A 62733-nucleotide genomic window follows, 5' to 3' on the forward strand; every position below is an offset into this window, starting at 1 on the left:
TATTAAGAAAGCCTACGAGCTCTACTTTGGGTGTAAAGTCGGAGACCCGGACAAAGCGTGGGTTCCTCACGTTTGTTGCGCAATGTGTGCTGTCGATCTCAGAGCTTGGCTCAGCGATACTCAGAAGTCAATGCCGTTCAATGTCCCGATGATATGGTGAAAGCAGAGGGATCATGTGACAGACTGCTACTTCTGTCTGACCAGTGTCTGGTTTCTCTGCTAAAAACAAGAAATCCATTGATTACCCCAATCTGCCTTCAGCCATGAGACCTGTGCTGCATGACAATAGTTTCCAGTACCAAAGCCACCAGAGGAGGCAGAGGAAGATGCCATGATGCATGAGCCAGGAATGGAAAGTGATACTGATACTGATACAGATTTTGAACCCTTTATATCAGGTGAGCCTCATCTGGTAACTCATTCTGTGTTGAATGAACTGGTCAGAGGCTTGGGTTTGTCAAAGGCAAAAGCAGAATTACTGGATCCAGTCCTGATGACGGGTCTCGGCGCGAAACATCGACAGTACTTCTCCTTATAGATGCTGCCTGGCCTGGTGTGTTCCACCAGCATTTTGTGTGTATTACTGGATTCAAGGCTGTGAAGATGTGATCAGGCAAATTCTGTGAAGGATTTCCAAACCGAGTCAGATGTCTGCCAAGATTAAGGACGGTTTTTTGGTTGGTCCACAAATTGAACACGTCATCAATGACAGACAATTAAAATAACTTTTAGTGGGACCAGAGAAAATCACATGGAAGGCTTTCAAGGATACTGTTGAAAATTTTCTTGGCAACTACAGAGCACCAGACTATGTGCAGGTGGCTAATAACATGCCTCAAGCACACAAAACTATGGAACATATCTCTAAACATTCATGTTTTTGCATTCTCATTTTGATTTCTTCCCTGGAAGTCTTGGCACTGTCAGCGATGAGCATGGTGAAAAGTTTCACTGGGACATTGTGGTCATAGAGAAACAGTATCAGGGCAACTGGAATCCATCAATGCTGGCTGATTATTGTTGGACACTTGGGCGAGAAGTCTCAGACACTGAGTCCGAATGAAAATAATCAACAAAACATTTTTAGCTTCATTGAAATATTGCAAGGTATCAGGACTGTTATGCAGTTAAACATATTACAAATTAATTTCTAGTTTCTCCAAATTCCTACATGTGATACAAGTACTCTGAATTTTTTTTTTTGCGTTCACTTCAAGCAGTCTATCATGACCACAAAGAACTTCTGAGGAAGCAACACTTTTGAAAAAACTTGCTGTCCAGAGTTAATTTATAGATGTCATTGGAACTGTGCCTAGCGAGGTGTAGAGAGAGTAGAGCAGTGGGCTAAGCATGCATTAGTAAGGTGTACCTGTGTTGATTGTCTGTGAGGAGGAGATGTTATTTCCGATCCGCAGACTGTGCTCTCCCAGTGAGTAAGTCAAGGATCCAGTTGCAGAAGGAGATACAGAGGCCCAGGGTTTGGAGCTTGTTGGTTAGAACTGAGGGTATGATTGTATTGAATGCTGAACTGAGTCAATAAATAGCAGCTTGACATAGTTATTACTATTGTCCAAATGATCCACGAGTGAGCGGACAGCCAGTGAGATTGCATCCACTGTAGATTATCTGGCGATAGGCAAACTGCAGTGGGTCCAGGTCCTTGCGTAGGTAGGAGTTCATTCTAGCCATGACCAACTTCTCAAAGCAGTTTATCACAGTAGATGAGAGTGCCACTGGGTGATAGTCATTGAGGCAGCTCACCCTGCTCTTCCTGGGCACTGATATGATTATCGCTCTTTTGAAGCAGGTGGAAACCTCTGACTGCAGAAGGGAGAGGTTGGAGATGCCCTTGCACACTCACACCAGTTGGTTGACACAGGTTATCAGCGCTCTACCAGGTAAACCATCAGGGTGGACGCCTTGTGAGGTTTCATCCTCTTCAAAGATGTTCTGACATTGACCTGCGAGAGATCACAGGTCCCCAGTCCCTTTTCCTTCAGTTTACCAATTTAATTGGCAAATTTGTGCACTGGTCCTGTGCAGGGATTTGACTGAGTGTACCAATTAAATTGGTAAGCTGAAGGGAAAGGGAATTGCAATTATGAGGATGGGACAAATGGTAAACTTCCAAGAACCTATAAAAGGATTTTTTTTCTATTTTGTGCCTTGAGAATTTTGTTTTAAGTGACACAGCACTTCACAGATGCCAGATGAAGGATCTTCATCGAAAACGTCGCTGCCTGACTCGTTGAGTTCCTTAAGCATTTTGAGTGTGTGTTGCTCAGTATTTCAGGCATTGTAGAATCTCTGGTGTCTCCTTCACAGTTTCTACACGTTAAATTAGTAGTGAATAAAACTTTGCTGGTGTTCAGCTGATGACTTGTCCTTTGCTGCCCTTTAAAGAAAGCTTGATCTTGAGCCATTCATGTCAAATATAACAATAATTGGGCGGCACTGCAGAGTATCTCATTCACAGCAGGGCCCCTTTCTTCGTTCTTAGGAGGTTCAAGCTTGCCTGTAAACACTACATTGATTTTTTACCGAGAATGCGGGAAGTTGCAGTGTACCAGCAAGATTTATTCATCCTGAAGAGGACAACATACTTCATATCATGAATCTATTTGTGCTTTCCATGATTGTGAAAACGTTTGAAAAAAAAAGGCATTGTCCAAATATCACACCAAGGTAACCAAGGATACAAAAATCTACGTTAAAAAATGTTTGTCCTTATAGAGCTGGGATGGGCGCGTCCAGGATGCAATTATTGTAAACCCTTCTCTTTCCGCAAGATTAGTTGTATTAGCTTGTAAATCATGAATATTTTTACTAACAATTTACACCGAGGAGAAACATTTTAAGCTGCAGCGTCTAAAGTCTAAATTGGACCTTTTTTGTTGGCCTTTGTGCGGAAAATTTGTACACAGGGTGGAAAATTAAAAATCAGTGGCGAAATGTATGCATAAACATGAGCAATTTTAAAAATGTTTAAATGTTGGTGAGAATAAAATGGTTGTTGGAATAATGAATGAAAGCTGCATTTCATACATTTGCAGGAAGGGCTGGTCTTCAGAGAGAGAAGTGCAGCCAATGAATACGGTACATTAAAAATTAATTGTTTATTTGCTCGACTGGTCCTTTATTCCCGGGCGGAAGTGCGCTTGCGCCGCACGTATTTCCGTGTTGTGACTTTCGTTGCTTTGATAAAGGTTGCAAAGGGATCGCTGCGTTCCTGATCGGCAGAGAGGAGCAGAAACAAACGTTAACCGGGACCTGCCTTTCTTTCTGCACCGCTGCGCTGCCTCGCGTGAAGAGTTTTTTTAAAAGGGTGTTTTGTGTGTGTGTTTTTTTAATGTGCGTGTCCTGTCTCGATCTGAATTATCCGAGCCCTGGAGACCCGAGAAAATTGGCTAAAAGAAAAAGCCCAGAGCGGGAATGGCAAGATGAGATGTGCCGTGTTCTTCTCACTCGGCTTTAGCTTTTAACCCTTGTAGTGCTTTCCAGTGGAAAACCTCTCCAGGCCAGCGAGCACCAGGAACTGGATGTAACAGCCGGGTCGCCGCTGCGGTCTATTGTCGGGTAAGATCATTATTTTGTATACACAGACTGGAATAAAAGAACGCGATCGCACGCGTCCGTATTGTGCAGATTCCGTGAAGTTCTTGAATAAAGATTTTAGCATTTATAATGAGATTAAAAAGCGGTTATAAAAACATGATCATATTCTTTTGTGACTGATGTTCAAGAACGTCTTTTTTTTAACATAACGGACATGAAAAAAGATTGGTGTTGGTAATTCCCTCAGGTGGTTGTTGCAGATAGGGTTTGAAATGTAGTTCTTTTGCATTTCTCATTTTTTTTTGTGTTTCCCATCTCAACATTGCAGGAAATAATTGACTTGGAATAATCAAGGGGCGAGAGAATATAAACTTCATTTCCATAAAAGTGAATTATTTTGCTATTAATTTGTACAATGTTTCGGTTAAATTGAGGTAACTTGCCCCTGTTAAACACTTGCAGAATACTGTAAATAATAAAGACGCATTTTTTGTATATTGGAAGATTGTTTTCAATTCTAGTTTAGTTTCATCATCTGCAAAACTGATTAATGTTATAAATAATACTTCAAGTGCCACGATGCTATTTATTGTTGCATTTTTAAAACAGAGTTTGCATTCCCCCCTTTCCTTCTGGAAAAAAAAAGGACATTCTTCCCACAATACAATGTTTATCAATATATCTTTTCATACAAGCTCACCCAGTTGTGGAAATTCATAATGTGCAAGGGGCAAGTGCATAATCTAAACTTGTGTTTGTTCATTATGTGAACTTTAAGGGTTACTTTGTCTTTCAAAAAATTTGTAAGTCATGATAATACCTTATGACCTTGAAGATATTTTATTTTTGAAAACATGCTTAAGATTGAACTCATTCTGACAAAGTGTCAAGATATATATTATAAATATGAAAAATGCCCTTTGCTTTGCTGTTGGGGTATCTACTAAAAGACTAGTATAGCTACCTCTCACACAGAATGGCCTTTAGCACTACTGTTGCTTGCATTGAAACCTTATTACTCCCCACCTATGAACAATGGACCTCAACTGTGTCACATATAGGGACAATGGATGATGCAATTTACTTGGAATTGAAGTTAAGTGTAACCAAACAATTCTTAGAAGATGCATTTTAAATAGGTAGATTTATTGTCTTTTGTATTTTATATGTAAAAGTTATGCAAATGGAATGACATGGTACTGGAATCTCAAAAACTTGATCTTGGGTGGGATATGGAAAGAGTTTCGGAAGTTATATTTAGGATTAAGAAACAAATTATGGATTTCTAACAATTCGAGCATTTTCCATCAACTCCGATGCTGCAGAGCAGAGAGTAGGAATAATAATAATGCTGTTTTGGATAAAATTTATATCCGATTCTGACTTGATGGCTGTTTAATGCTAAGATCCTCTGCTCGTAGAGGATAAAATGTGTTGCAAAGCATCTGAACATCAGAATATTGGGCTCAGCTGGATACCTGTTTTTGTTAAAGTTTAGAACAAATCCTGTTTAACACAGAAATCAAAGGATTTCCACAGGGAGCACACTGGAAGATGCACCTGGGTGCAATATACTTGCAGGCAGGTACACAAGATTTTTGGATTGAAGTGGGGTACTTGTTGAAATGAAGCAACACCTCGAAAAGGCATGGACATCCAACTTAAATATTCGCTTTGAGAGAGCTGCTCTAGTACGCTCTAATAAAGTTGGCCAGTAGTCTTGCAACATTTCTGAAGCAGAAGGAGTTGTCGAGGCTGATCTTGTTTACTCGGGGAAGGTACAATGTCTCCAACTGCAGAGGTGGGACACAGTGGATGAATTAAAATGGCCTACCACAATCTCCATCTTTGGAGTCAGTCAAATAAATTTACAGTCTTCCAACACTAGATGGCGCTAAGAGAGATACAGACGACTGAATCTTTAGGATGGACACACCTTCAGCAGTTTTCCAACCATCTTTTCTATTTATGGTCGAATTGCACAGTTGAAGTGAGATTTGTTGTGAAACTTACAGAATAAAAAAAAACTCAAAGACATATAACAGTTAATAAACCAATGTATTAACAAGGTTAATATACGACTACATAAATCTCCATAATGTTATTTTTCATCACTGAAAGGATGTTTTATCCATTATATTCATTATCTGCACTTAAAAGATAGACAATAAAATGGTTACATGTCGTAAAATGTTTTTATGCAGGCCGAAATTTGTGGTCTGCTTAGAATGTTGGCAGTGCAGTTTGTGACTAACAGTAACAGTTCTCTGTTTGTAATTGAGGTTTCAAATATGAACCCATGGATTTAAGTGTAAAGCAAAGGGACTTTTCCCAAAGCTGTCATTGTCTCAGAACCAGAACTTTTTTAGGATGAGAATCCAGATCTAGCAGAACAAGGGGAAATCTGACATTTCCTTACCTCAACATCCTATTTCACCCCACTGTGAACTTTTGATCCTGTCTCGTTGATCTTCTGCCACTTAAGCATTGACCTTCTTTGTCCTTGCCTCATCCGCTATCAATATCTTCACTCAATACTGGTTAACTGATTTTGCAAGTACTGTAGTGCATAGGTAGGTAGATGCTTTACAATATAACGAAGCTGTAAGTGCATCATTTTACTGCCATCCTCTTTAAGGAAAGCACTACTTTAATTTTACTCTAAGAACCCACCTAATGCCTGATGTTCCTGTTGACCAACTCCAATATTCAGATTGCAGTACGAGAACAGTTCTTGTTTTGTTATCCCACTTCCATTAATTGGACTCTTAAACATTTTACTTACTGAAGCCAAACCCCACAGTTGCTCCCAGAGCAAACTAATAAAAGCGGAGGGCTGCCCAGTAGTCAACGAAGACTGTAATCGCGTGCCAATAACTTGGAATTAGTAGCTGATTCAAGACCAGTTGCTTAGATGGCGTGGGACTTAATAATTCTCAGAAATCTAATTATAATACACCATCTCTCTAAATAAATAAAGAGAATGTAAGTATTTTAATAAACAAATTGACTTTGATGTGCGCATAGGACTGCACTCAACAGTGTAACTAGAGAAAAAAAGTTAGAATTGTGGTAGAGTACTGCAAGCACATATTCCTGACAAAGTCAATGGATATGCCAAACTGAATTTTGTGTGTCTATAAAAGTATACCTATTGCACAGAAATGTTAATTAGGCCTCCTCCTCCTCCTCATGTTCATCTTTTGCTGGCCTTCCTTTAACCTGGTGTTCCAGTGCAGTGCCAGTTATCAGCGGGGAAGAAGTGAATGGCCTTGTATCCAATCCCGGGTAGCTCTGGAGTCTAGACTAAGAAGACTTGGCTTTCTCCTGCAGCAGTTGTAGAGCGTCTGGTGGCTGTCAGGCTGCAGCAAGGTCATTGGTGAAGAGCAGCGGTGACATCACTAATAAGCTACAGCTGCTCCCTCCCCCATGGGACAGGGTAACAGCAATTTTAGTAATAGGTTGTAAAACATCATGTTTTATTTCTGCGACATCTTGCAAGACTCTTTGTATGCTAATAGACAGAAATGTGTTGGCAGTGATCTCAGCTTGCATGGCAGAAAGCTGATTTACTGCTGTTCTGGGGCACGTGTTGGTTTCTACTTGGAAGAGAGGACATTGGCTGTGATGGCCTGCTTCTTAACTGTGGGAATGGAGTCGCCATATTTCTGTGCTGGGGGGAAAAAGAATTCCAAATGGGTACAAAGCCCTGAGCAAAGTTACTGCTGGAGTCTGCTGTGTTCCTTGACATTGTAAACAAGTTTAGTGGGAGGTCTGATTCTGTAGGCTGGCTCTTTAACACTATGTCTGATGTCCCTGCAGTAATACTGTTCTCTGGTGAAGTGATACCCAGACTTGTCATTGACACAACCTAGGCTCTCACCTACACTTCTAGAGTCTCCTGATGTGTAAACCAATCACTGAATTCCTTGGACTGAGGTAGTGCCTGGGATTATCAAATCAAGTTACAGTGTCTCTTCTCATTCTCCTTTAACCACCTGATTGTGGTTTTTAGCTTTCTGAAATACAGATATTGAGGAGGATTATGTTGAGTGGAGGCTGTGGGCATAATGAGCAAAAGTAGTACAGCTCTTCCCTCCCATTGCCACTGCTCTGATAATGTTCCACCTCAAAGCCAGTAAGAAGGAAGGGGTCAGATGGTAGTTCTTGCAGAGTGTGTTTGGGGAACACCCTAGGTATCCCTGGCAATGTCTGCAGGGTGTGAGATAAATGTGGGAAACTTACAGCACCGCCAAACTTGTGAAGTTGCAGTGGAGTGTGTGAAAGTCAGGGGCCAGTCCTGAGTGAGGTAGTGAATGACAGGGATGTGTGCATTCAAAAGTTTTTGAGTAGTTGGTGGTATGCAGTTGCTGTTCCTTTGGTTCCCTCAACTGCATAGAGAAGAGGAGCCTGCTACATGGGCAGTAGCTTGCTCCCCAAATCGTACTGCGTATCACACAGTCAGCTGGAGCGTCATATCTGTGGTCGACCCCCAACCAACGGAGGGCCTCATGGTGGAACGCAGACGTGGTCGTGTAGCCAGGAAACCGGTCCACCAACTCTGCACTGTTCATCAAGCACCACTTACCCCACTTACATATATTTCCAGCAGCTACCTCCCACCCCTCCCCTTTTGTACAGAGATTCTATCACTTGCCTGTACAGCAGGGCCAATTAACCCTATTTGACAGGGACTAAGAGATAAACATGTGGGGTCTTTGAACTTTCTGATGCATTTCATCCAGATCCTCAAGAGATTTAATCTCTCATGTGGTCTGCTGTATCTCGAAACAACAGCTCCTAATTAGTGGATCGCCTCTTTGCCAAGGACAGAAGATCTCTCGCGCTCTCTCTCTCTCTCCACTAAGACCTCTAGCGCAATGGTGAAGCTTGTTTCCTTGTATTTGTTTCACCTTTTTCTGCGTGAAACCCGGTTCCGAGACTGGTTCCACCAACTGCTGAAGTCATAATCTGTCTCTAAGAGCTGCAAATTCACTTTACGTAGTGTGGGGTGGTGTTAAATGGCAGTATCTACTCATGCCTACTGTTGATGTGGTAAACTAATAATTGGGTGGTTATAATTGGCTGCACACAGCCATCAAGCAAGCAAGCTGGCTGCACAAAGTTTGTATCAAAACAAAACGTCCCAATGATGATTCCCTAGAATATGCAGTTTACCCTGAGAGATTTAAGTAAATTTGAAGCATCTTTCCAAGTCTCAAATTCACTTTCTGCTGCTGCTCTTAGGTTGATGCAGTCTTCTGTTTGTAAATATCTGATTTACGGTAAGTCTTTTGAGAGCCAGGTAGATTGCACCTCCCAAATAAACTGGAAGAGAATGGGTGCCTTACAAATATTTGTAAACGTTCAAATAAGCAACTGTTTTCTTTAAATTATAATTTAAAAATAAAAATCTACTTAAATGTAAATTAACTCAACTAAATCAGAAATTATGACTGTATATTGTTGTTGCACTTTTCCATGTTAAAATTGTGTGCATTGAGGAAATGCGTGAGGAAATCTAGGAAGGGTTTATGCTGTGATGCTGCACCTTTCAAAATTATATTTTTTTAGTCAATAGTTATTACCCCTCAACTGTCAGGCTCCTGAACCAGAGTGGATAACTCACTCACCCCAAAAACTGAACTGACTTCGCTACCTAGAGATTCACATTTAAGGAGTCTACAACTCTTGTTCTCAATATTATTTATTTTTTAATATTATTTTGTTTTTCTTTTTGCACTTGCATAATTTGTTGTCTTGTGCTCATTGGGCATTAGTCCATCTGTAGTTTTTCATTGATTCTGTTGTGCTTCTTTGTATCTACTGTGAATGCCTGCAAGAAAAACGAGTCATGTATGTACTTTGATAATAAATTTACTTTGCATATTTTGAGCTGTTCATAAAATGGATGGAGCAAAGTACTGGAGGAACGCACCATTGTTTCATAGAGTACTACGGTGCAGAAACAGGCTCATTGGCCCATCTGTTTCATGCTGAATCTATTAATCTGCTGAGTCCCATTGACCTGAACCCAGACCATAGCCCCCCTTACCCCTTCCACCCAGGTGCCGATCCAAATTTTCTCTTCAATGTTGAAATCACATCCATCGCTTCCACTGGCAGTTCGTTCCACACTCTCACCACTGTTCCCTTTAAACAGTTCACATTTCACCTTACACCATAGCCTGTACCTGTAGTTGCACCTAACCTCCATGGAGAAACCTGCCAGCGTTTATCCTATCTACGCCCCTCATAAATTTGTATACTTCTGTCAAATCTCCCCTCATTCTCCTACGCTCTAAGAAATAAAGTCTTGTCCTTCTCTACCCTTCTCTAGAATTCTGGTCTGCAAGACCTGGCAACATCCTTGTAAATTTTCTATGCACTCTTTCAATCTTATTGGTAACTTTTCCTGTAGGTAGTTGACCAGAAGTGGGTATAATACTCCAAATTAAACCTCACCAACATCTTGCTATATCACTTTTTTTTTGGGGGGGGGGAGGTCTTTAATCTTGCATATAATCTGATAAATTCTACAAAATGTTTGGGATAAGAATTTCACCTTTTCCTGTTCAGTCATTGTGTTAGTACTGTGGAAAACGCCACAGCTTAGATTCTTTGCATATCTGGGAAGAACTAGCTTTCAAAGAGCTGGTTGCTTGGTTATATTTTCCTATTCAAACACTTGCCCAGTTTTTAAGAGCTGCTTGCCTCCATTTTGTGGTTGTATTGGGTGTGATGTTTACTTTCACTTCATGAAAGTTACAGCAACTTTGGGATTTCCAAGCATTTATAGATTAACATAGCGTTTGCATTTCAGCACTCCTCTACAGTGTTGCTGCCCCCTCCAGGAGAATCAGGAAATTATTGAAGGTGACTTGACCACTCAAAAATGGCCAGGAAGTTGTATGCTTTTGTGGATGAAGCCCAAGTCAGGTTTTAAATGGTCCACTAAGCCATAAGTGAACCTCAGCTGTTTTTCTGGACTGAACTCATGTATGTGTATTTTAACTGTTCCAGATAACTATTTCAGAATATAATGGATTCTTAAAATGCTCATGTTAAAGCATTTAAAGCAATGTTAATTACAGGAAGGATATTAATAAGGTTGAAAGAGTGCAGAGAATGTTTACAAGGATGTTGTTGGGACTTGAGAAACGTGAGTTACAGAGAAAGGTTGAATAGGTTGGGACTTTATTCCCTGGAGCGTAGAAGAATGAGGGGAGATTTGATAGAGGTGTATAAAATTATGATAGCTATAGATAGAGTGAATGCAAGCAGGCTTTTTCCACGGAGGCTATGGGAGAAAACAAACAGAGGACATGGGTTAAGGATGAAAAGGGAACATGGGGAGGGGGGGCTTCTTCACACAGCAGTGGGAGTGTGGAATGAGCTGCCAGATGAAGTGGTGAATGCGGGCTCACTTTGAACATTCAAGAAGAACTTGGGACAGGTACATGGATGAGAGATGTATGGAGGGATATGGTCCAGGTGCAGGTCAGTGGGACTAGGGAGAAAAATGGTTCGGTACAGCCAAGAAGGGCCTGTTTCTGTGCTGTAGTGTTCTATGGTTCTAAAGAAAGCTCTTTCTTATTACACCTGTGCATTTTCCAAGGTTTATTTTAGATTCATAGAGTTGTACAGCACAAAACCGATTTCTGTTGTCTGGTCTGCCCATGTGAGTAAGATGCCTATCTAAGCCAATCCCACGGCCCATATACCTTTAAACTTCTACCTACGATCTTTTAAATGTTAGTTTTGTCTCTGTCTCTACCATCTCCTCTGGCTGCTCATTCTCCATATTCTTCATCCTCTGTGGCCCAGAAGTCGTGCTCCTCGGGTCCCCTTCAAATCTTTCCCCTCTTATGTTAAACCTACGTGCTGTAGATTTACCCTCCACTACCCTAGGGAAGAATACTATAATTATTTACCCTGTCTATACCCCTTACAATTGTGAAAACATTTATAAGGTCACCCTTTGGCCTCCTCTGTTTCAGTGAGAGTAAACCCGCTATCTCTGATCTCTCCTTTTACCTACAGCCTTCCATTCCAGGCAACGTGCTGGTGAATCACTCCAGCACACCCTCCATCACTACCACATCCTCTCTGTAGAGTGGTGATCAGAACTGTGAGAGTGTATCCCAGCTTCACTCAGGGATTCAGCTTGTGAAGGCAAGAACATCAAATGTTTTTATTACCACACTATCCACCTGTGTCACCACTTCCAGGGAGCAATAGACTTGCAGCCCCAAGTCTATCTGTAGATCAACACTTCCAAAGTCTGTACACTTTGCTTTGTCTGCCCTAGCAGAATTTACCCTCACGAAGTTCGCTACTTAGCACTTGTCTGGATTAAACCTGATGCGCTGCTGCTCCGCTCAGTTTTCCAGCTGATCTATGCCTGCTGTATCTTTAAGCAACCTCTCTGTTACCTGCCACTGCACCAATTAGTGTGTCATCTGCAGACTTACTAATCACACCCCTTGCATCTTCATTCAAGTTGTTTACGACATTCACCTGTCCCTGGGGTACAACACATAACGGATTTCCAGTCACATAGGCACCCACCTACTTCTATCCTCTGCCTCCGTTCTTCAAGCCAATTTTGAATCCAGTCCAACAACATGCCTGGCATTCCTTGTAACCTGAACCTCTGGACCAGCCGGCCTTGGGCGTCAAAAGCCTTGCTAAAGACCATATAGATAACATCTACTACATTGCTGCCTTCAGTCCCTGCGGCTACCGATCTCTCCTGTGCAAAGACATGTTCATTGCTCCAAATCAGCCGCTGCTTTTCCAAGTGAACTTAAATCCTGTCCCTCAGAATGCTCTTGAGCAACTTCCCTACCACTGATACAAGGCATCTCCTACTGCCCATTTTGAACAAGGGGACAACATTAGCTATCCTCCAAGCTACTGGGGTCTTGACCATAGCTAACAAATAACTAAACATCTGTCTGACCCCTAGCAATCTCCTCCCTTGCTTCTGTCAGCATCCTGAGAGAAACTTTGTGCACTCCCAGGAATTTATGCAGCCTAATGTTCCTGTTGCTGGCACTCCTTCTGCTTAATAGACGCTTACTCCAGAAAACAAGCCCGTCCATGAACTCTCCAGTCTCTACGTTCTCCATGGTGAATACCAACGAAAAAGATCCGAATGTCGGTGAAATCCTTTGGCTCTATGCGTAGATTACCCCTCTCCTGTCTGCCTCATGAGGAGACTTGCACCCTCCTTAGCACGCTCTTGCTTCTAATAGATTTATAAAAGGTTTTAGAGTTTTCCTTATCCTTCTTGCAAGGTCATTTCATGGTCCCTTTTCACTCTTCTAATTTCCTTACGTCTTCCCCTCTCAGCCCTGGGTGTGTTATTTGATGACAGTTTCCTCTACCTGCCATATGCTTCCTTTATTCTCCCCTGATCAAACCTGCACTATATCCCCAATTCTGATGGGTTTTTTTTGCAAGTTATTTATTATATCCTCCCTAACTATTTGCTTGCTTATTTTAATTAATGGCCTAATTCCAGATAATAAATTGATAAAGTGGTCTTGATATTAATTCTGTACAGGGGACAATCTTACCTTATACTTGTTGGATATGCATGGTGCAACAACGATAACAGAGCAGTAGGAGTAAATGTTTTCACTGAGCCACGCAGGCAAAAGGCAGGTAACTACAGGCCAGTTGGGAAATGCTTGAAGCTGCCATTAAAGTAGAAATAGTGAGGCATCTGGAAAGAAATGGATCCATCAGGCAGATTAAGCATGGATTCAGCAAAGGCAGATCCTGTTTGACAAACCTACTGGAGTTCTTTTAGGATATAATGAGTGCAGTTGATAGAGGGGAATAGATGGATGTTATTTACTTGGATTTCCAGAAAACATTCAATAAGGTGCCACATTAAAGACATCCATAAGATAAGGGTGCATAAAATTGTGGGTAATGTATTAGGATGGACAGAGGATTAGTTAACTAATGGAAAGCAGAGAGTTAGGATACATGGTGTTCCTCCGGTTGGCGATCAGTGGTGAGTGGTGTGCTCCAGGGGTCAGTGCTGGGCCCTGCAGCTGTTCACGATGTACATTAACGATCTGGAAGAGGGAACCAAGGGTAGTGTATCTCAGCTTGCTGGATACTAAATTGAGTGGAAAAGCAAATTGTGCAGAAGGTATGGAGAGTCTACAGGGAGATGTAGACAGGTTAAGTGAGGGGCAAGGGTCTGGCAGATGGAGTACAATGTTGGTAAATTTGAGGTCATCCACTTTGGAAGGAAAAATGGAAGATCAGATTATCATTTAAATGGTAAAAAAACTGCAGCGTGCCGCTGTGCAGAGGGACCTGGGAGTGTTTGTGCATGGATTGCAAAAGGGTTTGCAGGCTATCGAAGGCAAATGGAATGTTGCCCTTCATTGTTTGAGGAATTGAATTTAAGAGCAGGGAGATTATTCTGCAACTGTGTAGGTGACTGGGGAGGCTGCACCTGGACTACTGCATGCAGTTCTGGTCTGCTTACTTGAAGAAGGATATACTGGCTTTGGAGACAGTGCAGAGGAGGTTCACCAGGTTGATTCTAGAAACGAGGGCGTTAGACTGTGAGGAGAGATTGAGTCACCTGTGATTGGATTTGCTGGAATTCAGAAGGATGAGAGGAGGTCTTATAGAAACATATAAAATTATGAAGGGCAAGTTGCTTCCACTGGTAGGTGAGACTAGAACTAGGGGATATTGCCTTAAGATTTGGGGGAGTAAATTTAGGACAGAGATGAGGAGGAACTGCTTTTTCCAGAGAGTGGTGAATCTGTGGAATTCTCTGTCCAATGAAGGAGTGGAGACTACCTCAGTAAATATATTTACGACAAAGTTGGATAAATTTTGCATAGTAGGGGAATTAAGGGTTATGGGGGGACAGGCAGGTAGGTGGAGGTGAGTGCGTGGTCAGATCTCATTGAATGGCGGAGCAGGATCAACGGGCCAGGTGGCCTACTCCTGCTCCTATTTCTTATGTACTGAGTCATGGCAGTCACCATACATGCTGGGCAACCTGCAGTGTGGGAGCTGTGAACTGGTGCCCGCCAAGATGGAAACATGCACACTTGAAAGCCCATGCAGAAAGGGAGAGACCAATCGGCCACATTCTCACCCTGGTATAACAACACCGAAGTATGTCATTAAAGCATGTTTGGTCCCATTTTCCTGTCTCTTTTTATCCACGTCAATACTGGAATCATTGCAAAATGTAATGCTTCTCAATCCTGATATATTGAAGGACTTGGGGAATAAACTGGAAAGGCTTGGGGTTCTACCTGGGTTGGAGATAATTAAACAGATATGAATGAAAAGCACATTACTAATCCAAAATATAGTTCAGAACACCTGTCATGGATTCAAATATTAATGGGTAAAATTAGAACCAAGGAAGAAAATTATTTGTTACTGAGAGTTGATCCATTTATTGGAGGTGCAGCTAGTGGAGTCAATCTGGTTCAGTCCTGTCCTCAGCCCATTCCATGTGGAACTTGGACATTCTCCCTCTGAATGCATGGGTTTCCTCCCACGTCTCAAAAACGTGCAAGTCGGTCACTGTGAACTGTCATTATTGCATAGGTGAGTGGTGCAATCTGGTGGGGGGGGGGTATGTTTGGAGTTGGAAGGCATAGTGCAGGCTCTTTGGCCTACGATGATGTGCCCACCTTTTAACCTACTCTAAGGTCAATCTGACCTTTCCCTTGTACATCCTCCTTTGCTTCAAAAGGCCCTAGTCAACTCATTCTTTCATCGTAAGACATACTCTCTAATCCAGGCAGCATCCTGGTAAATTTTTGCACTTTCTGTAATGCTTCCATATCTTACCTATAATGAGGCAACCAGAACTGGATACAATATTCCAAGTGGTCTAACCAGAGTTTTATAGAGCTGCTCTGGCTCAATAAAAGAGCCTTGAACTCAACTAATGATGACCAACACATCGTACACCTTCTTAACAACCCTATTGTTTGTTCAACAACTTTGTGGGATCTATGGACGGACCGCAAGAGATTTCTGTTCCTCCACATTGCTAAGAATCCTTCCTTTAACCCTGTACCTTTGCCATTAAGTTGGATCTTCCAATGTGCATAACTTCACACTTCTCTGTAATAAACTGCATCTGCCACTTCTCAGCCCAGCTCTGCATCCTATTGATGTTCCATTGTTACCCTTGACACTTATGTACAGCACCACCGTCCTTTGTATCATTTGTAAGCTCACTAATCCATCCTTCCTCGTTTTAAAAATCACAAAGAGCAAAGTATAAGACATAGGAGCAGAATTTGGCCACTTGGCCTACCAAGTCTGTTTTGCCATTCCATCAACTCCATTCTCCTTCCTTCTCCCTGTGACCATAAGACAGAGGAGGAGAATTAGGTCATTGAGCCTATTAAGTGCTCTACTGTTCCATCATGGCTGACTTTTATCCTTCTCAACCACATTCTTCTGCCTTTTTCCCATAGCCTTTGACGCCCTGACTTATTAAGAACCTATCAACCACCACTTTAGTTATACCCAGTGTCTTGGCCTCCACTCTGGCCTCTACCAAAGAAATTCCTCCTCATCTCTGTTCTAAAGGGCCATCCTTGTGGGGCTGTGCCCTCTGGTCCTAGACTTCCCTCACTGTAGGAAAGATCTTCTCCCCATCCACTCTATTTAGGCCTTTCAATATTTGATAGGCTTCAATGAGATCCCCCACCCCCTCATTCTTCTAAACTCTAATGAGTACAGGCCCAGAGCCATCAAATGCCACTTTTATTCCTGGGATCATTCTTCTGAACCCTCTCCAGTGCTAGCACATCCAGATCCCTGCGGTCACCAACCTCCAGGCAGAAAAAGTACCACCACCCTCTGCCTTCTGTGAACAAGCCAATCGAAGAGATCAGAAAAAGAAGAGATTAATGTAGGACCAATGCAAATTGGTAGTTGATGTAAGCACAGCTTTAATGAGTGCAAGGGCCTCTTTCCATACTGTAACTCTTATAAACAAAATGCCCTCCTGTAAACTAGACTTTCACCAAGAGTTATGAATTGAAAACCCAAGGGGAGAAAAATGGATTCCTGACAATGAAGCTTTTTTGGGGGTGCATACTTTAAATCAAGTCAAATGGCCTTCCTTGTCTTCAAAATGTCTTCTGATTTTTGTAATGGTTCTGGCTGAATGACACAATATATTTTGGGATCAACGTTTTAAAAAAAAGTGTGCCGAATTATGGAGTGCCTGACGGAAAGCTCTTCTTCCATTTGTGCATAAATAAATACATGTTCAAAATGCCCACTTTTCATAAATCTGAAATAATTTGATTGAAAAATTCTCTTTAAAAGCTTTTCTCAGCAAATCACCTTGACACAAAATTTCAAAAAGACCAATTGAATTGGAAAGTTGCAAATAAAACCACATTTGATGAAGATGGATGTTCAGATCAGGAAGTACTGCTGCAACAGCAGTAATTCTGTATGCTTTACCCATCTGTCAAACACTCTCAGACAGGCTGAAAATGGTACTGTGTATGCTGCTGTTCAAATGTAAAGTGACAATTCTCTCATTGCAGTTGCTGAATTAGAAACAGTTTTATTGTTCCATTTCTAGAAATTTTTATCTCCCTAATGTTCTTTCAGGTTCATCTATATTTGGACGTATCCAGTTGCATGCTAATGTAACAACATTCTAAAAAGAATTATTTTCCGCAAGAAAAGCCATTAACGTACTTAAAAAAAAAGTTTTTAGTATTAATCTATTGGGCTGTTTCCTTGCGAAATGTGAAACTGCCTATTCCGCGCTGTATCTCAATAAATAAATTTACATCGGTTTTCATTGATTCGGCCTCCACTGCTAAATGAGATACAGAATGCCAGAGGTTTATGGACCCTGGAGAATCAATTTCTCCATGTACACATCTTAAATCAATGACTCCTTATTCTGAGTTGTGCTGCCTCATGTAATATGGATCAGTTGAACAGCAATCGTACTTGTGAGAGTTTAGAAGACAGTGAGGTAAACTTACTGAAATGTACTATATAGCATGGGGGGCCTCATGGTACGGATGCCGAGATCCCCTGGTGGGGGCTTCTAAAACATAGTCTTTAGGCTTCATCTTTAGTTTAAGTGCAGTGACATCATAAAACATATCATGGTATTATAGTTGAGAAAGACAAACGGTAAACTGCATAGCTAAGCAAAAGTGTTTAGGAATCTTGATACAGGCTCTGTACTGACTGGAAACAAAATCCATCCCTGCAAACAACGAGGGGAAACGAGACAGGAAACCTTCCTATCGTTGGTAATATTTTCACATCAAAATCAGTAGAAATGTAGGGAAGCAAAACATACAACATTCTGGACGGACTCTGCAGACCAGGCAGCATCTATGGAAAAGTGTAAACAGTCGACGTCTCGGGCCGAGACCCTTCATCGGGACTGGAGAAAAAAGATCGGAAGTCAGAGTAAGAAAGTGGGGGAGGGTAGGAAGATGTACAAGGTAGTAGGTGATAGGTGAAACCAGGAGAGGGGAAGAGGTGAAATAAAGAGCTGGGAAGTTGATCGGTGAAAGAGATAAAGGGCAGGAGAAGGGGGAATCTGATAGGAGAGGACAGAAGGCCATGGAAGAGAGGGAGGAGGACCGGAGGGAAGTGATGGACAGGTAAGGAAATAAGGTGAGAGAGGGAAAAGGGGATGGGGAATGGTGAAGGAGAAATGGGGGGGGGGGGGTAATTACCAGAAGTTGGAGAAATTGACGTTCATGCCATAAGGTTGGAGGCTACCCAGACGGAATATAAGGTGTTGTTCCTCCAACCCGAGTGTGACCTCATCGCAACAGGAGAGGAGGCCATGGACTGGCATGTCGAATGGGAATGAGAAGGAGAATTAAAATATGCAGCCGTTGGGAGATCCCGCGTTTTCTGGAGGATGGCGTGTAGGTGCTCAGCAGAGTAGTCTCCCAATCTACCTCCGGCCTCCTGTATATTAGTGAGACCACATTGGGAGCACCAGATACAGTCGGAGACCCAACAGACTCATGGATGAAGTGTCGCCTCACCTGGAAGGACTGTTTGGGGCCCTGAATGGTAGTGAGGGAGCAAGTGTAGGGGCAGGTGTGGCACTTGTTCTGCTTGCAAGGGTAAGTACCGAGAGGGAGACCAGTGGGGGGGGGGGGGGGAACAAATGGACAAGGGAGTTGTGTAGGGAGTGATCCCTGTGGAAAGTAGGGTGTAGGGAAAGATATGCTTGATGATGGTATCCTGTTGGGGATGGTGTAAATCATGGAGAATTGTGCTGGTTGTGGTAGGAGAGGACAAGAGGAGCCCTATCCCTGGTGGGATGGTGGGTGGATGGAGTGAGTGCAGATGTGCGCAAAATGGAAGAGATGTAGGTGAGGGCTGCGTTGATGGTGGAGGAAGGAAAGGCATAGCGAAGTGTTCCACATCAGCCATTTTGAGTACGGTTGGAAAGGGTCAAGGAAGCCGATAGACAGAAGGAAATAATTTTTATTCAAGTGAACTTTTATTCACTTTTTATATTCAATCAGAAGTACAGGCAATTATCATATTAAGCTTGAATTGTTACTCTAAGTATATCAAGTGTGCAGCAATTGTACTGTATGTTGGTCTGTTAAGATGGAATGAGTCGCTGTTTATCTCTTCATCCATAAAGTACTCAAGCTTTTGTAGTTTCAGCACATTCACTGCTTAAGTTACCTAATGATAATGTTAAATTTATTTGTCTTGAGGTCTGTTTGTAAGAGGTATTGTAAAACCTTGGTCTTCAAAGGTGTATAAACTGTTTCTGATCATGGAAATAACACATTATTTAATTTAAAAAAAGCCCTTTTTTCAGTGATGCAGAAGATGTGAATGTTATTCACATCATAGATATTCCTATTTATTTGCGATTAATCATTCACAGCAATTCTCTTTTCCTTTTCCAGGTTGGTGTCTATTTGTGCGAGGGACGGTATGAATTACAGAGGTCAGTAACATATTCAAGTATTTTACTATTCGTGTTAGTGCAGTGTGGTCCCTTCATGGAAGAAGTGTTGAATTCAGTCTTCCAGTCATTTGAAATGATGAAATGACCATTCGTATGATTAACTTCGGAGGAAAACTAATGAATGTTTTAATGTACTCTTCATCGAAGTAACGTCCTGAAGAGAGTGCATCAGTAATATTTTTGTACACATCTATTCAGTGCTTACATTAGTCTTCCGGTTCTTATGGCCACACAGTGATTCAGCAGGGGGCATTGTGCAGCTCCTGGCGTTCCTGTTTGAGATGGAGAAGTCTCTGGCTGCTTCCTAGGGAATTTACACTTAAAGAGACATAATCCATTATAATAATTATGCACTGTGAATCAGAATCAGACTTTAATCGCCAAGTACCTATGCACATACAAGGAATTTACTTCTGGCAGATGTTGTCTCTCTGCTCATAACAATAATAATGATAAATATAAATGAAAATATAGATTATACATACAGGTAGTGCAATCCAAGTAATAGTTAGCCGACAGTTAACTGGCAGTTAACTGTTCAGCAAAGTGACCATGACACTATTATACCATTTCAAATTCATATAATTTTACGGGATGTCACCATTGTTTTAAAAAGTAAACCAACATATATATAGTGCCATTCAAGGTCTCAGAATATCACAACACCCATCAGAAGGCATTGATGTATTATGATTCTTCTCCTTTTCTTCCTGCTAGCCCTCAATGAGTCAAGTTTGATTCTCCAGTTACGTTGGTTCAGAGTTAGCTTACAAGACCAGTGTGGGCATTGCAGAATCTGCAGCAAGCCTATCAAAGGGGTATTTGATGGGCTAGCATTAGTTTGGGATGTTTATGGGAGATTCCGACACTTGGATCCCAGGTTTACATTTTGAATGGTCACGGACCATAGATTCTCACAAGTCAATGGGATTGTTGCACTTTGAGAACATCCTTGAATCCTTTCCTCTGACCAGATGGTAGTCACTTGCCATTATAGTGCTCAGAATTCTGTATTTGTTTTGAGGGACTAGAGCATGCAAATAATGTGGCCTGTCTATCAAAGACAGCAGAGTGTAGATATTGACTCGCTGCTGACAAGAGTGCAAGTTGAATAGTTTCCCACAAGTTCTGCAGATGAGCTTCATTCCATGGGGAAGCTTGATGGAGGGGAAAAGCAGCAAGACCGGGAAACGTGCTGGAGCAATGACTTAATCTTGCTTGACTAGTTTTCTGAGATTGGGTCAGTTGTAGATCCATAATTTAACATAACAGCTGGTATGTCATCGTGAAGCAGATATAGTTATCAGGACAGAATGGCTCGGGTGGGTTTATTCTCACTGAAATGCATGTGACTGAGGAGTGACTTCAGAGATTTATAGTTTTATGAGGGGTCTAGAGAGAGGAATAAATAGAGTCTTTCTCACAGGATGGGAGAGTCTAGAACCAGAAGATGCAGAAGATGAAGGGTTAAGTTTTTCCATTCAGGATGATGAATATATGGATTGAGCAGGCAGAGGAGGTGGTAGAGGAGATAGAATTACAACATTTCTAAGGCAATTGGACAGGTGCTTAGATGGGAAATGTATAGAGGAATGTGGACCTAATGTTGACGAATAGGATTAGTGTAGATAGGCATCTCAGTCGTGGGGAAAAATGGCCTGATTCAACGCTGTATGAGTCTGAGATGGAAAGAAATTCTTAAAAAGCGATTTGCTACACTCCCTCTCAATAGACAAAGGCCATGTATGTTGCTCCTTGTATATTTCTAGTAGTTGTCATGTGATAAAGATCATGTCTACTGTGCTTCAAATATAACACAATCAGTTCTCTGAATTATTAGGATTCAAGTCAGGTTTCTGGATAACTGGTCTTTTGACTTATGACAGGGTTTTTACACCCAGAATAATACACAAATTTATCAAATTTGGCTTGCCGCTAAATCAAGTTTTGAAGAAATAGAAGATGTCACAGTTTAACATTGGTTTATTGATTAGAAAACTGTGGAACAAAATAAGTGAGCTACCATCTTAAGGTTCAACCAAGCAACAAACTTCACGAGTTACATCAGTGACAAGAAACCTGATTCGGATTCTGCAGAAAAGCACCTGTGGCATTTCCTTGTACTGATGCTGTTTGTTGTTGGGACTGAAGCTGGTTGCAAAGCTTGCCTTTCTTAAACTTAGAGAGCTAAGAATCTATCGTGAACTTAGAGGAAAAATGTTATCCAGTACAGAGTTAATTAGTGCAAAAAATATTATCCAGGGAAGCAAAGGAATATTAGCAATATTATAGAGTTCTGGGGGTGGTTGCAAGGTTTCTGAAAAATTAAGAATCCAACTCCTTGATTAGAAGTGTAAAAGTTCTTGACTGGCTGGGTTTCCATGCTGATGAAAGAGCACATTTTACAATCATTTTTCCCTGGAGTTCACTTGTGTAAAAACCCATTCTTTAAAAACAAAACACAAGAACTTAATAAGTAACTTTATAATCACTTTAAAACTCACACACTTTTCAGCTTTCTTTTTTGTTTTGTCACATTTACCATGATAAGGTTTTATATAATCTTGTTGAAAGATTAAAGAAAATAGAGTAATTGAAAGTAATTTGACAGGGACATAATTTTTTTTTGAAAAGTGCTGGCAAAGTGCACACTTTTATTTTGGAAAAAGACTTAAAAAAAGTCACACAAAAAAATCTCCACTTAACCGTTGCCATGTTGTGTGTTCTAATCGAGCAAGTCTGTGCTGATCACATTGGTAAGTAATTGCCTGGCACAAAGCAGTGGTCTGTGATGGAGCAGGCTACCCATGTATTGTGAACACTGATCAGTCGCAGAATTGTGCAAGTCTCCCCAACATTTGACCATGGCAGCCCAGTCCCAATTTATGTGGTTTTTGCAGTGTGTGAGCTTTATAGCCTGAAAGAGACTGATTGCAGCCACCATCCCTCATCTTCCCCCATACCCTAAGTCACATGTTTTTGCTGCAATGTTGAACTGAAACCATCACTGTAAAATATTCTACAATGATGCGCTAAAGTTTAAAGATTCTGACCAAGTGGTCCTGCCTGGTTCACCTGTGAAATCATGAGGTTTTGCATTTTGCAGCAGTTTCCCTTGCTTTTTCCAGAATGTTTTAGTTCCATGGCTATGAATCACCTTGCACCCAGAATGTGTTCTCAGTACACAGGCTGAGCAATGAGAGTGACAGGCTAATGATAGCGTGCACCATTGTCTTCAGTGGTGGTGTTACGGAACCATGACTTGAGGAATTATGGAGATAGGGAACGATAAATGGATAGATTTTAAAATGCAACTCATTATCTACTGACTTTTTGAATTTATGGGCTAATATTTCTAATTAGTCATTCCAAATATTGACATTACTATTTTGGTTTTATTTAACAATATGTTAAACTTGTAATGATTAATCTTACAATTATATTTTTGAGTAGCTCAATGCCTGGCACAAATGGTTTAAAAATGTACATGGAAACTCTGCTGCTGCACGATGGTAGTGCTGAGTTTAGATCTGATCTTGTGATTCCTCAGATGAGAGTTTTGACTTGGTTCCAAAAAGTTTCTTATAGAGTTATTTTTATATTTATCATTACAAATTATTTAAATATGCTTTTGTGATCTTGTTCTTAGAAATAATGCACTCAGTTGGCTGCAGTAATACTAGCTGCTGTCAGTCTGTGAAGGAGGTGAATCTCGGTGCGGATGATGCGAGTAGCGATGACCAATTTGACTTGTGTTCTTCTCAACCGGACAAACTTTATGGGAACAGCTACAAGCCAATAAGCTGCATTAAACAAGAGTCGCTGGAGGAACCGAATTCGCAAATAGATGTTGAAATAAACGCAGAAGCCCAGGATGATATGAAACGAAGGAAAAACATTTTCCGAGCAGGGAAACGAGGAAGACCTTCAGGGACGACAAAAGCTGCTGGGTACAGAACCAGTACAGGCCGACCTCTGGGAACAACAAAAGCAGCTGGGTTTAAGACCAGCCCAGGCAGGCCCTTGGGCACAACCAAGGCAGCGGGATACCGCGTCAGCCCAGGGAGGCCGCCAGGTACCATGAAAACTCTCTCCCACATATCAGGTTTCGATTTCCCATCAGGCAGTAGTGTTACTTTTAGCTATTCAATGGTCCATAAAAAGCATTACGTGGACCGTCCCACAAGTAGAAACACGGAACTGAATCAGTAAATCACCTGCTTTGTTTTTCTATAATCTGTTTGTTCCTTGACAAAGTAGGGTAACTTTTTATACAACATATTGATACTATACGATTATAACCAACTTGTTGAACAGCGTAGAGGTTGTGGAATCTAGGCTCTAAAATAGAACTAACTGCCTTTGGAAAATTATACCTATTAGTTATAATATTTCTTTGATACTGGTTTTGCTGCAAACTACAGTATCATTTTGAATGATTTATTCGCTAGGGTCCAGTTTCAAACATGATTTCCACTTTACGAGAAGGCTGTACATACTTGAGTAGTAGGAAAAATAAAGAGGGAAAGCTGGACGTCCTGGGATCTGCTGTAGTTCAAAGTATATATAGTTCTACCTGATTAGTTTTGGCCTTGTTGCAATTAATAATTGCCAAGGCAACCATACTGAATTTTCCTTATTTTATACACTTAGTTGTGGGAAAATGAATATGAATGATTATAAGAAGACTTGATGCATGCAGGTGTAACTATGATGGCACTCATGAGCTACTGGGGTTCCTTTGACTGGTGAAGTGCAATTTTCAATTATTTGAATTATTTTAATTACACTATTTTTGCCTTTGGGAAATTTGAGAAAGGGATAGGGCATTAGTTTCCACAAAGACGTCTTAAAGGTGTTCAGCTGAAAGCCGCAGTGAGCTGATGCGGACTGTCTTATAGAGGTAAGCTTACGAATGAAGAAGCTGCTATGAAGGGTGTGCACAGCTGTACTTCATGAAAAATAATTATCACTGAGTTTAGTTACTGTTCTTAAGTGATGATTATCGACGTGGCATAGAACTTTGTATGACAACCCGTGCTTTACAAAAGCCTTGCTGGTAACCATAATCTTTATTTCCCCCGATTACAAAATGCTGTAAGTCACTCAGTCTGGCTTTCGAAGCATTTTTAGGAGTACTGCTACACATACTGTATTTTTTGTGTTCAGTCGATCTAATGTGAATCCTGCCGGGGCTGAAGTTAGATATCACATGATCTGATTCTCAACTTTTGTGAATTAACTACTGGAACATCTTAGGATTTATTTTTAAAGTAACGTAGTTGTTAATAGAAGCCAGACGTTTACTCTCTTTCTTGTGATACACTGCAGTAGAATGGAGAGAAATACCTGGTTAGTTAAATGGAATAACGGATTTCTAAGGATTTTGATGCAGGATTGATCAAAGCAGCTTTTCAGAAAGGTTGACTTTATGTGCGTGGAATTCAATTCTTGGATGATCTTCCACAACTGAGGCAGAAGTACTGCAAAGTAAAAATAATGCCTAAACTGTGAAATTGTTGTAAATGTCATGTAATAAGTTACAAATTTTCACTTAGAAATGCTACTCCTGTTAAATTTTTAATGTGGGCTCCAATTTTAATTTAGGTACTCAGAAGCTTGAGAAGAGAGACCATTGTAACAGAGTTGTGGTTAGACTGAAGCCAGTTATTCATTGGTTCTGGAACTTCCACTCAAATTTCACTAGTAGAATGTTAATGAATGTTTTTTGTGACTTGCATGCTTGTAAGACAACAAAATAATCATTAACATTTTACTATGAACGCCATCTCCTTCAGTTGAGGTGGCTATTATAATCTCCAACGAGCTAACTGTAGTGTTGTTTGGCCTGGGACTTTTTAGATGTCAGTCTTAAAATTGTGACAACTAGTTAATCATTCATTGGTACTGCATCATAATTAATGTGTTTTGTAAAATAAAATCTTACTTGCATGGCACTCTGTGTCTGAAATGCATTTAAAAACAAATGCAATGTAATATGAAGCCTATTTTTGCAAAGCTATACAATATTTCTCTATTTCTCTCTATTAGTATTTAACAGGCAAAAGCAAGATCGAAGAAAAACTCAACAGCCAGAGAGTTGAGCACTGTACTTAACGCTTCTGCTTAATCACAATTGGACATACAAAAGATTAAAAAAAAGACAACTACACGAATCGTTCCTAGAAAGGCAGGTTTTCCACATTTATTAAATATACTACTGTAATGATAACACTGGTTTCATCAGAAGTATTCCATTGTATATGTATGTCTTTAAGGTTTAATTACATATTTGTAGCATCCATTGTGGCTGACTGTCATCACTAATCCAACACTTGAGATATAATCTACTTTCAAGAATATACCTCAGACTGTTTTTGCATTGCCAGCATTCCTAAACTGGACACTAGTTATCTGTTCCATAATAGAACCATTTTTCTTTTCAGAAATCCTTGCAGACATGTTTTAAATGGACTTAAAAGTGAAATGTATCCAAGACTGATACAGTAATAACTGCTTCAGAACTGTACATGTGTGATACTTAGAGCAATGCTGCTGCTCAATATTTTAAGTTGGCAAGCAGATCGTCTTTCATAGATGCTGCATTTTACGGATTTAATTAATGTCTGCCAGCAGATACTGCTACAAGTCTTGGAGATCACTACTCTTGAAGAATCCTCAGCTGTAGGGTGCCTCTGTTCGGAACACCTCTGTTACATGTTGACAAAACTGCATGCTTCAGATTTGTTGCTACTTGTGATGCCATATTGTACACACAATTGCTGCAACAAAATGCTTGTATGTAACGGACAAAGTTTGTAGTTTGTATGATAAAACTTTTTTTTAGTATTTTGTGCATGTTATTTTAGATGGGAAATTTACTCTGAAGGACCTTTGTTTATGGTTTAGTGGGTAAATGGATCACATATTGTGGTTATAGACTAGGACATTGTCCAGATTAGTCCTTGCTCTTTGCTAAGTTTCCTAATTTCAGTTGTGATATGGACACGGTTGTGTTTCACTATGATATTCTCAATTGGTAATCCTCCAGTTGACAATTTGTCTATAACAGGCTTTGAATGTGGAATATGACTTATGGAGGGAATAAATGAAGCATGGTCACTTAGAATAGTAGCATCTTACACCAAAGAAAATAGCTTGTTATCCCTGTGCTGGATCCCAGATTATTTTTTAATATCCTGACCTTGACCATCACATGCAGAATTTTCTTTCCTGCGAGAGAATTTATTCTCTCATGGGCAACTGTAATATATTTAGAAATGCCCATTACGGACAAAAATAAGAAAAATCCGTGGAGCATAAATTCTTTTCTAAAGTCGTTATGTGTGGAACAGGTCAAAGTTTAGAAAATTTCTGAATCATTTCCCTTATTTTCTAGATAACCTGAAAGAATGTATTGAAATGTGTTGTTCCCCTATTTTTACAGTGATAGTCACTAAACTACAGTAGTCAATGGATCTGAACCACATAGTGCATGGAGAGGCCTGGTTTTGTTACTGTCTCCTGCAGTAAAATTACGTCCCAGTAATAGCTTGGTTTTGAGGTAAGCAAAGGACACTGAGGAGAAAAACTTCTGAGGCTGTTGTCCACTGGCTCTGCTTATCTCTACAAATCCTGTGCACCCAGTGACCAGTTTTCTTGTGTGTTTGGCACTTGTGTGCAGTTTCTCACCATGTCATTCACTAATTGGTTGAAATGATTTCCTGTCCTCTTACCAGAAGTTTAGTTTCTGATGTTCTGGGCATCATAACCTGCCTTCAAAATTCATTTTGGGAATACCTATGTGTTGTGATTTGTCAGGGATCGTAGCAAGAATTTTGTTGCACATGTAAAAGGAAAATAATATATCTTGTTTTCTCAATGATAGGGAAACAAAGTTTGTCACAAGGGAAAGTTGCTTTGGCAAATACATTTTTGGTCAAAGTGGAAACCTTATGGGTTACTCGACTGTGTGCACAATGTTTTTTTTCTGGAGTGACAACATTTGAAAAGAAATGGAGAGAAATGTTGATCTACCGATCATTTTTCTGTACGAGTATAAAAGTTCATATCTGCCGGAACTAATACTGATAGAAAGTCAATTTATTTTAAAATTTATTTTGTTATGCAATATTATTTAAAAATATTAGTTTGCCTTACTGTATATAAAAGTGAAAAAACTTGCTGAATTACTTCCCAAAGTTATACTTTTCCTTGATAATTTACTTCTCTTCAGGAAAATAGACAGCTAGTTAGTGCTGCAGCTGTGGATTCCAGTTAATTGGGACACATCGGGACCTGTTCGTTTTGGCTCATTTGAGCAGCTACCCCAGTTAGCTGGTTTCATGGAAAAGGTATAAAAAGAGATAAACTACCATTTAACGGATTATGTATTTAAATGGAATACAGAACAAACTAGAACACTTTGTATTATTTCCTAGTGGTTGTGTGCTGCCATGTTCTTTTAATTGACTGCAAGTGAGCAAAATCAGCGCAGACGCCTAGTGTAGAATAATGGACAGCCTTCTTGCAATGATATCAATGATTGCATCCTCCAAATCTTCATTTTCTTTGTAACATTCAAGGTGATTGTTGATACCTTCAAATTCTTTGTAGGTCCTAACTTGTTGAAGTAGTAAAATTGTTTAATTTTCACTCTCTGCTCTTTCTGGAATTTCCAAACCTCAGTGCTTGAAACCACAGTGAGCAAACAGTTCTAAATTGTCTTACTGTTTACTTCTTGCCAATTATCAGTTACAGAAATGACTGCTTTTTGAACACAAAAACACACAAAAGACACTACTTAAAAACTGTTGCTTTAAGCGAGGCGTAGTGTCTGACGATCACATAAGTGCATGCGACTGACGCTAGTTAAAAACTTTGCGGTGACAGTCTCCTGCCCCAGTTGAATGGCATAGTGTTCCATATAAACAAAGGGAATCCCAGTTATTTTCTCGATTCATTTTTGTTCCAGATAAGTAGCTGTCCCAATTAATCATAGCCCAATTAACCGGAATCTACTGTACTTACATTTGCTGCTGATTGCAAGAATTCAGTTCCATCTCCTTTCAGATGTGGAACTCTGCTGCTAATTGTCGGGGGTTCCAATTGCAGTTACTAATGCAGACCAACAAGTGATATCTTGTGAAGAATGTTCTTAAATGTTGAAACACACCAAGGTATTGCAGCAATTTGACAATAATTCCTTGTCCCTGCAGACACTTTCAACAACAAAAGAAACCACCTTGCTTCCTTGTTTTCATGGATGATATATAAATGTTATAGCATTAGGAATTTTTTGATTATATGATAGAACTTACTTTTCTATTACTGTTCTTGGATGAGAAACTGGTGAAACAGCAGTTATTGTAGTCAAGTTTTCGGTTAGTTCTAAAGTGATCTACTTAGGAAATTGCTCTTTGTGCTTTAGGTCAAAATATATTTTTTTAGGCCTTTTGATCTAAAATTAGTTCTGATTAAACATTATTGGTTTTCAACTCAAGAATTAATGGTCTCTGCATAACAGAGAAAGCTGTATTTTTATTTTTATCCCCCTCACTCGAATCTTTAAATAAAGGACTGTATTAAAATCAGAAGTGGTACATTACAGTTTTTCATTTAAATATTGTCTTTTTAAAGAATTTTAAATTGCAATCTTATAGTATGCTACTAATTATTTTTGTAGGTAATCCATTGTTTTCTCCTCCTTCATCCATACACAAATAAAATTATAGAAAAACTTGTATTTCAGTTCTCACACCACTGTTTATCTTTCAGGTGCATTCTGCCATTTCTGATACTGTTAATGTGGGGAAAAAACACATTTTAAACAATTGGTTCACTTGTTAACAAATGGAGTGCATGGTTCTTTTTAAAAGTGATGCTGACTCTGCATCTGTGGAAAGTTGCCAGCTTAAACCTGGCACTTTAGAGGTGAGGAGGGCACACTTGGAGGTGTAGTCATGTATGTTTGCTTTTGTGACGGTTATGATAATGAAAAACTTTATCAACAAATATCTCAGATCATACGTCCATCCAAAGCTCTCAGATCATATCAGGAACTACAGAAATGTCTGCCTTAACTTTCTTTTATCTGTAGTTTAAATTGTTTATTCTCCCATATTGTATGGCTATTATTAATATGGATTTTTACTGACCTCCTGATATGTAGTGACTTAATTTTTTTTTCTTCTGAGTTGAGAATTTGCAACTTCAAGAATTCTGAAACTGAATCAATATGCAAAACATTGGCTTATTTATTCCTAAATGTAAAGATGTGTAGAAATTATTCACAATATATTTAAAATATATTTTACTTTCTAAATTCACTGACTACTTACTGTATTTTTGTCATAATTTAATATTTCTCTCATTCTTCATATTCCCTTTTTATACATTTTTCACTGCACATGAATATTTTCCTGCCTTTTTCGGTGGCAATAACAAAATAGGATGCAAGTATAGTCTACTAACAGTAGCAATTCTTGATATAAGTTGTATTTATGTAGGGGCACAATATTTACATTTTATTCCTCTTGAATAATATTGTACTTTTTGCACCTTTTTAATTGGATCATCCACAGATCTAAATAAATTGCTTCTGGATTTCTCCCTGATATGATTTTGCATTCCTGTGCTTTTATAAACCTCCCTATCTAAAGAAAGATGCAATTCCACAGGAGGAAATTCACCAGACTACCCTCAGATAGGACTGGTTGTCCTATTGTGCAATGTTAAACAGGATGACACTCACCAGAGTTTAGGAGAAGAGGTGATCATATAAAGGGTTTGACTGAAAAAAATGAAAAGATGTTTCCTCTCTAGAACCAGAACCAGACTCTAGAACCAGAAGGTATGGTTTCAAAATAAGGGGAAATTCATTTATGACCTTAATGAAAACTTTTTTTTGTCAGAAGGTTGCAAGTCTTTACAGCTCTTTTTCACAGAGGTAAGGGCAGTACCATTTTGCATAATTTTAAGACTTAATTTAGATTCCTGATAAAGAATTGGTAAAGGCAAAAGAAAAATGGACTTTGGGAATGTCTGATCCTTTCTGAATGGTATTGCAGACTCAAGGCAAGAGTCTCCTATTTGTGGTCTTTGGCAGAGAATTATTGAGTCATCCATCACAGAGGGAAACCATTGAGCCCATATATGCCTGTATCTGCTCATTGAATTAGTTTCAATTAATCTTGCTCTTCTGTTCTATCCCTGCCTTTCCTCAGGTTCATTTTTGTTTACTCAGTTTTCTGGTCACCTACATTCCTACCAATAGAAAGTTTCCTGAACTCTTTAATCAAAGTCCCTAAGAACTGCTGTATCACATTCAGAGCTGACTGTTATGCCATAAAATAGGATATTTACTGTGCCACCAATTAACACATAAGTCCCTCTGGCTGTGTTAACAATGCCCTTGAGGAAATTAATTCTCATGATCAGTGCTAGCTGGATGAGTCAACAGAAAGCTGAGCAAACTTGGTGCATTCTCTCAGGAGCCCTACGTAACTTACTTCCCACCGTGTCATGGAAAGTTTGCAGTTGTTCTAGAGCAATTATCAACCAGTTTTAAACATATTTTCATGATGTCTTTTGAGTGTCCTGGATCAGCCAAACTGTTGATCAAATTAAGTCATACTTTATTTATATACTACATAGACCCCAGATTAATTTGAGCAAATACCACCAGCAACTGTATATGCAGCACATTTCTCCTGATGCCCAATCTGCCTATGATAGATCTTTCTTTCTTTCCAGCCATCTCATTAGGGTCATTCCTTTCTGGATACCTAGACAACTTGGGGTACAAGCAAAATAAAAACTATATACTTAGTAGGAAGTAGAATGATGTCAGCAAGGAGGACAAAAATAAGAAAGCAAATTGAAAGAATACACAATACATATACATTATACTGCTGGGTCCTTTCCATGAACTAGTTACTGCTCTCTAGCAACCATAAAACTCTTTATTTTAAGCAAGTTTTATTTAAGTTTGATATCCTATTCGTGAAAAATTCCTCCCGTGCCTCATTATTCTTTATTCATATTACTAGTTATTTTTCTGATGTAATTATACTATAAATGAAATAGTTTGTTCTCGTTACAATAATCAGGCAGGAAGTACAGGAGCCTATAGACCCATGCTCAATATTTCAGGAACAGCTTCCTCCCTGCTGCCAGTAGATTTTTGCATGGTCCATGAACACTATCTAATTATTCTTCTTTGCCACTGTTTATTTATTTATTTATCTATCTATCTATTTATTAGTAAATTATAGCAAATTTTATGTCTTGCACTGCTGCGGCAGAACAACACATTTCACTGTGTATATCAGTGATAATAAACTTGACTCTGGTTGTCCTTTAAGACTCCCTTAATATCCTGATGACGGGATGTCATGTTGACTGTTTACTCTTTTCCATAGATTGCCTGTCCTGCTGAGTTCCTCCAGCATTTTGTGTGTGTTCCCGCATCTGCAGATTTTCTTGTGTTTGTTACTATTTAGCTTATTGTCTCTCACTATGACCTTTTATTAACCTGGTATCAAATTTTGTTTGGTATTTTATGAAATATCTTGTAAAGTTTTACTGTGTAAATTCCATTATATAAATGTACGTTAGATTTTTTTTTGTTACACCAATACACAGGAACCCAATGATCACATATGAGTTTAAGATAATTCCAGTTAAACTGAACTAAGTATCTGCCCATTCCTTTGGAGTATAAATGAGTGACAGCAGCTCACTTTTCGTTGCTACTTTAAATTTTAAAAATGAATAAAGCTGTTTAACATAAGATGTACATGAATTCAAAGCAGTGAATGGAAGAGAACAGGGCTTGTCCTTGCTCGATATCCAGCTATTGATGATAGCCTAAAGAGAGGTAACAAAAATCTTTCTCATAAACCATCACCACCTTCCCAAAGTTGTACATTTCACATCCTCCAATCCTGTTGTCACTTACATGTGACATGATGCTTAGATTTGTAGAAATATGAGATTATAGATGCTGCAGTCTGGAGTCACACACAATGCTGGCAATACTCAGTGGATGGAAATGAACACTTAACATTCTGGGTTGACACATCATCTTACTAGATCGCGGGGGTGGGTGGGAGGGTCTCGACCCAAACTGTTCCCTGTCCATTTCCCTCCATTGGTGGTGCTTGATTCACCCTGTTCCTCTGACATCCTGCGGGATGCTTAAATATGCAATTGGATTTCCAGATTTAAATGTAACTTTGACTGTAACATTTGCTTTTGAAGATGTGGCAGAAGATGATATGACTGAGCGTATGATGGCAATTCATTTGTGCATAGAACTTGGTATTTGAGGCCCTTTTAAAGCATTAAATGGGAAACAAATAATGTACGCAATGTACCTGATAGTTTACATAAAACAAAACCTAGTGATCAGACAGAATTGTGTGGCATCTGTTGCTTGTTTATCAACTAATGGGAAAATTGAAGGTTTCTATCTGAAACAGTGTGTTTGACTTCAAGACCCATCACTTTGTATTTGCTACTTTGTAATTAGTTATAATACATGAAATTTTTAAAATAATGTTTTTATTTAAACAGCTGATTGAACTGTGTTGTGCAATCTTAAAATTTTTACCTATATTGCTTTACTCTCCATTGTACATTGATTCATTGTCAAATAGATAAGTTGGAGTTATTTTTAAATATAGTAGGAGATTTTTTAAATATAGCTTATCATTTAATAGAAATTGATGTATTTTGATAATGTTATTCAAGTAGATTAAATTATCTGTAAAAAGATTAGATTGTCATTACCTACACAATTTCTTACCCAGTTTCATTCCTAATTGTTTATTTTCTAACCATGTCGAGTTAAACATTGAAGATGTTGCTTTTCAATAGTTTTCATCTTCATTTATGCCTACTTTGTATGATTATACTTTATTTTCTCTTATTTATAGACACATAAAATGTTTATTGTGTATGTTTTAATCATTAAAAATAATTATCCTCCTAATCACAACCTAATTAAATTCTCATTACTGAACACACAGCACAGATTTAACTGAGACTGTACATATTATACCTCTTTCTCTTCACCATCTACACCTCGGACTTCAACTTCAACACAAAGTTTTGCCATCTTCAGAAGTTTTCTGATGACTCTGCCATAGTTGGATGCATCAGCAAGGGAGATGAGGCTGAGTGCAGGGCTATGGTGGGAAACTTTGTCACATGGTGCGAGCAGAATCATCTGTAGCTTAATGTGAAAAAGACTAAGAAGCTGGTGGTGGACCTGAGGAGGGCTAAGGCACCAGTGACCCCTGTTTCCATCCAAGGGGCCAGTGTGGACATCGTGGAGGATTACAAATTCCTGGGGATATGAATGGACAATAAACTGGACTGGTCAAAGAACACTGAGGCTGTATACAAGAAGGGTCAGAGCTGTCTCTATTTCCTGAGGAGACTGAGGACCTTTAACATCTGCCGGACGATGCTGAGGATGTTCTATGAGGCTGTGGTGGCCAATGCTATCATGTTTGCTGTTGTGTGCTGGGGCAGCAGGCTGAGGGGTAGCAGACACCAACAGAATCAACAAACTCATTCGTAAGGCCAGTGATGTTGTGGGTGTGGAACTGGACTTTCTGACGGTGGTGTCTGAAAAGAGGATGCTGTCCAAGTTGCATGCCATCTTGGACAATGACTCCCATCCACTCCATAATGTGCTGGTTAGGCACAGGAGTACATTCAGCCAGAGACTCATTCCACCGAGATGTAACATTGAGCGTCATAGGAAGTCATTCCTACCTGTGGCCATCAAACTTTACAACTCCTCCCTCGGAGGGTCAGACACCCTAAGTCAATAGGCTGGTCTTGGACTTATTTCCACTTGGCATGATTAACTTATTATTATTTAATTATTTATGGTTTTATATTGCTATATTTCTTCACTATTCTTGGTTGGTGCGGCTGTAATGAAACCCAGTTTCCCTCGGGATCAATAAAGTATGTCTGTCTGTCTGTTTAGTTTAGCCATAGTTGATGATAGCAGTGAATTTGACATTGAATAGACGATGACAGTAGTTGAAAACGATGAAGAATTTAAAGTTCAAATGATGTTTTTTGAGAAGTAAAAGTAGGAGCAGGACACGTACGGTATCGGATCGGGCACTAAGGAATGCTGGTGAATAGAGACTGAAGAGTCAAGTCCATTGTTCCCTGAAAGTGGCAACGCAGGTGGATAGTGTGAGGAAGGCATGTAGCATGCTTACCCTCGTAAGTTGGGGCATGGAATTGAATGTATTATAGTTTCCGAATTTATTTTGTATTTCTGCTACTAATATTTGTTCAAATCCGAAGTGTATTTCTCCCAATGTTTGTCACAGGGAAAAGTGTTTTGCATGCTGAAGGGTAATAACTTGTTAACATTGTTTCTCTCTCCCTAGATGAGTCTGACCTGCTGAGTATTTTCATCATTTTCTGTTTTAACTTCAAATTTCCACTATCTACAATTTTGCCTTTCAAATTGTGTAGTTGAGTTATCTTGTCTACAGCTTAAAAACTTACTGGTTAATCGGAGCACCGAGTAGAAATGGATTGGTTTGCTTTGTGCATCAAATCATTTTTTCCTCAGCCTGAGCAACATTGTTAGCGCTGACAATTTATAAGACACCATCCTTTCTGCGCTAGATATTCCACAATGCATTTAAAGTTTGATTTCAAAACTACCTGGAGAATACCTGAGGAGGAAGGTAAAGCTGCGCAAGCGCGGGTGACGTCAGTGGCGAGCGCGGGCTTTAAAAGGCGACCCACTTTCAGGAGCGGGCAGCAGCGTGCTGGGCTTCGGCAAGAAACCTGCTTTTCATTTATTCTGACTAATCTGGGATCAGGTAATGGGGGAGACAGTTAGAGCAGTGGTGTGCTCCATATGCAGTATGTGGGAGGTCAGGGTCAACACAGTTGTCCCTGATGACCACACCTGCAATAGGTGCATCCAGCTGCAGGTCCTATCAGACCGAGTTAGGGAATTGGAGCAGGAGCTGGATGAACTACGGATCATTCGGGAGGCAGAGGCAGAGATAGATAAGAGTTATCGGGAGGCAGTCACACCGAAAAGACAGGAGATAGGCAAATGGGTGACAGTCAAGAGAGGCAGGGGGAGCAGACAGAGAAGAGCACCCCTGTGGCCGTTCCCATCAAAAATAAGTATATCGTTTTTGATACTGTTGGTGGGGATGACCTACCAGGAACAAGCTGCAGCGGTCCTGTCTCTGGCACTGAGGTTGGACCCGCGACTAGGAAGGGGAGGAGGGAAGAGAAGAGAGCGGTAGTGATAGGGGATTCTATAGTCAGGGGGGCGGATAGGAAACTATGGAGCCATAAGGGAGGAGATGGCCAAAGTTAACTGGACGGATATCCTAGCAGAAAAGACAGTGGAACAGCAATGGCAGGTATTCTTGGGAATAATGCACAAGGTGCAAAATCAGTTCATCCCCCGGAGAAGGAAGGATTCAAAGGGGGGAAAGGGGCCTCAGTCGTTGACAAAGGAAGTCAGAGACTGCATAGCATTAAAAAGGAAATATGACAGAGCTAAGGTGAGTGGGAGGACAGATGATTGGGAAGTTTTTAAGGAACAACAGAACTTAACTAAAAAGACAATACGGGGAGAAAAAATGAGGTACGAATGCAAGCTAGCCAGGAATATAAAGGAAGATAGCAAAAGCTTTTTTAGGTATGTGAAGAAAAAGAAGATAGTTAAGAACAATGATGGGCCCTTGAAGAATGAATTGGGTGAAATTGTTATGGGAAACAGAGAAATGGCAGAAAAATTTAATGAGTACTTTAGATCTGTTTTCACTAAGGAAGACACAAGCAATCTCCCAGATGTATGGATGGGCCAAGGACATAGGGTAACAGAGGAAATGAAACAGATTGACATTCGGAAGGAAACGGTGATGAGAAGACTGATGGGACTGAAGGCTGACAAATCCCCAGGTCCAGATGGTCTGCACCCTAGGGTACTAAAGGAGGTGGGCCTGGAAATTGCGATGCATTGGTAATCATTTTCCAATGTTCCTTAGATTCAGGATCAGTTCCTGAGGATTGGAGAATGGCTAATGTTATCCCACTTTTTAAGAAAGGAGGGAGGGAGAAAACAGAGAACTATCGACCTGTCAGCCTGACATCGGTGGTGGGAAAGATGCTAGAGTCCATTATTAAGGATGAAATAGTGGCATATCTAGATAGCAGTGATAGGATTGGGCTGAGCCAGCATGGAGTTACCAAGGGTAAATCATGCTTGACTAATCTGTTGGAGTTTTTCGAGGATGTAACCAGGAAGTTAGACAGGGGAGATCCAGTGGATGTAGTGTACCTCGATTTTCAGAAGGCATTTGATAAGGTCCCACATAGAAGATTGGTGGGTAAAATCAAAGCTCAGGGCATCGGGGGGGGGAAGGCATTGACATGGATAGAAAACTGGTTGGCAGATAGAAAGCAAAGGGTAGCGGTGAATGGGTGTTTCTTGGAATGGCAGGTGGTGACTAGTGGGGTGCCACAGGGCTCGGTATTGGGACCACAGCTGTTTACCATTTACGTTAACAATTTGGATGAAGGCATAGAAAATAACATCAGCAAATTTGCTGATGATACTACGCTGGGTGGCAGTGTGACATGTGATGAGGATATTAGGAGAATTCAGGGTGACTTGGATAGGCTGGGTGAGTGGGCAGATACTTGGCAGATGGCGTTTAATGTGAATAAGTGTGAGGTTATCCACTTTGGGAGTAAAAACAGGAAGGCAGATTATTATCTGAACGGTATAGAGTTGGGTAAGGGAGTAATACAAAGAGATCTCGGAGTCCTTGTTCATCAGTCACTGAAGGTGAATGAGCAAGTGCAGCAGGCAGTGAAGAAGGCTAATGGAATGTTGGCCTTTATTACAAAGGGAATTGAGTACAAGAGCAAGGAAATCCTCTTGCATTTGTACAGAGCCCTGGTGAGACCACACCTGGAGTATTGTGTACAGTTTTGGTCTCCAGGGTTAAGGAAGGACATCCTGGCTGTAGAGGAAGTGCAGCGTAGATTCACGAGGTTAATTCCTGGGATGTCTGGACTGTCTTACGCAGAGAGGTTAGAGAGACTGGGCTTGTACACGCTGGAATTAAGGAGATTGAGAGGGGATCTGATTGAAACATATAAGATTATTAAGGGATTGGACAAGATAGAGGCAGGAAATATGTTCCAGATGCTGGGAGAGTCCAGTACCAGAGGGCATGGTTTGAGAATAAGGGGTAGGTCATTTAGGACAGAGTTAAGGAAAAACTTCTTCTCCCAGAGAGTTGTGGGGGTCTGGAATGCACTGCCTCGGAAGGTAGTGGAGGCCAATTCTCTGGATGCTTTCAAGAAGGAGCTAGATAGGTATCTTATGGATAGGGGAATCAAGGGATATGGGGACAAGGCAGGAACCGGGTATTGATAGTAATTGATCAGCCATGATCTCAAAATGGCGGTGCAGGCTCGAAGGGCCGAATGGTCTACTTCTGCACCTATTGTCTATACATTAAACAGGATAAAAAGTGTAAAATAGGATAAGAATTCTTACAGAACACTTAAAAATATTAGACATGGCAATGTGTACTGTTTTCCTTTATGGATGAGTCAAAGAAAGCTAACATCGAATAAATATCCCAAAGTGCTTTCAACAAAGTATTTTTGAATCACTTCATACTAACAGTTTGAAATGCTCCCGCAAATCACAACAGTGGCCACAAAGAGATACAAGACAGGTAACCAGTTGTGGTTATGATGGTTCAGACATGAACAGTGCCCATGGTACCTGTTAAGAAGGTATTTCTCAATTTATGTTCCTTCAGGAAAATGGGGGGGGGGGTGGAGGTGGGGGGAACAGAGACTTAGAAAAGATAAGGTACTTCTCTTGCATTTCTACATCATCAATCGTGTCTTAGGTCAACCACCTGAATCTGATTTATCCTGTTTAGAAGTGGATGTCTCACGTGTTTGATTCCATTTGTAACTTCTGAGGTAGCAATGTAGTACAGTAAGGTCTGGAAAATAATCGTGCATAGGCTAGTAAGTGCAACAGATCAAAATAGAAGTCCGTGACCACAAGACCCACTAACCTTTGACGCTCAAATGCACCACCGCTAAATACCTCACGACGACCTTGGCGTCTCTGGTGAAGAGAATCTTAAATACGGGGCTGCATTAATATGAGAGCTACAGCAGCTTATAGTCTGGGACACACCACCACATCACATCCCGTTACCCCGTCGCTTGCCGTTCCTCGTGGCTTTGTTCTCATCACGTACGGAACGCAGGAGGTGGAGTAACTCAGAGCCTGAAGTCTGCTTGCAAGCTGCACAAGTCGGGAAAGTGAAAGACTATCGTTCGCTTGCTTGGAAAGATGCAGCCGCAGAAACATTCACAAGGCTTGATGACTTCCGAGACACAGCAGCACACTTGACCGCTACCCGACCCAGCAACCCAATGTCCATAGATGTGATCTACAGTGTGTACTGCACTGGAGGTTGCTCGGCAGGGTAACTGCCCAAGCCATTGCAGCCTTTACCACGGAGAGCAGCAAAGTTCAAGGTTAATTTATGATCAAAGTACGCATATGTTACTACATACTGTCAGATTACTTTTCTTGCAGTCACTTACAGGGGAAAAAAGAAATACAGTAGAATTTACGAAGAACTATACATGGTCACTGACAAAAAAAAACAATGTGCAAGGGAAAACTACCCGTGCATATAATAATAAGGTTGAAAATATGATTTAAAGAGTCCTTGAAAGTGAGCGTAGAAGATGGAATCAGTTCGAAGTTGTGGTCAGTGAAGTGACTGACGCCGGTTCAGGAGCCTGATGGTTGTCGGCTAGTGGCGTGGTTTCTGCATCTTCTGTTTGATGGCCGAAGTGAGAAGAGAGCATCGGCATGATGGTGAGAGTCTTTGATGATGGATGCTATTTACTTTTGGCAGCGCTCTTCGTAAATGCACTCAATGGTGCGGTGGACAATGCTGAATCCATTACATTATTTTCCTGTACCTGGGCACTGGTGTTTCCATACCAGACCGTGATGCAACCAATGTGCATCTATAAAAGTTTGTCAAAGCTTTAGATGACACGCCGAATCTGCGCAAACTTCGAAGAAGGTAGAGGCGCCGTCTTCGTGATGACACTCATGTGCTGTTCATTCACCTTAAACTTGTGCGGTATCCCGACTCGGAAATAAATCACTGCCCTTCCTTTATCACCGGGTCCAAATCCCGGAGCTGCCGTCCGGACAGGTATTGAGGAAGACAGCCCTCTCAAGGTAACAAATGGTCTCAGAACTTGTCTAAAACAAAGCAAATAAAAGCTTAAGTAGGACACGTTGCGGATGGATGAGAATGATGGACGCGGTGAGCCGAACGGCTTGTTTCTGCGCTGTCTACCTTTATTGTTTGAATGGTGCTCATGCTGCTAACCGTCGGAGGACCTTTATTTCTAAAATAAACGTTATTCATTATAAAATGAACAAAAACACGGTGCAAAAACTTTACATTCTTAGTGATCAATGTGTTCAGTGGTGCTAACAATTGTGTTTTTCCAACCTTCACCATGTTTCCTAGCAACCAGCTACACGTCAAACAAATTTAATGAACCGGATTTTAATTGTCATCTACACAAGAAATTTTGCAGATCAGAATCAGAATCAGACTTTAATCACCAAGTACCTATGCACATACAAGGAATTTACTTCCGGCAGATGTTGTCTCTCTGCTCATAACAATAATAATGATAAATATAAATGAAAATATAGATTATACATATAGGTAGTGCAATCCAAGTAATAGTTAGCCGACAGTTAACCGGCAGTTAACTGTTCAGCAAAGTGACCGCAGTAGGGGAAAAACTTCTCCAGTGCCTATTAGTCTTAGTCTGGAGGGATCTGAAGCGCCTACCAGACGGAAGCAGATCAAACAGTCCGTACGCAGGATGGGAGGAGTCCTTTATGATGTTCTACGCCCTCTTCTTCAACCTGGAAGAGTACAGGTCCACAATAGAGGGCAGGGAGGCTCCAATGATGCGCTCGGCAGTCCTCACTGTGCTTGGTGGCGGCTCCAAACCACACAATGATGGAGGTGCACAGGACAGACTCAATGACTGCAGTGTAGAATTGCAGCAGCAATTCCTGAGGCAGACCGTATTTCCGTATAATCCAGAGCAACTCACACTCACTCACTCACTCAGTGCTGGAGGAACTTAGCAAGTCAGGCAGCATCATTGGAAATAAACAGACCGCCGACGTTTCAGGTCGACACTCTTCCGTATGGCGATTGGCTAGAACCGCCCCTGCGGAAAAGGCTGTCTGGCCGAGAACGCTGATTAGCCAACAACGCTGTCAATCACAGGTCGCGCCGGGTGAGTGAACATCAACATCCGTTCCCTGGTGTCAGGTTGGTGCCGCAGTCAGCATGGCCGCTCGGAGCTTCGGAAGTTAGTCTCATTTGGCGTCGGCAGACAGAATGGGCGCCAGTGTGCAGGGAGTGGGTGTATTCACGCTGATGCTGATTCTCGCAGAGGTGACCGCACAAGGTGAGTGTACGGCGGGCTGTCAGGGGAGGGAGGCCGCAGAAGGAGTTCGTGCCCTGGGCATTGTTTTGCGGAAGCGCCCTTCCGTTGTGGGTTCACACATCATCCAGGTTAATCTGAAACGCAATTGTTCTGGAGGTATCACTCAGGACTGTGCTTCTGGTGAGTCCTGATGAGGTCTTTTAGCACGTAGGACATGAGAGCAGAATTAGGCCATTCGATTATAAATGATTTATTGTTCTCTGTTCCATTCTTCCGCCTTCTTCCTGTGATCAAGAACCTAGCAACCTTCGCTTTCAATATACCCAACGACCTCCACAGCCATCTGTGGGAGTGAATGCCACAGACTCACCACCCTTGACTAAAAAAACTCCTCGTCTTCTTAAAGGGACATCCTTCTTCTATTCTGAGGATGTGCCCTTTGGTCCTAGACTCTCCCGCTATTGGTGTCTTTGTTAATTCTTTTTCGGAGATGCCGCTGCCTGACCAACTGAGTGTTTCTAATTGTTTCTGACTTGGTTTCAGATTTCCAAAAGCAACACTTCAGATTATTTTTTTTTAAATTTTGTGTGTTGGAGTTGCCTTCTTTTGGATCAAACATTGAAGTAAGTCCTCATCTACATGAAAAAAACAGAGCAGCGCAGTATTCCCTGATTTCCCAGCTAGTATCATTCCTGTTAATCTGATTACCATCTCTTTGTTTTGTGTGCAATTTTAACTGGCAGATTTTACAACTCAGCAGCCTCTAAAACGACTTCCATAGCTATCAATACTCGGGGACGTGAAAGTGTGTCCATTTTTTATCTGTATTTTAATGGGTCCACGCTTGCTTCAAAATTTCAATAATTCTTGAGTTCCCAGTTCAGATTTGGCATTTGGATATCCTTTCCACTCCAATGACCAGGTTTTGAATTGTTGAGAGAAATAGAAAGCAATTTAAGGAACCTGTCATAACAAGGAAAAAAATCTTTTTAACTAATTAAATATTTTGAAGCTTAAATAATTATGTATTCAGACTGCTCAATTCTCAACTTTGACCTGAAGGACAACGTTAAGTCAAGACCAATCTATAGAATATCCTATAGAAACTGGTATTGAAAATTTAAAAGGCAGTGTCATTTAAAGGCAGAGGTAATGAGATCATGCAAATAGGCTTTCACAGGAAGTGGTAATCAACAATCCAGCTATGAGCTGGAAAAAAACACAAATAAGCAGAATATGTGAATTGAGGCTTTGTTCAATTGTAGCATTTCTTTTGTTCTGTTTATTTTGAACTCAGCTGTTAATTTTTCTTTGCTAATTGTGATCTTTAAACTGGGAGCTGATAGACTCATAACATACTGTATGTATCACGACATTCACCCCATACTCATTTAAAAAATATTTTTAACTGACCTAGTGGCATCATTTTGTGCTCTAACAGTGGTGCAGCAGCAAAACTAATTCAAAGTCAACACAAAACAATTGCCACTTGCCTGCGACCATACGGACTGTTATACCTGTATGATGCACGCACAGCTCCAATGATTGCTTCAAAAGTTGAACCCTTTATTTGGTCTTATATTAGCAATTAGCAAACATTGAGCGTTATCTCAGTCGTCAGCAAAAGATATGACCTCCGTCAGTCCCAAGCTATGAACTGCAACGAAATAAGCAAAAGTATGTCACAAAGCTTTTGCTACAGCGCCCCCCACTCATGTGACTGGTTATTATAATAAACATGGTAACATGCAACACAGAATACAAAGCGATAGAGAACAGATACATGGCTCCTGCGTTCCTGCCCCCTAATCATTATACTATAATAATTACGACTACATGGTACTAAGACATAGCAGACATGAAATCTCAACAATGTCCTCTTTTGGTAAGCAATCTGACTGGAATTGTGATCTTCTTCTAACAAACCGAGGTCTTGATTGCTTTCAGGAATATCTGTCTTGAATCGCTGCTGCCAAAGTTCACTCAAGCGCAAAACTAAAGCCCCATTAACACTGCTCTGGCTGAGCATAGTGTCTTCCATCACCGTGGTCTCCTTTCAATGGTTATAGGTTTGATTGCATAGGGTTCATCATTAAAACCGTGAATCGCTTGCAATAGCTCCAGTGCCAAAGGCACATTCACCCCTATCATCAGCTCACTTTCCGGTAAGTAAACATGCTTCAGGTGAGATCATTTCTGAAGATCTCTGATGAGCAATGTTCCCTTTGTAGACAGGCATGTGTCTACATATGTGTCTGCATAGCAGGCAGTTCACAATGGTTTTCAATATTTAAGCCAGCCACCTCCAACCCTGAAAAGACAGAGCTATTCACAATCTTCTCTTGATCCATAGTGCGTAAGACAGTACGTTTTCCTTTTCCTGTCAGGTTGAGCTTGTTCATGAGCCTCACTGTGCAGAACACTGCTGTACATCTTTGATTTTGGAAAGCATAAGTAATCACTGCCGTTACCCTTCTTAGACTTCACCTGAACTGGAATGATAGGAAGTTTACAATCATGGTCACCAGCCCCAGTAAGACCATTAGGCACCAGGGCGGTACTCACTGCAGTATTCGATTCATTCATGACTTGTTCTGAATCTTCACCCTTTTCCTCAGCTCCAGGCTGTTTCACTTTCTACAGTAGCGGCAAAGCTGCTTCGTGTAGTTTGAGAATGAATTTGTGACCCAGTTTTGTTCACACCTTTGCTTACTGTCGACGATGTAGCGTTGTATTTCTTTCCAAACACTGGGTGTGTAGCAGTCTTTATTTGCCTTTCAGTAAAATCAACAATGTCAGTGAGAGTAACCTTATGGTTGTGCCTCTCTTGCAGTTTATACACCATCAATTTCCATTCTTTCCAAAATTTATTGGACAAATTATGTGCAGTAATCTTCATATTAGCAGGCATGTTCAACTCATACATGGCCTGCAGGCCTTCCATGGCATTGCAACAACTTCTAAGAATAAAGACTGTAGTCTTGATGAGTTTTCATGTTTTCTACTTTGATATGTGGCCAAGAAAGAGCCTTATACATGTAAGCCGTAGCAGTTTTGTGCTCGTCACCAAAATGTTCCTGTAGTAAAGCTTGGGCCTTTGGATATGCTTTCTCTGGGCTGGTCCACTATCAACTTTTGACAAGCTCTCTAGGATAACCTCCAGTGGACTGTTTGGGAAAATACAAATGGTCATTATAATTATTGATCACACCCTGAACTACCCTTTGGGGTTCAAAACCGTGTCTCATAGTCATTTGTTTCATAAATGTATCCATATTGACATTAAGTATGCTGGATTTTCTGTGTTCCATATCAACATTGGAACTCTCACCACAGAACTGCTCTGCTGAAGCACATTTAGCACACACAGCACCTGGCATTTTAACTCTGGACATCTTGGCTGCAATTCCTCCTGTAACATAAGCTGCTCCATTTTCCTTTAGAGTTGATCTGCCTTTTCCCCCAAGACATGTTTGTCCCTCAATATTTGTCGTCTTGCATGTAACTCCTTTAAATCCCATTCTAATGCCTACATAAACTCATAACAATACAGTATGTATCACTGCATTCACACCATTCTTTTTTAATGATTTTCACTGGCCTAGTGGTCTAACACTTCCTGTGCTCTAACAGAGGTGTAATCCAAAATCAAAACAAAACAATTGCCGCTTGCCTGCGACCATACCGAATGTTATACTTGCATGACGTGCCCACTGCTCCAGAGATTACTCCAAAAGTTGAATCCTTTATTCGATCCTTCATTAGCAATGAGCAAATATACAATTAAGCATTATTGAGCATTATCTCAGTGGTCAGCAAGAGATACGATCTCTGCCGGTCCCAAGCTACAAACTGCAACAAAATAAGTGAATTAATCCTTCTGCTTTTACCACGGCTCCACTCATGTGACTAGTTACCATAATAATCATAGTAACTGGGCAATACAGAATACAAAGCAGGTAGAGAGATGGATAGGTGGCTCCTACAAGTGACATGATTTAAAGGTTGAATATAGTGACTCATACATTCTTTTATCTTCTGGAATGAAGTTTTGAATCACCATAGATGTAGGTAGGAAGCTTTGCAGTGGATTTTGATTATCGATATCACATTAATAAAAATTTATATGAAGTTGGATGCCATTGTGTACGAGATAGTTTGTTACCTTCCTCCCCAAACATGATCCAAAGACAAATCTTTCAAAACATTATTATTTCACAGGCATTGGTGGCATTCATTGTTAATTCCTGAATTGAGTAGACTGTTAAAAGTCTACCAGATAAATGGGCGTTGAATCACAGACCATACGTTCGTTAGTTTAATGGGTGTCTTTATTGAGATTATGTTTACCGGTATTTAATTTCAAAACTTATTAAATTACTTGAACTCAAAGTTCTCATCTGCTTTCAGTAGCAGTAAACACAGTTCTGCATCATTGATGTAGAGTTCTAGCTGTTGTTTTAAAAAACCTAATTACATTTCCCACAGGTTGAATATTAACTACATAAAAATGTTGATGTATTGTTTATTTTTGAGCCCAATTTCTAATCAAAAGAATTTTTATATTTATAGCTGAAGTCCAAAGAGATGCTGATGCTTCAAAACTTTTGACTACTGAGGGGAATGAAGTAATTTCTAATTCAGTCAGTGATGCTCAACTTGAAGAAACAGATGGACAGACTAAAAGGAAAGCACACTTTCCAACAGCAGAGATGGCTGATGCAGTCCTGGGAAGTGGAATTACCTCAAATGAAAAGGCTTTACTGTCTCTAATGCAGAATATTAGAAGTGAACACCCTGCATTTGAAGGCAGAGACGCTCTCTGTACTGGCCCAAGTGGAGAAAAAGGCGAATGTAGTGTTCCAAAGGAAATGTTTCCTTCCTTTTCATATATCTCGTCCAGTAGTCAGGAGGGAGAGCTACTTGAAAAGAAAGCCACAAATGTCATGGAACCAGCAAGGACTGAAAGCACAGCAGTGGAAGAGTCAAATGTCACTGGAACAGCCAAAGCACCGAAAGTAAACTGTGAAGAAAGAAATATCACTGGATTAGATCGCTTTATCGTACAAATCCTTAATGGCTCACAAGTAAGGCAGATTGTCATTTAATTATATTTAATGTATTTGCTGTTAGACAAATTCAGCACAGGCAGCTGCATAACACCCACAGGGGTGTGTGATTTCTTTGCCATGTATGTAATAGCATTCAGCCTATAAATTTACTTTGTAAATAAGTTATCTTAACTTAATCTAGAAATGTGTCTCTGCTAGTTTCTCTGTTCTGCACATATTCTCTGCCAAACAAAAGAATAGGGTGGAAATTTGGATTTTTAACTGTTTTTATTTTGCCCTTTCCTGTTTGCAAGCATTTGGTCCCAGCTTAGCTATGCTGTAAGGCTGGAAATTACAGACACTTGTACTACTTTGGTGTAGTTTGTTGAAGCTTAACATTTTAAATTTCTGATTTATTTGCATAGCTTTTGCCCGTGTGCACATATATTTGATACCATTACACAATAGTTTACCATACTTGTTCTCCCCAGTGAATCTGTGTCATTGGTAGTGTCACCAAAGACATCAAAGTAAAGTGCAGTGGTTTTTCAGTAGCTAGGGACTTTTAGATGAAGTTATCTAGTATGTTTTGAAAATATTATTGGCAGAAGGAAATTCCCTACTAAGCTATCTGACGAAGGAAACTGTGCTACAGTGCTGCTTGGATCAGAGAATGAGGGTGCAACGTAACTGGGGTTAGCAGTAAACTAGACTTGGATTTTGTGGAAAACTATCCAAATTTGAAGAACTGAACACTTTCTTTCTTGGGAAATTGTGCTCCAAAATGTTCTTTGTGGGGAATTTAGTATAGTAATTAGTAGGTTACCTGATTTGTAGTAAATTAGACTTTTAAAGTTGCCTGGTTTATTGGCCCATTGGTTTTGACTTTGAAGTTTTACTGCTGACAGAAATAAAAGAGCAGATTTTGTGCTTCAGATTCTGGCGGCCCCTCCAGCTTTTCAATTGCCCCAGATTCACTGTTTTTATGCAAGTTGTTGCTTGAATATTTGAAATACTCCCTACTGTTTAATTAGTGGAAACTGGAGCTGATGTATTAAGCAATAAAAAAACTTATTATTCCTCATTGATCTTGAGGAATTAATCTGCATTACGTTTCTATTAATCTCTGTACCTTTTTGTGGAATTACTTCCTAAATTAATTGGGATAGTTTAAAAAAAGAGGAAAAATATTAGTGAAGAATTGTGTATTGCCGAGGGAGGATGTGTTCATATTCTTTGATATTCAAGGTCCCCATTGAAGTCTGGTCTTACCTGTGTGGCCATGGACTGGTTGGCAAGTGTTTTCTCTCAGAGGGCTAAAAAGCAAATCATCCAGTGTTCATGCTTTCTGAATTCTTTTCCTTTAGGAGTTTTATATTGTACAGATGGATCCTAAAAATTATTTGTTTCTAAACTGTAAGCAAATCTTATGACTCATCTTGATAAGTTTTCATGATGTTTCCTTCTTAATAAAAGTAATTAAAATATGATGATGTTGAAGTACAAATATGTAAAGCATCAGGATCTGGTATTTTCTTTATTAGGAATGTGCTATACTAATATGTTGAAATTTATGGACTGTATCGATTTTCTCAGATTATTTGAAGTTTACTGCCACATCAGAATCTTAAAATCAGCTTTTATGAGCTTGTGTTACAAGAACTCATTGGTGAATTAATAAAGACTACCTACTTAACATAGTGAATACAGGCATCAAAGTGCTGTAGTATTGAGTAATGTAGAATTTTTAAAAAGTGCTTTTCAATTAACTTCTGTTTGTACTGATAGGTGATTATCACAAGTGCAAGGTATTCAGAATGCTAAGTATGATGTACATGTATGAGCGCTTGTGAAGTCAGAATTTGAGCAGCTGTAATATCCTCTTACTCGGTGTCCTTCATTTGCTTACTGGGCTCAAATTAAGAACAGCCATTTTCCCACCTACAATAGGGATACTAGGTTACAACAGATCGAAAAGGCTCAGATAGGAGCAGGGATCATGATTCATCAATGCTGTTGCTTCTGATATATTAACTTGCCAACTTGTACCTGCTAATTTCTGTGACTGGTTTGATTAACTTGCAGTAGAAGTGTTGTAGGGTGAAATCAAAACAAAAAGTGCTGGAGAAACTCAGCATGTCTGGCAGCACCCGTGGAAAGAGTTGTGTCAGGAAGGAACTCTTTCCACTGCTGCTGCTTGACATGCTGAGGTTTTTCAGCATACTCTGCTTTAATTTCTGATTTCCAGCAGTTGCAGTACTGTAGAGTAGCTGGTGTAACTCAGTGAGAGATCAACATTGTAAGATGCTAAGACCACGTAATGTACCTGTAAAACCAGCCTATATTTCTTAAAAGAAAAGGTTAATTGAATCTTTGTTGTACATAAGAATTATGATTATCATAAACTTCTACAGCATCCACTCTTTCTGTCATTTGCAAATTTACTAACCAATCTTTGTACATTTATATTCAAATTGTTTATTTACAGTGCCTATAAATAGTATTCACTCCCCTTAGAAATTTTCTTTTTTATTGTTTTACAACATTGAATCACAGTGGATTTAATTTGGCTTTTTTGAAACTGATCAACAGATTAAAAAAACTCTTCTGTGTCAAAGTGAAAACAGATCTCTACAAAGTGATCTAAGATAATTACAAACATAAAACACAAGATAATTGTTTAAGTATTCCCTTCCCCCCCCTTTAATATGACACACCAAATCATCACTGCTGCAGCCATTTGTGTGTCAATTGATTGTAGTAAAAATACACCTGTATCTGGAAGGTCCAACTGCTGGTGAGTCAGTGTCCTGGCAAAAACTACAGCATGAAAACAAAAGAACACTCCTAGCAATTCCATGTAAAGCACAAGTCAGGAGATGGATACAAGAAAATTTCCAAGTTACAGAATATCCCATGGAGTACAGTTAAGTCAATCATCAGGAAATGGAAAGAATACAGCACGTGTAAATCTGCCTGGAGCAGGCCGTCCTCAAAAACTGAGTGAATGTGCAAAAAGGAGACTAGTGAGGGAGACCTATGACAGCTCTGGAGGACTGTTGCCCAGGTGCTTCACCAGTTGCAACTTTATGGGAGAGTGGTGAAGAGAAAGCCTCTGTTGGGAAAAAAACTCATGAAATCTCAACTAGAGTTTGCCAAAAGGCACGTGGTAGACTCTGGAGTCAGCTGGTAGAAGGGTCTATGGTCTGATGAAACCAAACTTGAGCTTTCTGGTCATCAGATCAAATGCTGTGTTTGGCATAAGCCAAACACCACACATAATCAAAAACACACCATCCCTACCGTGAAGCATTGTGATGTGGGGGTGCTTCACTGCAGCAGGCCCTGGAAGGCTTGTGAAGGTAGAGGGTAAAATGACTGCAGCACAATACAGGGAAATCCTGGAGGAAAACCTGATGCAGTCTGCAAGAGAACTGTGACTTGGAAGATTTGTTTTCCAACAAGGTATTGCCCCCAAGCATAAAGCCTAAAGCTGCACAGGAATGGTTTAAAACAACAAATTTAATAACCTGGAGTGGCCAATTCAGAGTCCAGACCTCAATCCGATTGAAAATTTGTGGCTGGACTTAAAAAGGGCTGTTCACTCACGATCCCCATGCAATCTGACAGAGCTTGAGCAGTTTTGTAAAGAAGAATGGGGAAAAATTGCTGTGTCCAAATGTGCAAAGTTGATAGAGATTTATCCACACAGACTCAAGGCTATAATTCCTACTGAAGGTCCATCTACTGAATACTGAGTTGAAGGGGGTGAATATTTATGCAATCAATTATTTTGTGTTTTATATTTGTAATTAATTTAGATCACTTTGTAGAGATCTGTTTTCACTTTGACACGAAAGAGTCTTTTTCTCTTGATCAGTGTCAAAGAAGCCAAATTAAATCCATTGTGTATTAATATTGTAAAATAATAAAACATGTAAACTTCCAAGGGCGATGAATATTTTTTATAGGCACTGTAAATTGCAAATTACAAAGGTCCGAGTGCTGACCCCTGTCCACATCTCTACAGTAAGGCCTCCAGTCTGAGAAAGAATACTTCAACATCATCCTCTGCTTCCCAGTACTAAGCCGATTTGAATTCAATCCACTACCTTCCCTTGGATCCTTTGCAATCAATGATCCTGCCATGAGGGACCTTGTCAAATGGCTTGTTAAAGTCCATATGGACTGCCACTCAGGCTGAAAGAACCTCTTACAAGCCTCTGACATCATCACCATTATCCTGAGGGTATCTGGTCCGTGTCTCCAACCTGGAATGAAGGGCACTCCAGCCCAATTTCACACCACCTGTGTAGTGTCAGTAAATACAAGTATGAAATTATCTTTCAGCATCCTCCACAACCACCTGGTCAGTTGACGTTTCTTGGCTATCTGATGATAGGGTGAGAGAAGAGGCATGGTTGTGGGAAGAAGTGCAATTCAGAGAAATAACATGGTGATGAGAGAACACCAACATCCTGAAGTCCATTCATGGCTGTGTCCTTGGCAACAGGTACACTGTGCTCTTTCCTAGGATAGTAAGATGAGTGCTCTTTCCTTGGGTAGCATGATAAGCCAGCTATACCTATCACCCACTAATTAACAGCTCTATGCCTATTTTATTTGTACTGAGGGAACTGTGTCAAGGTGTGCCACAATGTGCTTGGATTACACACGGATAGTGCGAACTGTAAAGTGCAAATGTGAGAACTATAATGGCATTAGATGCACAAAGGAGATGATGACCTACGAATGTTGGTTCCTTACCTTGATTAACAGTGATTGGTGACAGCCTGGTGATCAAGGGGTTGTGGATCGCATGGGTGGCCTCAAGCATTTTAAAGATTGCACTCACTGAACTTAACCACACTGAAATTATTGATCTTCTTGGTGCATTGCTTTCAGCTTTATGGGACTTGACCCCAGGGACTGTCTATTATGGCTATCCAAACTCATTGGATTCTAAACGGTAGTGCAGGGATCCCTGGTCCCTTGTTAATAAAAGACAACTCTCCTCCTCATTACCAATAACTTCAATGTCGTGCTTGAAAATTTCAGAGCCAGCTGTCCCCAACATTACGTCATGCATCAAAATGTCCCAGTTAATGGAGAGACATCTGATTAATGTCATTCTGCATGGCATGAGAAGTCATGTCTGACAAATTTCAGAAATCTTTGAAGAAGTAACTAAAAGGGTAAATGAAGTTAGGTAGTGGATTTTGCCCGTGTGGACTTTAACAAGACATATGACAAGGTTCCTCATGGCAGGATCATTGATTGCATGGGATCTAGGGGAAAGATAGCAGATTGGATTCATACTTGGCTCAGTACTGGGAAGTAGAGGATGATGTTTGAGGGTTGTTTTTCAGACTGTAGGCCTTTTTCTAGTGGTGTGGATAGGGGTCAGCGCTGAGACCTTTGTAGTTTGCAATTTATATAAACAATTTGGATGTAAATATATAAAGAATGGTTAGTAAATTTTCAGATGACACAAAGAACAGATGCTGTAGAAGTTTATGATAATTGTAATTCTTATGTACAATATAAATTCAACAAACCTTTCCCTTTTTTGCAAATAGTTTCTGTTTGAAATGAGTTTCATGGCTATAGTTTTCTTTTTAGACACTTATAGTACAACATTTACACTTGCTTCAGACAGAAGGTGACTTTTTGCGCCAGATTCCAGTGATGGGTCCTTTCTAAAGTGTAGAATTATATTGAAGTTTAGAATTTCACTGTGCCTTCAGAAATTCCAGTAACATTTAGTGAATATGACTGCACTTTTCTTCTCGTTCTCTCTTGTACCCGTTTGGAGAGATGGAGAATGGGAAAAACTCCCAGTCATGCTGGATTATTGGTGGATTGCCTCTTGATGTTTCTGTGTCTGTGGTTAGCCATTTTGGAGATGAGGCTTGATGTCAAGGCAGAGTACTCAGTTGTCACACCACTTCCTGTGGACTTCAGGAATCAATTCAGTATTGGTGAATTTACTGTATTTCCATCAGCTGTGGATTGATCCCTTAAGTAGATATAATAGATTTCATCTTTCGGTATGCTTGGGTATGCACTTCAAATGATAGTTCGCCAGAGCATGAATTAGTTTGTAAATGAAGTACTATATTTTTCTTACTCATTGAGTATTTCAAAAAGCCCCTAAAGGTATACAAATATTAATGCCGAATGTAATCTTTTCAAACAGAATGTTCTATCTTCTGATTAGTCTGATATTGCAATATGGCCAGTAAAATGTATATATGTAATTACAGGACCTCATGGAATTTCTGAGTGCCAACGGCAGTGACTGTTCTGTAGTCCTGTTCTACACACCGTGGTGTCGATTCTCTGCAGACCTTGGTCCACATTTCAATGCATTACCACGTGTTTTTCCTTCCCTACAATTTCTGGCACTGGATGCATCTCAGCACAGCAGGTATATACAGCACCATGTATTGTTGGAGATGGACAGAATTTTATAAAATTGATTAAGATACAGTAATCTTAATTCTTCTATACAACATTGCATTGTATACAATTTAAGTCAGTAATAGTTTATAATATGCAGACTTTGATTTTTCAAAGTACTCTTTGAACATAAAATATGTAAAACACAGAATTATTTGTTATTTGGCCATTGATGTTTAGCCTGATTTTTTTGAACACTTCAGGAAAATCACGTTTATTTTTTCATTTCAATGTGTCCTGGAATGAGGCCAGTTTTTTTTGTTCAGTGTTGGGATATAGTTGGGAATGTGTTTCAAGGCTATAACTGTGTTTCAAAATGTGACAAAGTAGGTTCAACTAGATTTTACTTGAGGGCTCAATTGTTGTCTAACCTGTATAATTCTAGTGAGGCATAACCTGAAGGAAAGATACAAATTTAAAGATCTGACGTGCTCTCGGTCCACTATTTTCCATTTCCTCATGGGTACAGGTACACTATAAATAAAAGTGTACAGAATAGGTTGGTTAATTCCTGAACCCATCTGACATATGACACAAAAGGAAAAACAGAGATAATTTGTTATATTTTCAGAGAAGTATAGGAAATCTAGTAAACTCACTAAGGAGTTTAAATCATAAGAGTAAAATTATCAGTTTTGTTTCTCAATTTTGCTGAGGTCTTTGACTTTGATTTTCCAGCCTTGTCTTCATATTATTCATTCTGACTTTTTCCTTACCTGTTTAACTTCTGTTCTGGGATTGTAGATAAATATCCACCACAAGCCCTCAGCTATCTTGACCACACAAATATTGCCTCCCTACTAATTGTTTCCAGATTTCCTATGTCTGCAGTATTTTGACCACATGTCACCCATCTCTCTTCTGACAAGGACTGTATTCAATTTGCTCAGTTCTTTCATCTCTGTCATCTGTTCTGATGATCACATAATCTTTTCCCACGCTTGCTATGTGTTCTCCTTTTTCCTCAGCCTGGAATTTCCCTTCAGTGTGCCCATGCTATTTTTTTTCTTCCCAGATATTACTAGGATTCCTCTTGTTTTCCACTTGCCAGCGTCACATTTAGTGGACCATCTTTTGCCAGAAGCAAGCACAATAATTCCTCCTTTTTCGTGTTCTGCAGGGATCATTCCTTCCTCACAATGTGCTCTGTCCATCAGTCTATTCCTCCCATTTTATGGGATAGCAAACAAAATATAATTCATTTTATCTCCTTTCTCATTAACAGAGGCTCCAGGCAAAGTTTTACTTGTACTACTTTACAATTAGGATACTTTTTATTTTCAATTTCTCCTGTATTTTGTAGAAATTAAATGCAGATGGATGACTGTATTTTGCTCTAGGTGTACTCTATGTGAATATAACACATACACTTTGATACTCAAAAATGGATCTACACCTTTGGATTAATTATTGCATTTGTTGCTTTTAAGTCTCTCTACCAGGTTTGGTACAGTTGCTGTTCCTAACATCCTGCTGTTTCAAGGTGTCAAGCCAATGGCAAGGTTTAACCATACAGACAGAACTCTTTCAACCCTGAGGGCATTCATCTTTAATCAAACGGGTTCGTATAATTATGACTGTTATAAATCATGCATGGGTATTTACAGGTTATAATTTCAATGTAAATTTTGTATAAGAGCATAGTTTAGAATGTGGATGTGGTTATGTCAAATAGTTTAAAGTATTATTGTAACTTCTAGGTTCAGAAGTGTCTTCGTTAATGAGCTGATGCATTGTATGAATGCTCTTCTCCAAGACCTTTTCAGGCACTAGCCTCACCCAAGTTTGTTACAAAGTACAGCAAATGGGAGATCGTTTATGAAGAATTAAAGAATCCTTTAAGAACAAGTAATTTTTTCCCCCATCCTTCTCAGTCAAGAATGTTGTTCCCACATAATAACTTTCCTGTTACAAAGCACTAAACTGATGGTTGGTAAACTGCTCCTTAGTGGACAGCGAGGAAGGGCATCAGAGCTCGTGGTGGGATCTGGACCAGCTGGAATAATGGGCTAAAAAGTGGCAGATGGAATTTAATCAGACAAGCGCGTGGTGTTGCACTTCGGTGAGAGCAACCAGGGTAGGTTTTACACAGTGAGTAGTAGGGCTCTGAGGAATGCAGTAGAAAAATAGGATCAGGGAATGTTGTTATTGTTCAGTCGTTAAGCGGAATCCAACTCTTCGTGACCTCATGGACTCCTGCATACCAAGCCTTCTTGTTAGAAACTGCCTCTCTAGGATCCCTCAAGGTCATACACATTGTCTGAGTGATATTATCTATCTATCGTAGCCTCTGTCGTCCTCTCCTTCTTTTACCTTCTGTGTTACCGAACATGAAAGTCTTCTCCAAGGAATCCTGTCTTCTCATGATGTGGCCGAAATATGTGAGCTTTTGTCTCATAATCAAGCCTTCCAGTGAGCAGTCTGGCTGTGTTTCTTCAAGTACTGACTTGTTGGATCTTCTTGCTGTCCAATGAACTTTAACACTTTCCTCCAGCGTCCAAGTCAAAGGTGTTGATTCTTTTGTATTCAGCCTTACTAACAGTCCAGCTCTCAGAGCCATACATAACAACTGGAAATACCATAGACTTGACTATACGGATCTTCGTAGGCAATGTTATGTCTCTGCCCTTCAGTATTTTATCTAAATTTGCCATTGCTCCCCTCCCCAGAAGTAAGTGTTCATAATTCATTGAAAGTGATGTCACAGGTTGATAGGGTCATAAAGAAAGGTTTTGGCATATTGCCATCATAAATCAATGTACTGAGTACAGGAGACGGGATGTTATGTTGAAGTTGCATAAGATGTTGGTGAGTCCTAATTTGGAGTATTGTTTGCAGTTTCCTACAGGAAAGATATAAATAAGGTTAAAAGAACACAGAAAAAATTACAAGAATGTTGCTTGAACTGGAGGATCTGAGTTGTAAGAAAGATTATAAGGTTGGGACTTTATTCCTTGGACCATAGAAGATTGAGGGGAGATTTGATAGAGGTATACAAAATTATGAAGGGTAATGATAGGGTAAATGCAAGGAGACAAGGTTGGGTAAGACTACAACTAGAGGTCATGAGTTAAGGTTGAAAGGTGAAAAGTTTAAGAGGAACACAAGGGGAAGCTTCTTCACTCAAAGAGGGTTGTGAGAATGTGGAATGAGTTGCCAGCGCAAGTGGTGCAAACGAGTCCAATTTCAACATTTAAGAGAAGTTTGGATGAGAAAGGTATGGAGGGCTCTGGTCCCAGTGCAGGTCGATAGGACTAGGCAGTTTAAATGATTCGCCAAGGACTAGATTAGCCAAGGGGCCTGTTTCTGTGCTGTATTTTTCTATGACTGTGACTTCCTTTGTACTGCCTGTTCATACAATGACTTCTTTCTTAAACCAATTAACGTGTTAATGTTTAATTCCTTTTACTGGTTTCTATAGTAAATTGGTAACAGAAAATAGCTTTGTACTCCTGAGAAGTAAAAAAGAACATTTGGTACAGTTTACAAATTCTCAGTTAAAGAATGTCTGTTATGCAAATATGCTGTAGAAATCTACATTACAACAAATATGATCTCCTTTTCAGGTATTGAAGCAAATGGCACCGTTGAAGTAACAGAGGAAGATCTAATTGGTCCACTTCCCAGTGTTGCAGTGAGAGGCATTGACTGGCTGCTTGTCTTCTCTATAATGTTTGTCTGTAGTTTTCTAATTTATGGTACAGTTCAATCAGATAGTATCAAATGGTTAATCCCAGGACAAGAGCATGAACACCAGGAATGAACTCTTACAACGAGCTAGTTACAACCTAGAGCAAAGAGCAGCTCCACCGGTACTCCACACTATTTATGAATAAATGAGTTAGCTTTTTATCACATGTTGCTGCTTTGTGTGGAAATTTATGTAAGTATTTGTCACTATGAATAAACTTAGTGTTTACCAAATGACTAATAGTTTGGTGAGTCATACTTCCATATGGTTAATTTTTGTATGACAAATTTATTTAAGTGCAACATACAGAATGGATACCTAATGCCAGTTTTAACTTGAAGTGTTTCAGATGGGATGCAAGTTAGTAATAAGTATATTTGAAATTAATTATATTGAGGATGGAAAATTGAATCCTATTTAAAGCTGTACAAAGGGCACTAACACATTTAATCTTGCAGTCAAGAATAGAACTAAATCCATTGGATTCTCAAAATCAAGATCAGCTGAGTTCCTCACACTTCAGAATTAGAATCAGTTTTAATATTACTGGCATATGTTGTGAAATATGGTGTTTTTGGCAGCAGTACATTGCAATACATAAAAAACCTATACAATAAGAATTATATATACTGTATTTATGTGTATGTATATATAACAATATATCTTATTGTCACTTATAGTTTCTTTAATATATATAAATAAGTACTGCAAAAAGAAAAAAAATAGTGAGTGTCCATTCAGAAATCTGATGGCAGTGGAGAAGAAGCTGTTCCTAAAACATTGAGTATGTGTCCTCAGGCTCTTGTACCTCCTCTTTGATGGTAGCAGCGAGTAAAGGGCATGTCCTGGGTGATAGGGGTCCTTAATGATGGATGCTGTCTTTTTAAAGGCATCACCTTTCGAAGTTGTCCTCAATGCTGGGGAGGCCAGTGTCCATGACAGAGCTGAGTCTACAATTTTCTGATCTTGTACAGTGGCGACCAGTCAGAATGCTCTCCACAGTACATTTGTAGAAGTTTTTGGTTGTTTTAGTTGACAAACCAAGTCTCCTCAAACTCCTAATGAAATATAGCCACTGCTGTGCCTTCTTTGTAATTGCAACAATACGCTGGACCCAGAGATGTTGACAGCCAGGAACTCGAAGCTGCTTACCCTTTCCACAGCTGATCCCTCGATGAGGACTGGCGTGTGTTCCTTCGACTTTTCCTTCCTGAAATCCACTATCAATTCCTTGGTCTTACTGAGATTGAGTGCAAGGTTGTTGTTGTGATGCCACTCAACTAGCTGATGTATCTCACTCCTGTACTCCTCGTCACCACCTTGCCAACAATAATTGTGTCATTGATAAATTTATAGAGCCATTTGAGCTTTGCCTAGCCACACAATCATGGGTGTGGAGGGAGTAGAGCAGTGGCCTAAGCACACATCCTTGAGGTACACCAGTGTTGATAGTCAATGAGGAGAAGGTGTTATTTCTGATCTGCACTGACTGTGGTCTCTCAGTGAGGAAGTCAGAGATCCAGTTGCAGAGGAACATGCAGAGACCAGGTTTAGGAGATTATTACTGAGGGTATGATAGTGTTGAATGCTGAGCTGTAATCAACAAGCAGCAGCCTGACATGGATATTGCTCTTGTGTGGAGAGCCAGTGAGATTGCATCCATTGTAGATGCAGATCGGCAAATTGGAATGGGTTGAGTTCCTTGCTTGGGCAGGAGTTGATTCTAGCTATGATCAAACTCTCAAAACACTTCATCACAGTAGCTGTGAGTGCAAGTGGGCGATAGTCATTGATGCAGTTCACCCTGCTCTTCTTGGGTCGCCCTTTTGAACCAGGTGGGAATGCAATGCATTGGTCTCCATAAAGAGTTGTGTCTGTTCCCTGCTGGAGAGTGAGAGAGGGAGTAAAAGATAAATAATTCTAGAATTGTTTGAAGAATGCCATGCACAGATCAGAATATTGATAAGAATGCAAAATGTGAGAGGAATCTAGTGAAAAATATAAAAGCAGTTTGTGAAAAGGAAAAAAATAATTGGCAAAGTTACTATGAGTCCTTTAAAGATTGAGAACAGGGAAATTGCATTGGGAGATAAAGACATTGCAGAGAAACAAGTATTTTGTGCTTCATAGAAGAAAGTGCAGAGCAAATGAGCTTCGTAACATTAGTATTAGAGAAATTAATGGGACTGGAAAATGATATACACTCAAAACCTGAAGAACTGCCTTTAGGGTAAAATGCTGTAAGATAGTGCCCAGCTGCGTTCTCTGTGGAGACCTTGACTCGGACTTAGTTGTTTTTTAAGTTTGGTGTTGGGGACAGAAATGGGAGTTGGGATCAGATTTGGGTTTAGAGACAGGAATATGGGAGAGTCAGAGACTGGTCCTCTGGTCCACGCTCTGCATTCAAGTTCTGCAATGTGGACATGGTGAAGAAGGATATCAGAGTCCAGGCCTCCACACTGTGCTCAATAGCAAGCAATGTGGATTGTTGATGAAGGACATCCCTCCACAGTGCGCCTAAAGGCAAGCAATAAGGACGGGTGATACAAGACTTCCATGGCTGTTGGGCTGTCCCAGGCTGGTGGGTCCTTGGAGCAGATAGCCATGCAAGCAGGAGGCACTAGGTGCATCGAGAGTTTGAGCCTGGAGTTCAGGGTCCTGTTTTCCCTCTATACTTTCCTCCAATCACCTTAAAATTATGACCCCTCTTAATACTTTGGTGATTGTGTAGACTCGGTCACTGAATATCATCAAGAAAGGAAAAGGGTGCAGATAATTATTGCTGAGATAAAATATCAGCCATAATTTTATTGAATGGTAGAACATACATGCCTACTGCTATATTTTTTGGTTCCTTGGGCTTGTTTTTTTTTTAAGAAGTAAAACTATCTTTCCAGAATCTTAAAAGTTTACAGAAGACATAAAATGAGGAAATTTAGTAAGTAGTAGCGTGGGAAGGTGTGCAAAGATGACATGGGTGAAATATGTGGCAGAATGAGCAGAGGCATTATGGACTAATCGGCATAATTTTTGAGCCCAATGAATCTCAAATTATGTCCCAGAGGAGGCATAACTGCAGATGTAGGGAAGGGTGGCACCACTATTGTTAGGGTACTGGTAGGGTCAGGGACATATGAGACACTGGTGAGCCTACTAGCACCACAAACTATGAATGAAGTACATAAGAACATAAGGAACGAGCAGAAGTAGGCTGCCTGGCCAGTCAAGCCTGCTCCACCATTCAATAAATCATGGCTGATCTGGCCATAGACTCATCCCCACCTACCTACCTACCTTTTCCCCAAAACCCTTAATTCCCCTACTATGCAAAAATTATGGGGACAAAGTGAAAAACTTGAAGGGATGTTTGAATCCAGTACATCAGTGACTACAAGTTCCACTCATCCAATCAAAAACTGGGGGGAGTGATTCCCATCCTGCTAAAGACTGGCAAAGAGATGCAATTCCTGGGCTTCTCGGGATGTTGTTGGATCACCCAGTGCAAGAATGGCTGATGGGAGAGTTCAGGTGACATTCAAGCAATTGAGCTATTACTGTTTGGGGTATAATTGCTGAGTTCAGGCATTGGGCCAACACAAGAGGTTTTTCATGGTGGCGTCCTTCTCTTCCTCTACAATATTTGTCATCTGATCACTGAAGGGTAAATTCCTGGGTTTCAAGGCCAGAAGTATGAGAATAACCGAGAGAACTGTGAGGTACTCCAGACGATGGGGTGATGCAAGAACGTAGAATTAATAGTATTTACTGCATGTTGGTGTTTAAATGGTTTTTCAGTGAAAATGATAATTGTTACAATTAAAGGGGCACAACTGGTATGAGCATTTATGCAGTGCAGCTCCATTTGTGGGTTGCAATACCATTCTGAAAGTATGTCAAGGAGAGGAATTTCAGATTCTCAGTGAAATATTATACCTAGTCCAGTATAAGGAGATAGAATCACAGGTACCACTGATCAAAGTTCAAAGTAGATTTATTATTGAACTACATATATGTCACTATATACAACCCTGAGACTTGTTTTCTTGCAGACATACTCAATAAATCCATAAAAGAATAACCATAATAGAATCAAAGAAAGACCACACCAACTTAGCATTCAACTCGTGTGCAAAAGACAACAAGCTGTGCAAAAACAAAAATAAAAATAATAATAATAATAAACAAACAAGCAATAAATATTGAGAACATGAGATGAAGAGTCCTTGAAAGTGAGTCCATAGGTTGTCGAAACATTTCAGTGATGGGGCATCTGAAGTTGAGTGAAGTTATCCCCTTTGGTTCAAGAGCCTAATGGTTGAGGGGTAATAACTGCTCCTGAACCTGAACCACAGCTAATTGCACAAATTTATTTATTTATTTAATGAGATACAGCACGGAATAGGTCCTTCTGGCCCTTCGAACTATGCCACTCAGCAACCCCCAATTTAACTGTAGCCTAATCATGGGACAATTTATTATGAACAGTTTACCTACTAACTGGTGTGCCTTTGGAATACGGGAGAAAACCTGAGGAAAGCCATGCATTTCATGGGGAAGGCATACAGACTCCTTACAGATGACGCCAGAATTGAACTCTGATGCCCCAATCTGTAATAACATTGCATTAACCATTATGCTACCGTGGTGCCCTGATACTGATGGGAAGAACAAGCTATGGGCATTCATTTCAGCAATTCATTATTCTGACGCAGCATTTGTGGCTCTACAAGAGCTTTTAGGGCAGTGCAAACATCTTTTCTCTTACTTGTTTCTTCCCCCAAGCTATCAGACTCCTCAATACCCAGAGCCTGGACTGACAACTTACTGCCCTATTGTCTTGTTTATTATTTATTGTAATGCCTGTACTGTCTTATGCACTTTATGCAGTCATGGGTAGGTCTGTAGTCTAGTGTAGTTTTTTTTTCTCTGTGTTGTTTTTTACTTAGTTCAGTCTAGTTCTTGTACTGTGTCATGTAACACCATGGTCCTGAAAAAACATTGTCTCATTTTTACTATGTACTGTATCAGCAGTTATGGTCGAAATGACAATAAAAGTGACTTGACTTGACTTGCCTAGTAGCACGATTGGATGCAAGGCAAATGTTTGTTTGGGAGGCAAATACATCTGTCATTATCTGAAAAAAAGTTCCCACTTCCTTTAAACCACAGCTGGAGGAAGAGCTTTGTCTGTTAGAAGTTAATAGGGTGTTGTTAACTACTAGGCAATTCCCTCATTAATGATCCCAAAGGGAGATATGATATTATATCTATGTGGACAACAACATGTTTTACTGCCCACCATACAATATCGTATTTTGTCTTGGTGGGCCCCCTGATTGATGGTGATGACAGAGAGAGGTAGGTTCTTTGCCAAGTGATTGTTGTGGAATACAATTCCACAGCTGCTGATGATCATAACTGTATCAATGTAATGCCAACAGAATTATTCTGGAGCAATGTCAATTAGCAGGGCTGAAGTGCAACAAAGGAAAGGAAATAGTGAAGTATGACAATCTTCATAAAGACTTTATAAGACCATAAGATATAGGAGCAGCAGTAGGCCATTCAGTCCATCGAGTCTGCTCCAGTATTCAATCATAAGCTGATCCAATTCTTCCGGTTATCTCCACTCCCCATGCATAGTGGACAATAGATCTATGATGCAGCATTGGTTGAATAGGACAAGGGTCAGAAGAAGACGGAAGACCTAAAACCAAGTGGATGACACACAGGCTTTAGAGTTGAAGCAAATGAATCCAGGGCACTTGGAATGGACACCAGGGATGGTTGACAGTTGATGAGATGTCAGAGGTCAAGAAAACTAATCTGATTGAGTGAATTTGGGATTGGTTGAATTTTTAACTATATACTTTAATGAATAATTTCATGTTTCCTTTTAAAGGGAAAAGGGAGAGCAAGTATATTGTATGTCTGTAAGAAATAATTGTAGATATTTATAATAAATTCGATGACATTAAAATATTCACTTCTCATAGCTCTATTTTCAATAGCCACATTTGTAGCAATGAGGACATTCATAAATACTATTATACTACTGCCAGATTGTTGTCACGGTAGGTATCTTAACCAGGGAAGGGTAATAACGCTAAAGCTGTTTTGGCAAATTGAAATAAGCACATGGAAAATTACATGAATTGCCTTGTTTTGCACAAAGATACATATTGGGAGATTAGTAAGCAAGTATTGAAACCATGCACCTGCCTTTTTACATACCTGTGATGGTTTAATATGCAGTTTCAGTGCCAAATCAGAATTTGTTACATTCCCACATTAGGACCAAGTAATTTTCAATTCTTGCTAAATCAAATTATATCCCTTTCGGTTACTGAGAATATTGCAATTATAAATGCCTACTTGCTGCTTATTAATAACCTGAC

At 40.0% G+C, this 62733-nt stretch overlaps 2 protein-coding genes across 4 annotated transcripts; both read left to right on the forward strand.

The window, feature by feature from the left end:
* Positions 1-2566: 2566 nt before the first annotated feature.
* Positions 2567-29166, forward strand: LOC140739280 (UPF0461 protein C5orf24 homolog). 3 transcript variants are annotated; one of them, XR_012101592.1, is made up of 6 exons: positions 2571-2685; positions 3054-3576; positions 19509-19549; positions 23220-23645; positions 25622-25760; positions 26017-29166. XR_012101592.1 is itself a non-coding variant. In XM_073067432.1 (5 exons), exons 3-5 carry the CDS (start codon positions 19537-19539, stop codon positions 25672-25674), a joined length of 492 nt encoding a protein of 163 aa, XP_072923533.1. In that variant the 5' UTR covers positions 2572-2685; positions 3054-3576; positions 19509-19536; the 3' UTR covers positions 25675-29166. The 3 variants fall into 3 exon arrangements, 2 of the variants coding, with proteins under 2 accessions (XP_072923532.1, XP_072923533.1); XM_073067432.1 differs by having other exon boundaries at positions 2572-2685; positions 25622-29166; XM_073067431.1 differs by having other exon boundaries at positions 2567-2685; positions 23220-29166.
* Positions 29167-40962: 11796 nt separating this feature from the next.
* Positions 40963-56571, forward strand: txndc15 (thioredoxin domain containing 15). Its single transcript, XM_073067433.1, has 5 exons — positions 40963-41152; positions 45704-46218; positions 52449-52612; positions 54075-54205; positions 56211-56571. The coding sequence occupies exons 1-5, from the start codon at positions 41083-41085 to the stop codon at positions 56405-56407; spliced, it is 1077 nt and encodes a 358-aa protein (XP_072923534.1). The 5' UTR covers positions 40963-41082; the 3' UTR covers positions 56408-56571.
* Positions 56572-62733: the final 6162 nt, after the last annotated feature.

The sequence above is a fragment of the Hemitrygon akajei genome, chromosome 15, assembly GCF_048418815.1.
Source record: "Hemitrygon akajei chromosome 15, sHemAka1.3, whole genome shotgun sequence".
NCBI classification, from domain to species: Eukaryota; Metazoa; Chordata; class Chondrichthyes; order Myliobatiformes; family Dasyatidae; genus Hemitrygon; species Hemitrygon akajei.

Coding starts and splice junctions, on each gene's coding strand:
- txndc15 (XM_073067433.1), top strand. CDS start 41,083: ATGGGCGCCAGTGTGCAGGGAGTGGGTGTATTCACGCTGATGCTGATT. Junction 52,613..54,074: donor GATGCATCTCAGCACAGCAG/GTATATACAGCA, acceptor GTTGCTTTTAAG/TCTCTCTACCAGGTTTGGTA. Junction 54,206..56,210: donor ATTCATCTTTAATCAAACGG/GTTCGTATAATT, acceptor TCTCCTTTTCAG/GTATTGAAGCAAATGGCACC.